General features: G+C 37.0%; 1 protein-coding gene and 1 non-coding gene across 2 annotated transcripts; both read right to left on the bottom strand.

The window, feature by feature from the left end:
• Nucleotides 1–27,052: 27,052 nt before the first annotated feature.
• LOC116550618 (cytochrome c oxidase subunit 7C, mitochondrial) lies at nt 27,053–29,916 on the bottom strand. The gene is made up of 3 exons (XM_032276659.1): nt 29,697–29,916; nt 28,333–28,476; nt 27,053–27,146 (listed from the first exon to the last, which is right to left on the bottom strand). The coding sequence occupies exons 1-2, from the start codon at nt 29,769–29,771 to the stop codon at nt 28,360–28,362; spliced, it is 192 nt and encodes a 63-aa protein (XP_032132550.1). The 5' UTR covers nt 29,772–29,916; the 3' UTR covers nt 27,053–27,146; nt 28,333–28,359.
• Nucleotides 27,246–27,308, bottom strand: LOC116554391. Its single transcript, XR_004270197.1, has one exon. It is a non-coding gene; the product is annotated as a small nucleolar RNA Z39 (small nucleolar RNA).
• Nucleotides 29,917–72,089: the final 42,173 nt, after the last annotated feature.

Here is a 72,089-nt window from a genome sequence, read left to right on the forward strand (position 1 = left end):
ACTTACTGAAAAGTCCTGAATCCAAGTCCAAAGTCTCATATGGGATTCATTTTTTTCCACCTGTGAACCTGTAAAATCAAAACAAGTTACTTACTTCCAAGATATAATGGTGGTATAGGCATTGGGTTAACATCTCCATTCTCAAAGGGAGAAATCATCCAAAAGAAAAGGACTCCAGGCCCCACACAAGTCCCAAACCCAGCAGGGCAGTCACTAAATTTTAAAGTTTTAAAATAATCTTTTTTAACTCCATGTCCCACATCCAGGGCGTATTTGTGCAAGGGGTGGACTCAGAAGGTCTTGGGCAGCTCCCCCTCCCTGCTTTTGCTGTGTAGAGACCCCAAGGCTGCTCTTGCAGGCTGTTGTTGAGTGCCTATGATTTTTCCAGGCTCAGATCACAAGCTGCCAGTAGATCTACCATTATGGGGTCTGGAGGACAGTGGTCCCTTTCCCGCAGCTCCACTAGGCAGTGTCCCAGTGGGGACTTTGTATGGACGCCCCAACCCTACACTTCCCCTCTGCACTGCCCAAGTAGAGGTTCTCTCTGGGGCTCCACCCCTGTAGCAGGTTTTTGCCTAAGCATCCAGGCTTTTCCATACATCCTCTGAAATCTAGGCAAAGGTTACCAGGAATCTACAACTCTCATACCCTCTGTGCCTGCAGGCTTAACACCAGATGGAAGATACCGAGGCTTATGGCTTGCATTCTCCAAAGTGGCAGCTTGAGGTGTACCTGGGCCCATCTGAGCCCTGACTGGAGCTGGAACTAGAGCCGCCAGTGTGCAGGGAGCAGTATCGTGAGGCTGTACAAGGTGATAGGCCTGGCCTGTGAAACCAGTCAGACCTCCTAGCCCTCCAGGCCTGTGATATGAGGGGCTGCCACAGAGGTCTCTGAAATGCCTTTGAGGCCTTTTGTTCATTGTCTTGGGTAGTAGCACCTGGCTCTTTTTCAGTTATGTAAATATCTCTAGCAAGTCGTTGCTCCACAGCCTGCTTGAATTTCTCCCCCCAAAAATATTTTTCTTTGTTATATGGCCAGGCTGCAAATTTTCCAAACTTTGATGCTCTGTTTCCCTTTTAAATATAAGTTCCAACTTTAAGTCATTTTTTGCTCCGTCGTTTGAGTATAACATGTTAGAAGCAGCCAAGTCACATTTTGAACACTGCTGCTTATAAGTTTGTTCCACCAGATACCCTAAATCACCACTCTTTAGTTCAAACTTCCACAGATTTCTATGGCATGAACAGAATGCAGCCAAGCTCTTTGCTAGGGCATAATACATGTGAACTTTGCTCCAGTTCCCAATAAGTTTCTAATTCCCATCTTAAACCTTGGCAGTCTGGACTTCATTGTCCAAATAACTATTAGCATTTTGGTCACAACATTTTAACCAGTCTCTAAGAAGTTCCAAACATTCCTTTATCTTCCTATCTTCTTCTGAGCCCTCCAAACTCTTCCAGCCTCTGCCTATTAACCAGTTCCAAAGGCAATTCCACATTTTTAAGTATCTTTATAGCAATACCCCTTTCCTGGCACCAATTTTCTGCATTTGGCCCTTCTTGCATGGCTATAAAGGAATACCTAAAACTGACTAATTTATAACAAGAGGCTTAACTGGCTCGTGGTTCTGTAGGCTGTACAGGAAACATACTTCTGGCATCTGCTTCTGGGGAGGCCTTGGGAAGCTTTTATTCATGGCAGAAGGTAAAGCGGGAACAAGGAGTGGGAAAAGGTGCCACACACTTTTAACAACAAGATCTCATGAGAACTCACTATCACAGAGACAGCACCAAACCATAATCCTGCCAGCAGGAATCTGCCACCACGATCCAAACACCTCCCACCAGGCCCCACTTTCAGAACTGGGGATTACAATTCAACATGAGATTTGGGTGGGAACACATATCTAAACTATATCACCCTCTCTCACAATATATGACACAGTCCTTTGCATACTATAAAGTCTCATAAATACATGTTGAATTAGCATTAACTAGACTTTGTGGCAATTCTGAAAAAAAAATTGCATTATTTGTCTATTGACTGAAATAACCATCTAAGTGTGGCTACTGTGCTGCCATTATCTGGGTGTTAGTAGGCACTGTGTATGCATGGCAATGCAGACCATGAAAATGTCTAGGATGGAAATTGTACTTTCTGCTTCCTTTACGCACATCACATGGAATCTAATACAATATGGATCGTGCTTGCATTGATGCATCCTTGCTAAATGATTTGTATAAACTACAATATTTGCATCCAACATTTCTCAAAGAATAAAAGATTCTTTTTTTTGAATCAGCCGATCACAATCCTCAAATAGGTAGATTCATTTTTCAACACCCCAAGGAGAAGCACGAAAGCACAGCAAAAGAAGATAATTTCAGATGTTGGATTCCTGTAAACAATTTCCTGGTGGTAAGCATTTACAAGGCCCAGTGGTTAACATTTCTCTGTCTGCTACGTCTTTGTCTCCTCTTGCTCTGTTGCAAATTAGTGCTGTTGTTTCTAATGACAGTCCTAGGTCACTGCCAGATCCTTCTTTAGCAAAAAAATATGTATATTCTGCTCTATTTCCTATGGCAAATCAGTACTTTAGACATTTAAAATTTTCAAAAGTAAAATTTCACACTACTTAAATATAGAATTAAGGAGACACCACACTACCATAATCTATGTGAATTCAAATTAAAATGATTTACCATGTAATAAAAGCTATAGAAAGCTTTAACCCAGAGCTTCCCACTACTCCCTATTCCATGGAAAAAAGTTAGGACAGTGGCAAGCTCTGAAAAATTTTAAAACATCTCTACAATTGTACTACCAAATGAACAAAAGTTATTGGATAAAGCATCTTAGTTATTTTTCCTAGCTCTAGGAACAGTTATATAAATAAAATCGACTTAGTATTTAGACAACTTAAGGCTTAAGAATGGTATACTTCTGTTATAGAACTGTGGTAGACAAAACTTCCGGTCTGTGGGGAGTTGAGCTCTCTCTCCCTTACCCACTGAATAACTTGAGAAAGGAAAAGCAATTGAATTAAACAAAAATTGATAAAGTATAATATAGAAAAATAGAGAAGGAAAAATTCTGTTCTATTATTATCTAACAAGAATTTCTTTTCCTTTCTGGTTTCTTTCCTAACTAGTTGTGGATGTATATTGGCAAAGCACCTAGCTTCTAAGGGCGTCAGTTTCTTACATAATACAAGAAAATTAAACTACATGATCATTATGAGCCCTTCTTGCTTTTTTTTTTTTGCCTATGGAGAAATAGTTAATAAACATGTAAATTAGAAATACAACTTCAGGCAATGACAAGTGCTATGTAAAAATTAAGGTGGGACAAAAGAGTGACTAGAAGTGAGGAGTTGACATTTAAGGTGAAACTTACATGATAAGAAGATAGTCATATGAAAATGTTGGGGCACAGTGTGCCAGGCAGAGAGAACAGGAAATGCAAGAGCCCCAAGGCAGGAAAAAAGCAACTGTGAAGGCTGGGACAGTGATAGGATATGGCATTGGGGCGACGAGTCTATGGTAAAGAGTTTAGGTTTGACTTCAAGGCTAATGATAAAGGGAAAAGATTGAAGATATTGATGCTGAAGGGTGGTATGATCTGATTTAAGTTTTAAGACAACTATATGAGGTGCTACGTAGGGAATAGACTGTAAAAAAGCAAGAGTATTAGCAGACAAGGCAGAAGGTTAAGGATGGTGGTAGGGACTAGGCCTTCAGCAGTGAGACAATGGTGAGTAACAATTGGACATGAAAGTATGTTTAGCAGAGAGCAAAAAGAGTACTTGCTAATGGATTGGAGGAGAAGGGTGAGGGAAAGAGAGAACTAAGGATGTCTAGTTATTGATCTGATGAAATACTTGATTTTATCTATAATAATAGCTTAATCTAAGGGCTTGGCTGTTGGTAATTTGCAACCATTCAGCTGTATATGTGGCTGGATCATCCTGGAGATGTGAAGATTGAAAATGGAGATTTGTGAGACCTCAGCTTTTACATGGTACTTAAAACCATGGAACTGGATAAAATCTTGAATGTTCTCATATTCACCTTTTTATTAGCTAGCTGCAGAAAAATTGGATCAGCTACATTGAGTCATTCTTATTAAATTACTTGCCATAGTATTTTAAAGTTCTTTGTGCTGATTTAACGATGTGATGCAGACGGGGAGAGAAGCTATGAAGCGTGGCTTCTGAAAACACATGGTTTTAGTTGTAGGTTAATTTGAGGATTCACTGTTAGTATTTTATAACTATGAAGTATTTTCAGGCATCTCTTCACCTGATGTTGTTCTTTATCAGATTGAAAAGGAAGGCACAAGTTTTATCATCTAAATCTACTTTGATTGTGTCCCATTACCATTTGGTTTCTGACCTATTCAAAGCAAATTGATTTCCAATTAAGAACAAAGCTTTCTTTAATTTTAAATCCACTTAATTAATTTCAAACATAACAGAGCTGCAGGGAACACTTCATTTAAAGTTTATTATTAACTGAAGTAAACATAAGATAGCAGAAACTGGAAACATAGGCTTCTTCTGTTAACAATAAGTTCTTTCTCTTTATAATAGAATCTAGTGTTTCACCGTTATTTTCCCCTTTTCATTCTAAGATAAACACTTAGGTCTGCTTTACATAAATAGTTTGAAAGACAAAGTGCTTATTTCCTTAAAAGACAAAAAGCCCTTATAAATCAGTAAGTGAATAATGATGCACATCCCAACCAAAAACTACAAGCAAAACAAAACAAAGCAAGGCAAAGAATATAATCCGGCAATTCACATATAATAGATGCTTAACCTTGGTTTATACATATTGTGCTCTGATTTTTTTTCCAAATGTTTTTTATTTTACAATAATAAACCCTAATTTTGAGAAATTTGGCATACAATTCTGTGTGCCACCGGTCCTTTATTCTACTTTTCTTAGCTTCTAAAACTATGTTGCTGTGTCTTCTTTATTCTCCTACCTTATCCCTCGTTTTAATCCTCATCTGCAGAGTAACTGTAGAAATAAGCAGAAGAAAACTGAAGAAATAAAGGCAGGAAATATTATTGGTACTAATTGTTGGCCACCAAATCTGAGTTACCTTCCCCTCTTGACTTTTTTTGATATATTTTCAAAATCCTCTTTTTGATAAATCTTGTTTTCCCAGATTCTATTTAATCTACTTTTTGAAAATTTTGTTTCGTGTTTACTCTTACAGGTCCTTCTGTATTTCTCTACATATCAAAATATCTAAGATTTTCTTGGTATTTTCTAAAGGAAAATTAAATTCAGATTACCACTGAACAGGAAATAATATGGAAGTATTTCTTTGAAAGGTAGTATAGAAAAGTTCTGAGAATTCACACCACCAAAAAAGGACTCTTAGAAAAGGAAACTAGGAGTTGCAGCTAATATGGATGTTGGTTCTAGCAGGTAACATAGAAATTGCTCTTAGAATCAAAATATCCCTTTGAAGGATCTATTACATTTATCTTAAATATCCAGAAGCTAGGCTTTGAAAGCTCAGGAACTTAGAATTAAATGATTTTTTTTTCTCAAAAGAAAAAAAAAACATCAGAATGGGCCTAGCAGTCAGGCCAAAGTCCAGTTTGAAACAGGAATAAGGCAGTTTCTTAATAAAGAACAAGGAGTTACATAAAACAATTCTCCCTCTGTCCTCTTTACAAAAGTATTTTGATTTTTTTTCAGCTCTTAGTATCAGATTTAGCTTTGACTATTTCTAACTTTTTATGTATATAGTGACTAGTATATCTCATTATAAGCTTACCCACAGGATTCAAAACTCTAGGAAGCACAGAGCAGCCAGTCGATAGAAATGCATGGTAATGACAATAAGCTTTACCAATAGCTGCTGCAATATTAAGAGTGAACCTCATGTAAACAATAGGAGAAACACATGTTTCCTATCCACAAATAGATCTATTACACCAGAGTAACTAATATCTAACATGGTTGGCAAACCATTGCCTCACTTGCTGACAATGGTACAGCTCTGACTTGTGTCATAATCCTAAGCTGGCCACCTCACATATGCAGCAGAGGTAGCTGAACACCACAGCTTTTAGGTGGGTGCTTCACCTATAAAGAAGCAGCTACCTTCCCTTCGAGTCAGCATTTACCTTATTGACAAGCCCAAGCTTTGCCAGCTTGTCTGCAACTCTTTCATATGTTTCAAAATGAGACAGAGATAGTTTGGCTTTAAAAGACCTACCTCATACATCTTCTGAAATTCACAGCTCAAACTCAGCACTGAGTAGGGTTCCCTGCTTGGTAGCAAAATGTTTTCTATTAAACCTGGAATTTTTTGTCCCTTAGATTTTCTTTTCCCTTTCAGGGTCATAAAGAAATGAGTGACAGAATTAGCTAGATTATTGATAATTATTGGTTTAAAAATAGACTGTGAAATATGGATATAAAAGGTATTTTTTTGCTATAACAAACTTAAAAGCAGCAAAGGCAGTTTTTTCATTTAGTTTGAAAAGAAATTATTTTTGGAGTTAAGAAGATGTATTAAATCAAATCTCTACCAACCCACCTTTAGATAATAACCCATCAGAAACTGCTTTAGAAAAAAATACATGAGAATGTTGATGGAGTATGTGGGCTGAGAAATCTTGGATAGAACACAAAATGTATCCATTTGATGCAAAAGAGAAATAACTTTAATTTGATCTATTTTTAAGAAATAGAAAGCGGATTCTAACATCAAAGTATATTTTACGGCAAAGCAGCAAAAATGGACTTTGAAATACCTGAAAAATTAAGGAGACAAGTCTGATTTTAATTGCATGAAACTTATAATTGTTATGGATATTATGCACTTCTGTACTCCCAAATTTATATTCTTAGAAATATACTTATTTGCATTTTACGTCCAGGTTTACACACACATGCGTGCACACACACGAGTACAGGCAACTTATATAATCAAATTGTAAGACAAAACAGAAGCGACACCACTTGAAAACTGAATTCAGAGCACTGAAGTTTTAGAAAATTAATAATGGTAAGGGTTTAGCTCTTTGAATCAGTAAAATCTACAGGATCTCATATGCTGCCCCAGCTCTTAGAGCTTTGGCAGTCATTCTTTTTGCTTAGGCAAGTTCTTTCATTCATAATGGTTGTGGACAAAATCAATTCAAAATTTAATATAACAATAATAATTTATTTCATAGTTTTGTGTGTCAGGAATTCAGGAGAAGGTCAGCTGTAAAGTTCTTGCTCAAGGTCTCTCATGAGGTTGCGGTCAGGTGGCTGTGCTGGGTCAGCTTCTAATTTTCTTTATTCACCTTACAGGTGTCTGATCTGGGAAAACTGTAGCAATTGGGACTGAAACAGCTGGAACTGCTTGGACATCTTTCCCCATCTCTTTGTGATTTGTGTGATTTCTCCAGCGTGGTAGCTTCAGGATAGTCTGGTTTCTTACATGCAAGCTCAAGACTCCCAAAGAGAGACAAAGAGCAAGCCAGGACCTATATCATCTTTTATGACCTTGCTTTTTTTTTTTAACCACAATTACTGATGGATTGAGTTAAAAATTTCTGCTCATGTTCAAGGGGGAGCATAGATGGCACCATTTAATGGAGGCGTATCAATATAACATAGTAAGAATGTGGCATGGGATATATATTGCTGTGTCCAGATGTGGATAAATACAATCTGCCACACTAACAAAAGTCTGGCTGAGATTTACACTTGGACTTTTTTCCTATATAGTGATATTTAGAACAGTAATAGAAATTGTTTTAAAATGGCAAATAAGGAATGGCCATTATCATAGAAGAAAGATATCATTCTGTTTGATGAACGTATACTTTCAGCTTTTAATACTTAATTGTATTATCCATCTCGTGTACTTTCAGTTTCTGTGTTTTTGATTTTTCTTTTTTCTTTTCTTTTTGAGATAGGGTCTCTCACTTTGTCACTCAGGCTAGAGTGCAGTGGCACAATCTCAGCTCACTGCAGCCTCAAGGTCCTGGGCTCAAGTAATCCTCCTGCCTCAGCCCAACCAAGTAGCTAAGACTGCTTGCACATGCCGCCATGGCCAGTTAATTTTTTTGTATTTTTGGTAGAGACGGGGTATTGCCATGTTTCCAGGGCTGGTCTTGAACTCCTGACCTCAAGCAATCCACCTTCTCCAGCCTCTCAAAGTGCTAAGATAACAGGCGTGAGATGCCATGCCTGGCCCCCTTCATTTTTGTTGTTGTTGTTTAGCAGACACTTACTGAGTACCTGCTCTGTAGCAAGCAGTGTATAAGATGATGAGGTTGAAGTTGTAGGGACAAAGTCATAATTGATGTCCTCATTGAACACAGTGCAAACTGTGTTTTGAATAGTTTGTAAATGAGGCAAATCTTCAACATGAATAGCGGCAGATTTGAATTTTAGAATAGGAGTTCATGAAAAGCTAAGTGTTATAGGACTCTGATAAGAAATCAACATGGATAGCGCCAGCTTGAGTTCAAATAATGGTAATGTAAAGTAGGGAGAGCAAATTTGTGTGTGTGTGTGTGTGTGTGTGTGTGTGTGTGTGTGTGAGAGAGAGAGAGAGAGAGAGAGAGATTTAGAAATAGGCTCTGAAATCACTTAAAGAAAGAAATTCAAAAAAGAAAAATATTTTGAGACCATGATGGTGGTAGTACTACAAAAAGATTCTTAGCTTAGTTCTCCAAGGAGACTTACTGGAAAGTACATATCTATTTAATTATGTAAATTTGAACATAAGTGCTTTAGTGGACATTCTATAGGGGTATTTTGTGTGTGTGACAAGTCTCCCATTATCTGAAAACTTTTTCAAGTGTTCTGAAAATCAAAACAATTCCTGGGACACTACTAGGAAAAGGTATTCATTACGTAAAAAGATACACTTTTATGAAAATTTAAAATCTTAGCTAATTATTAATTTAAAAAAATCTAAGGTCAAAGGCCTCTTCTGTTAATGTTATTCTGGTGTATAATCTGTTCAAAATAAAGTCATAAAAGCTTATTTTTTGTAGGGACTTTAAAAATCATCCAGTCCCCAAACTTCTCCCATGTTTTAATCCATTCCACAAAATTTCCCACCAACGTTGTCCAGTTTTTTTTTCTTAAATAACTTCAGTGAGAGGGTAAAGCATGGCTAGCATCCAGTCTGAGGTGCTTAGTTCATTTTCAGTCTCCTTGCAAATACAGGTGATTCTGTTTATTCGAAGATCCTGCAATTGTAATTTTGCCTACTCACAAAAATTTATTTGTAACTCCAAAATCAATAATTACTGTACTTTTGCAGTCATTCATGGATGTGAGCAAAGTGGCAAAAACTTTGAATGTAATTATGGGCACATTCCCAGTTGAGGAACAAGATGACGCTTTGCCTTCTTGTTTCAAATCTGATACTGTTAGCAAATATCCTTTCTGCAATCTATTTAGTGCCATGTATTTTGCATTTTTGTGCTTTTTGTTGGTAATTCTGTAATTTAAATGGCTCCCAAGCTCAATGTTGAAGTACTGCCTAGTGCAAGAAGGCTGTGATATATCTTACAGAAGAAGTACACATGTTAGATAAGCTTTGTTTAGGCATGAGCTATAGTGCTGTTGGCTATGAGTTCAATGTTGATGAAGCAATGATACACATTAAATAAAGTGTCTTTAAACAGAAACACAAAAACATGTTTATGTATGGATCTATTGAAAAAAAAAGCTGTGAATGGGGTTTGCAGAAACCTAACTTTGTGTTTCCCCATAAGCAACAATTCAGTATTTGTTAATTGAGTGTCTGCCACAACTTTGTAGAACATAAATACTGTGAATGAGAATTAACTGCACAAATAAGCATATTACAAATACCCAATAAGAGAGTACTGAGTTTTCCCTTGCATATTCTTAGTAGTCTTAAATGACATTTCTGAACTTTTAATTCTTTCTCACTGTAGAAAGAATAAATCTTACGATATCACTTCTGAGCAAAAAATTAAATAATTACGAATCATATTACCTGTGATTATTAGGTCTAGCAGCCAGAATTCTGTTGTGCTTTTCCTCAGTCAAGAACTATGTTTGCAAAAATAGCCACTGGAGCCAGTATACCATCAACCCTCATAAAAGTAACAGAAGGCAAAGCTACGTTCATGCTGACTGGAGAACAAGCAGCACATGATAGAGAAGGATGATAGGAACAAAACTTTTAAACCATCTGCTATGGTCTGAATGTTTGTGTTTTCTCCAAATTCATGTGTTGGAACATAACCCTCATGATATTGGTATTAAGAGGCGAGGTCTTTGGAAGATGATTAGGTCAGGAGGACTCTGCCCACATGAATGAAATTCCTCACCTTACAAAGAGGCCTGAGGAAGCCTGTTTTCCCCTTCTGCCATGTAAGAACACATACGACATGCCACCTATGAGGAACAAACCCTCAACAGACACTGGATCTTCTGGTACCTTGATCCTGGACTTCCCAGCCTCCAGAGCTGTGAGCAATAAATGTCTGCTGTTTATAAATCATCTAGTCTAAGGTATTTTGTTATAGCAGCCTGAATGGATTAAGACATCATCCCTGGACTTTATGATCATCAACTTTTTCTTGTAATTCAATGGAATCCTTCAATAACAACCCATGGCAACTGTCTATATTCCAAATGCGTAAGCTTATCTTGGCAGGGAGTGAAAATTGTGTTGTGTTTTAAGGTGTTGGTAGTAGAAAAACCAGAAAGTTGCAGCTATTGGAATGATGTGAACAGAAGCAAAAATATGTTGAAGATAATTACCATATATTACATTTTCACATGCTCCCCAACATTTTCAATCTCGTTGTTGTTAAGCAGTGCAACGTGATTAGTCCTGGCATATGATGTTTGGAGAGAAGTGGCACACGCTTCTAGCAGAAGCCGACAAACAGGTTTCTTCTCCACTCCATCCCTTGTACTCTTTTACCGTGACACAGAATTTCTATTATTGTATCTAAGAATTTCTATTATTGTGATGGTGCCACAAGAAGACTAAACCTCTGTCATCCTGAGTCCTGAAACAAGAAGCAGACCTCTACTAGCCTACCCCACTTGATGACTAATTATTATGTGGAATAAACCTTGGTTTTGTTAAACCACTTTGACTTTCGGATTACCTTCTTACATTATTGTTACATTGTAAATGTTCCTCCGCATTCATTTCATCCTGAATACACATACAAGGTGTTCTGGGTCAGAGACAGGTTTCTTAGTGTTAATTCCTCACAGTACAGAAGTGCATTGGGCCCCCTTTGCCCAAGTCCTAACCCTAGGGCAGCATGTAAAAGCCAGGTTAATTGACCTACATTAATGGCCAAGGAAACATTATTTTTCCCTGCTTGTAAAGAGAAAGGAGGCAGCTGTCACCATTCCTTCCTAAAAGGATCTCCATACTTCAACCCTTTGATAGGCAAATAAAATCTCTCCAGCAGCCAGATAGTCCACACATGTCAACTTTTAAAACCTACATACCTGAAGAGATCTTCAGGTTCTGGAGCTTCATTCCAGCTGGAACTGTGTTATGGTTTAGATGTTTTTCCCCTCCAAACTTCATGTGGAAATGTGATCCCCAATATGGCACCTCTTAGTACCATCACAAGGCAATTGAATTTCAACATGAATTTTTGAGGGAAAAATCAAAACATAGCAGAGGCCCTGTTATCTGGTGTCTGAGTGTCTATATATCAATATGAATACATCTCACAAGGGCCTGATATGTTCAAATGTGAGAGAGGCTCAAAGCAGTAGTAAGAAGAATCCTGTATTGAGAAAAAAGGATTTTATCAGAATAAATTCTGTAGGAGTCATAATTTCTACAAGAATCTGGGGATTCCAACTCCTTAAAGTCTAACTCAATCTTGGTATAATAAAATAATTTAACTACACAGACCTGGCCCAGAACGTGCCATACGGGGACAAACAACTCCCGGGCTTGGCTTCTGCTGCCACCTTCATCCTACTTTTCTCTAGTGATGATTTCTAGGAGTTGTCATTCAAACTGACTGTAAATTGGACTTGGTATTTAAAAGACCCAAAGAAGTTTCAAATTTTTCCCTTTAAGGATAAAGTAAAGCTCTTAAACTGAGGTTATGCTATTACTTCATTAAGAGAAATTAAATGGAGATCTAAATATCAGCTATAGAATCTTTCTAAATGTATATTCTAATCCAGTTTTCCAGGAAGATCTGAGAGTCTCTGAGAAACCAGGGCATCATGTTCTAAACATTCCTCCTCTTAATAACAGAAAGCCTAACAAAACACAACATAAAATAACATGAACTTTGTCCAAGTCTTTTTTTTTCTCTTAAATTTAGCTCATCAACACAGTGCCACAGGGGTCTGTCTTCAAAACCTTAATATTTCAGGGAGAGGAACATTTTATCTTCCTGATGAAAATAATAAAAATAATTATTCTCTCCCATAAAATTTCTATCCTTAAAAAGTTGGGTAAATGATGACTCTCTTTTGTGCAGACTGTTGTGGCATTTCACATGTATTTGGTTTTTCCTCACCTGTAATTTAGTTTGACATCTGGGAAGAAATATCTGAAGCATAACTAGTTATAATTTTCCACCTCTTAATTGTAGTATAATTAAAGTATTTGTAGGCATTGTGAATTTAATTGACATGCAAACAATATGCTTATGGATGGTAAGCACATACTAATTTCCACATCAAAAATTAAAAGTAAATAAGAAGCTTTTTGCTAAGTAAGTCTTTTGACAGAGCCTCTTTCAATGGTTTACCTTATTTTTTTTTTCTCATAATTACATTACTGGCATAGATTTGGCTCCAAACAAGAGCATTTATCTTAGTCTTGATAAGGATCCAAGTGCTAAATGATACCTTGAAAACTGAATAGAAGGAAAATTTAAATAATTTAGAAGGCAGACACGTAGAAAAATAAGGGATATTTAGAAGGCATAGACACACAAATAAGAGAAACTACTTACAAAATAATGTTGTAAGCATTATTTAGGGGAAAGACTGATTCTACAGCAACCTCTGCCTCCTTTCCCACCCAATGTGAGAAGAACGCATCGGGAAGATTAAGAGCTTATGTGGCATAAAGCAAGCCTGAGTTCAAATGCCCTTGTGTCATTTAATAGGTACATGTCCTTGGGCACATCTGGATATTCTCTTACGTACAGTATATTATTATGTAAAAACAGAAAGAAGGATCCTGGACTTCTCTCTTTCTCTTACTCTTTTAAAAACCAATTTGCCAGGAAATTCTTGTCCAGAAATCCTATTAACTCTACTTTCAAAACATATAATGGTTAATTTTATGCATCAACTTGACTAGGCCAAGTAGTGCACAGATACTTGGTTAAACATGATTTCTGGGTGTGTCTGTGAGATTGTTTCTGGAAGAGATTAACATTTGAATCAGTAGACTAAGTAAAGCATATTTTCTTCCCAATGTGAGTGGGACTCATCCAGTCTGCTGAAATCCTGAATAGAATAATAGGCTAAGAAAGAAGTCTTTCTTTCTGCCTGTTTTTGAGCTAGGATGTCAATCTTCTCCTGATTTCAGATTTTGACTTGAACTGGAACTTCACCATCAGCTTTCCTGGTTCTCAGCCCTTCAGACTTAGACTGAAATTATACCATCAGCTCACCTGGGTCACCAGCTTGCCAACTTCAGATCTTAAAATTCTCAACCTCCATAGTGACATGAGCCAATAACTTATGATCAGTCTCCCCATTCCTCTGTCTCAATAGATAGATGATAGATAGATAGATATAGATGATATAGATATAGATAGATGGATAGATATAGATGTAGATGTCTATCTTCTATTGGGTCTGTTTCTCTGTGGAACCCAGGTTAATGTAAAATGAATCCATGTTAGTTCAAGAGCCCAGTATCTTTTGTCTGAATACTGAAATAGGCTTCTCCTTTGCCTTTTGATTTCAATCTTGCTTCCTACTGTCTTGGGTTCTCAATGCAGCAGCTACAATGAACCTTTTAAAATTTAAGTTAGACTCTAAGTTTTAAAATCTGTCGTTCCTTTCCTCTAAAATCTCCACTGACTCCCCTTCTCATTCAGAGTAAAAGCCAAGGTCTTTACAAAGTCTTACAGCCCCAGTGACCTGTGTCTTACTAAGCTGTATTTCATTGGTATATATTAGCTATTCTGTTTTACTGTTCTTTAAAACTGATAGGCAAACATTGTCTGGGAAACACTCTTCTCTGATTTCTCAAGTTTTTGCTGAAATATTAACTTCTTAATAAAGCCCATATTTCTATTTAAAATTACAACCTCCACTGGGCACGGTGCCTCATGCCTATAATCCTAGCACTTTGTGAGGCAAAAGGATCACTTGAGCCCAGGAGTTTAAGACCATCTTGGGCAACATAGTAAGACAATGTCTCTACAAAAAATAAAAAAATATAAATGAATAAAACTGCAACCGCCTTCTCCTTAACCTACTTACTGTCTCTTTTTTCACTTTTATGTTTTCCATATAGTATTCCAACATCCAAGATACTAAATAATTTACCTATTAGACTTATTGTTTATCTGTCTTTCCCTCTTTAGAATATGAAATTATTATAAAGAAAGGCAGATATTTTGTCTGTTGTGTTCACTGATGTATATTAAGCTCCTGGAACAGTGCCTACAACATAGTAGGTACTCAATAAATATTTTTTGGTATGAATAGACACCTATGCCATAATGTTGTTTTGAATATTAAATTCAATAGTTTAATAGTGCTATCACATTCTTGCCTAGATATTTTTATTTTCTTGTTTGTAAATTGTCATCATCCTCCCCATATTCTCAACTGTCAAAGAAAGAAATAAAATATAAAAATTATCTAAAAATTGTTTTTAAAAAATTAAAATGGGTTTTATTTGCTGTTTTCATGAACATCCTTGCTTGCTTTGGTTAATTGTTTCATTAGATGCTTAGCTAATCCTTTTCAGGACCTACTGCTAATAGAACAACCTGAAGAAATTTAGCCTCAGTTAGAAACAATATCCCGTTTTAAGATCAACTGAGTGAAGAAGAATCAGCAATAGCACTCATAGGTGCCAAAATGTATTGTATTGCAACGTTTCCATCTCAGTTAACCTGATAACAGCTTAGTTAACAGCATGATATATATATATATATATATATATATACACACATATATAAATTAATATTCTGCAGTATAGTGAAGGACACATCAGGTAATATATAAAAGCCCAAAAATTCAGCTAAATATTAGTTGATTTTGAACATTACAACCAGGTATATTGTACTTTGTCATTGATATAAAAATATTCATGTTTTTAAATTTTCTGACTATAACAAGTAAAGTATACTTTTAATATTACCTTAATCTCTTCACTAAGCTTTCTTAAGAAGGTGAATGCAGATTATCATGTATATACCAATATACTATCATTCTCATTTATGGTGCAGCCTTCTGTAATTTTGGTTAACCCATACAAATGAAATGAGAAAACTGAATCTTTAAACTTCAAGTTACAGTCTCTGAACCCAGGCAGTCATCATATTGGTGTAGATTTCTCATGAAACACCACTTGAAATGGCCCAGTGGTCTCCCTTCTCCAGAAGATTTTCAATCTACCCATAAGATAAAAGATTCATTAATTTTCTTCTTCATTCTCTTGAAATGATTGTGATGTGTATGTGTATCTATGCATATATATTTATGTGTGTGTATATATATGAAATGCATATATGTGTCTGTGTGTGTGCATGTATGTGTGTATACATCAAGGAGTAAAAGACTTAAGTACCTGACTAAAGTATCTTTGAGGGTAAATCAAGGATATATGTAAATTAAATATTAGTTGTTCTACGACCATAGAACACTAACAAATGTGGCTGAAAAATGTTTCTAAATTACCAACTCTTGCTTTCATTCCTTTTTAAAAATCATGTTTTGTTTCCAATTGGTTACATTTTAACAAGTGAATTTTAGCCTTTTTAAGATATTTTAATACGTTAGTTTAGTTTGTTGCTTGGGAAGTTTTTCACATTTGCAAATTGATGATTGATTTGATGCCAGGGCACAGGGGTCCAAGGTTTTATCTTAATGAAGACTCCCGCTACCAATATAATATTTTGGATTCTATCATTATTACTTACAAACTGTACAAAAGAGGTTGTCATAACAATCAGGGATTAGTGGCTTTGTGTTCCAGATTTTCAGATTTAATACACACACCTGAATAATAGTATCCCTCTGCTTTTCTTTGAACAATTTTTAAAATAAATGTTTACCTTGAGGACTAAAGTGCTTTAGGAATTTTCTTTATCTATGCAATAGTCTATGCAATTATTGTCTCTCTCTCTTATAGGTGTGTATACACTTAAAATATTTGTAAATAGGGCTGGGTGTGGTGGCTCATGCCTGTAATCCCAACACTTTGGGAGGCCAAGGCAGGCAGATAACCTAAGGTCAGGAGTGCAAGACCAGCCTGGCCAAGAGGGTGAAACCCCACCTCCACTAAAACAAATATAAAAAAATTAGCAGGGGCATGGTGGCAGGTACCTGTACTCCCAGCTCATTGAGAGACTGAGGCAGGAGAATCTCTTGAACCTGGGAGGTGGAGGTTGCAATAAGCCAAGATTATGCCACTGCACTCCAGCCTGGGTGACAGAGCAAGACTGTCTCTCTCTGTCTCTCTCTCTCTCTCTCTAAATAGATATACTCTCTCTCTGTATACATATGTGTGTGTGTATATATGTATATACTGTATATACTTTGTATAACTTACCCTTTTCCCTATCTATGAGCTCAAATTCTACACATGCCTTAAGACCCAAACTTCAAAATATTTAGATACACTAGGCTTCCAGCCCCTGACCCCATTCTTCCCAATGCCCTTTCTGAGCCTCTTTTCCAGTACTTATGGCATCTTAATTTGTACTCAATTTATGTGCATAAGCATCTTCTATCTTTTCCTGAGTTTCTTCACTCCCGAAAGATGGGGAATACTTACTTCTCTTAGTGTTTCTCTCAAAGGCCACTACAGTACCTTAAACATAGGCGTTAAATAGATATTGAGTGAAATGAATATATATCTTTGTCAAACAACTCCTTGGGAAGAGCACATAGAGTTTAGGGACTGACAGTTACTGCACTGACATCCTATGTACCTATGTAAATGGGGCTGCCTTCAACTTTAGAGATCAGCATTTATCTTATTAAATATTAAAATGAGTTCTCTGTAGAGTACTTTTTTTTTACTGTCATTTGATTAACTGCACTATAAAGTTATTTTATAATGTCAGAGAAAGTGCGAAGTGTTCAAGACATCACAAGACTACCACAAGTATTAGAATACAGAGGCATTTAGATTTTAAGATCAGAATTAACTATGGAGATAGAGTAGCCAAAGCACTTTTCACATTGGCTGGCCCCTTGAAGAATTTTCTACTCTCATTTCTTTTTCTGAGTTACTATATATATTCAGTTTTTGCATTTTGCACATGTACACAATATAATAGAATTGCTAGAATCTAATGAGGTGCACAGGTATAACAAGCTCATTGCTGAAACAGGACAATTAGGGACACCAGGACACCTTATTTTTCTGCATTTTATTTTCAACTATCTCTTAAACTGAATAATGTTCTAAACCTGATTGAACCTTCATATTCTCATTTTCAGATTACTTATTTCTGCCTATTCTTCTCCAGTTTCTCTTCTTACCAGGTCATTAGGCAAGCAGTTGCAAATATAATATTGCTCTTGTCATCCATATGCTAAGAATTGTAAAGGGCTGCAGCCTACCATCAAACCTAGATCTTAAGTTGTCACATCAACAACTCACCCACCCCACTCCCCACCATGAACTTTCTTTGCCACAGGCATATCTATCAAGTCTCCTCTGAGGGTACTCAAGCCAAGGGCTTCTTCATACTTCACAGATCTTAGCTATTTTCTTATCTTCAACTGTGTTCCTACTCTTCCCATTTGTTGGCATGCTTGTCCATTCAATTCGCTTCCACAGACATTTATCAAGTACTTCCTATTTCCCAGAGACTGTGTTAGGTAATAGAGATGCAAAATGTAAATATGCCATGGTTGCCTTCAAGGATACTTCGTTCTTTTAATCTGTGTCAATACTTTTGTCTTTTCTTTAATGCCACTTAAGATATTTCAGAGACAAAAAATTTTTCCTCACCTGATGCTGCTTATTCTTTTACTCCGTATATTTTCTTCCTTCATATTCCACAATTTTTTTTTTTTTTTTTTGAGACGGAGTTTCACTCTTGTTACCCAGGCTGGAGTGCAATGGCGCGATCTTGGCTCACCGCAACCTCCGCCTCCCGGGTTCAGGCAATTCTCCTGCCCCAGTCTCCTGAGTCGCTGGGATTACAGGCACGCGCCACCATGCCCAGCTAATTTTTTGTATTTTTAGTAGAGGCGGGGTTTCACCATGTTGACCAGGATGGTCTCGATTTCTTGGCCTCGTGATCCACCCGCCTCGGCCTCCCACAGTCCTGGGATTACAGGCTTGAGCCACCGCGCCCGGCCCACAATTCTTTAATTATACTATGTCATCTCTAATTTATTAGGACAGATTTTCTCTGGGAAATTCTTTGACAGTGCTAGAACTGATACTAATATTCACATATCCTAAAATAACGCCATTTACTAGAGTATACACAAAGCATCATGTTTATATTCTGAAACTTTCAAATAAATATATACAATATGAAGTTCTAGAAAAGACAATAACCTATGGTGAAAACCCTAACAGTTGTTGCTTCTAGAAGATGGAGACAGGGATTAACTGGGAAAGAGGGAATTTTCAAGATTAAGGTAATGTTCTGTATTTTAATAGGCATTTGTGTTATTCAGATATATATATTTGTCTAAACTCATTGAACACTTATGATTTTGTGCATTTTGTTGTATGCACATTTTACGTTTAGTCTGTCTCTGATTTGTATTTATTTCTTAGCTATTATATACTTTTCTTCTAGTTCCTTTATTAAATTTTTGGGCAAATCTATCCTTAGGCATTTTATAATTTAAAAGATTTCTATATTTTTCATGTATTATTTTTTTCTCCCTGTTTAGTCAACTCATTTCCCATTCCTTCCCCACTCTGTTCCTGTTCTAAATCTTTGAATTTCTAATTTACAGTGTTTTTTTCTCCCCTAATATTTGCAAATGATTGTTTGAAGTTATTTCAGATTGGGTTATATTAGGTATTTTTTTCTGCTTCATGAATAGTATTTATTAGGGGTAGAATTTCCATCAGCTGAAATGAAATGTTATGCTTCTAAATTTCTACTTTCTTCTTAAAAATTTATGTCAGGCCGGGCGCGGTGGCTCAAGCCTGTAATCCCAGCACTTTGGGAGGCCGAGGCGGGTGGATCACGAGGTCAGGAGATCGAGACCATCCTGGTCAACATGATGAAACCCCGTCTCTACTAAAACTACAAGACAAATTAGCTGGGCATGGTGACACGTGTCTGTAGTCCCAGCTGCTCAGGAGGCTGAGGCAGGAGAATTGCCTGAACCCAGGAGGCGGAGGTTGCAGTGAGCTGAGATTGTGCCATTGCACTCCAGCCTGGGTAACGAGCGAAACTCCGTCTCAAAAAAAAAAAAAAATTGTCAATGTCACCTGTCATATCTTTGCTTTTTTTCATGTGCTAATATAATCATTAATCTTTGAGAATTTGAGGAAGAAAACTAGGTTTCTTAGTTCAAAGATATTTTACTTCTTTGATATGGTGAAATATTATAGTGGCTTTAACCAATGTTTTACTTGTTTTGTTGAGAAAAACTTTGTGTTGTCTGATTTTGTGGCCCTCTTCTTGTTTTAACAGGAATATTCATTTTCCCCTTTTGCTTCCTTTTTTTTCTTCCTTTCCCTCTAAGTCACCAAGGACACCATGTTCCCGACATTTGTATTTACTTGGAAGTGGTGCCATTAGGAAACTCCTGCCTTGGGCTCCATTGATTTTCAAGTCCCTTCAATTCCCCATTAGTCATCTACAAGAGCTCAAACTAACTCCAGTATTTTCTTACTCTAAGTGGCACTTGGTTTTTGCGTGATTTTTATCTGTATTTATCACCCCTATTCTCCCTACCCTACATCCCTCATCAATATTCCCATCTTGCCCTCACCTTTGCTTGTCTTGCATTGGGTTTAGGGTCTAGATACAATTTTTTTTTTTCTAATCTCAAGTGTTTATTTTCCTATTTATAGGTAATTTAAAATCTATTTCCTAGTTATATTAAACTTATAGGTTATGAGTGAATTATTTTCTTTTGGTGACAATAAGTATGATTTTTTTGGAGGATATGTGGAGAGATTTAGATTTAGAATATTCCATTTTCCTGTGAAAACATGGAAATATTTGGAATTTCTTTTCTGAAATCCAGATAATTTACATTAAATCCCACAGTGAAAAACATTGCAAGGCAGAGTCTTGCTGTAAGCTCATTTTATTCTGCATCTGAAAATAATGGATTTCAGAGCTGTGTAATTCAGAACTATATTCCCCAAAGTACAGATTGTTAGGAAAAGGTGACATTCGGGAACTTCAGACTATCTTGTTGTATAATTGGTAATGAAATAATGGTGCCCCGATCAAGCGGAATTAGTTCTGGTATACTGACTGTATAAAACCCAATTAGTCAATTTTTGTTGTTAGTAGAATCCAGTCTCCCAAAACAGGTATGTATATATGGATGAAAGGAACTCCATGGGTGGTCCAGTAACTGAAAATGGAAACTACAACCACTGAACCATCAGAAATTGCCAACTGATAGGTTTAAAAAAATCGAAATATCAGTAATGTCACATGGTTCAACTTAGCATATATTCTGTCTAGGGAAAATAAAAAATGACTTTCAAACAATTGTTTTGGTAGTTAGTATGAGGGCTGGAGCATGAATAAAGATTTCAGACTAGGCAGTTTCATAGATGGCATAAAATTGCTCTCACAACATAAATGAAAAAATTTTTGCTAATATTAAGCAAATTAAGGTTAAGATGTAACCCTGATAAATTTATCAATATGTGGGTACATAATAATCACCTCCTGGTCCTCCTTAGAGAGGGACGTATCAAGTAGAGAACTTCCTAGACTGATTTCTAATGCTATTAAAATTGAAGATGCTATTAAATCTAATAAGTATTCTTCCATGCCTTTATCTATCTAAATATATTTGTTGAAAGCTTAAGATTTACTAAGCATAGTACAACGGTTTGGAATCCAGCAAACACACAAAACTTATTCTAAAAATATAGAGCCCTATTCAACCCATAATAATTACGTTATCCACCTTTTGTTAGAGCTGGGAAAATTTGGGGAGGGAGTGAATGTTAGTAGGAATAATATGAAAAATTCAAAGGTGAGATGACTGTACAGGAATGTAACATAGAGCTGTACTGTTTTACAATGTTACAGAGGTACTCAACAAGGAAGCACGAATGCTCTGGCATGATGTTGTGCCCCTCTGGAAGAGACTCATTTTCCAATTTTTACAGAAGTGTACAATGGGTGAGTAGAGTCCATAAAAATGAGAGATAAGGTGGAAATGGCTAGTACGTAGTTGCTCAAAACAGCTTTTGAAAACCACTTTGAAAGCCCAAGGCTATTCACCTCCATCATTCTGACCCCTGTCCACACAAGAAAAGTGCAAAAAGATTTTACCACCTCTGAGTCAAGCTTTTGTGTGGTGCTCACACTTGTAATTGTAGATACAATCCACTTTAAATGGCAAGAATCCTTACAAGATCATCTACTTAACACAATTCTTTGAAAAATCAGAGAGAGAAGTGATACTTTTCAAGGACATATGAAATACTTAAGTATTTTGAGGGTAGGACAACTTTTGCTACAGTAACAAATAATCCCCAAACCCCAAATGCTTAGAAAGATGAAAATTTCTTGCTCACTCTATACATCTGACAAAAGGCTATACTTAAGAGTCTTTAGGAACCCAGGCTGATGAAGGCTATATCCCTGTAGCAGGAAGAAGGGAAGTTGATGAAGGGTATACTGTCTTTCAGAGCTTTCATGTAGAAGTAATGCATATTACTTCTCATTTTTTCACTGTCAAAGCAAAGGGGTTAGAGTTTGATCCTATGTGTACAGAAATAGAGCTGTCGTATTTATGAAAAGCCTAAGGACTACTATACCAGGTTAAGGAAGGAAATGTGGGTGCCACACAAATCAACTACACATTATTTAAATTATATACTCACTAAAAAAACTTCACTGTATTAATATATATAGAAAGTGACTATCTTCCCTCTGGGTTATAAAGTTACAATAGCTAGATAACAAAACACCATTTGATAGTAGATGAATTTTTTCTAAAAGGTTTTGATGTGGGCAGACTACAAATCATATAAAAACTTGTATTATATTTTCTATTGAAAAGATAACCAGTATTTTTCCTCTACTCTATATAGCTTATTCTAAAGACCTATGGTCTTTATTGGAAACACTAAAATGAAGGCTTTTTACATTTAATGGCATTTGAGTCTATCTTTTCAGTTTAGTATATAGAATAGTTGCAGCAGGCACTGTCTTTTGCATAACCAATAACCACTTTCTCTTCCCTTCCCGGTAGAATACTGACTTGTTTCAGTATCCACTCTGCCCACGTAAGACTTGTGAGAAAATGCTAATTGGTCAAATTTAATCATTGTCATGCTATTCCCTTGTCCATTATATTCAGAGGTGAATTTATCACTTTTCTGGCCAATGACTAATGAGGGATAGTCTGAAGGAAAACTTTCTTCACTTCAAAAAATAAGACAGTAATTTTTCTTGCTGGATATTGTCAAGTCTGTATGGCATGCCCGGAACTGCAGCAACCATCTTATAACGATGAAAGCAATGGCTCAGGAAAAATGGGCCAATGAACTTGGAGGGCCCTAAAATTCCTGAGCTCCATCTTTCGTTATACAAGATTTAAAAAAAAAAATTCCCCAATTCTTTAAGTCAGTGCTTCTTAAAACGCTGGTTTGAAACAAGATAAAGAGCTATTCCAGAATGTATATCAACCCTTTCTTTCATTAAAGGTTTGTCTGCAAAGAAAAAAAAAAATATCAGATGGACTAAACAGTGGTGCCATAATTGAGGTACATTTTGGCGCAAATTTAAACTCATTTTTTTTCAACAACTGGATTATTTCAATACATTTATATTTGGTGGGAGAACCAATGTCCAACTATCAAAGAAAAATTCATTTTTACTCTTAAAGCATGGCAACACACTTTGGTGTGTAAGAGGCCTAGAATTCGTTCTTTTTAGGTAACTTTTATCATTCTTGGCTTCTGATTATTGAAAGGATTAATTGGATAGAGTGTTCATGGATCACCAACTAAATTATAGATGCAGGATACGTGAAGAAGTTTCTCTGGGCTCAGAAAGACCACAAGCTGGTATGGAAGGTAGATGAACAAATCAGTAATTACAGTACCTACTGAATTACAAGGCTGTTAACAAGGTGTTAGATATTTATGTGGAGTGTTAAAGAAAATAAGGAGAAATCAGCAAGGCTGGGTGTGGTGGCACATGCCTATAATCCCTCAAAGGAGGAGTGAATGTGATCAGGAGCATGAGACCCACCTGGGCAATACAGCGGGACTCATCTCAAAAAATAAAAATATCAGCCAGGGATGGTGACAAGCACCTGTAGCCCCTACTACTCTGGAGGCCAAGGCAAGAGGATCCCCTGGAGAGTGGCAGCCAGCTATGATTGTGCCACTGTACTCCAGCCTCGGTGACAAATCGAGACCCTGTCTCTTAAAAAAAATAAAAAGGTGAGGCTTTACAAGAAAGGTGGCACCTGTGCTAAATTAAGACACGGAGGTGGTACATAAAATTGTGTGACATGACTGGGATGAGGCTGAAACTATAGGGAAGTGACTGAATGTCATGGTGAGGTGTTTTACAGTGAGTAAAATGATGACTTGCATTTTAGCACTATCATTCTGGCACCACTTTGAGAGACACAGTATCTATAGCACAGATGACCAACCTATTAACTATTGCAGAACTGCTCTATGATATTTAACTTACACAATGCCCATTGTACTTCATTCATTTCGTTTCAATTAAAACACTAGAAGCCTAAGGAAATGTGCCTCTAATTTCTCAATTTAGACGTATTTTCTTTTTTTTTTTTTTTTTTTTTTTTTGAGACGTAGTCTTGCTGTCACTCAGGCTGGAGTGCAGGGGTGCGATCTCTGCTCACTCCAACCTCAGCCTCTTGAGTAGCTGGGATTACAGGCACCCGCCACTACACCCTGCTAAATTTTTAATTTATAGTAGAGACGGGTTTTCACCATGTTGGCCAGGCTGGTCTCGAAATGCTGACCCCATGATTCGCCTGCCTTGGCCTCCCAAAGTGCTAGGATTACAGGCGTGAGCCAGCGTGCCCAGCCTATATTTTCATTTTTAAACTTCACAACTACACTAAATTAGGTATTGTCTGACATATCAGGAAAGTAAGGTACAGATTGGCGAAGATGAGGAATATATGGCTTTGAATCCAGCCAAGTCTTAGTTCTGAGCCCGCATTCTTAACGCCTATGGTCTCTGCAGCAAAACCTAAGACATTTTGAATTACTTTCTTTTTGTGGCCATGGCTTAATTATGAAAGCAATGACAGTGGCTTCGATTCTGATCAAAATTCCTATTACGGTATTCTGGTGAGTTAGGGAAGCAACTGCAAAAAGTACAGACTTTTTACTTGGTCCCAATTAGTTTCACATGAGTATTTTTGGGTTCATCCAGTTTAAATTTTTTTCACCTAGAATCTGGACTTGTATCGAGACCTCCTGCTTTTAAATATTGGCTTGAATTGAACCAGTTTAGGGAAATAGAAAAACTACTGTTATGGTTAATTTTGTGTCAACTTGGCAAGGGCAGTGTGCTCAAATATTTGGATCAATAATCCTGTAGATATTTTTGTGAAGGTGTTTCTTGAATCGTTATCATTTAAGACAGTGGACTTTGAGTAAAGCTGATCCTCTTTATCATGTGGCTAAGCTTCTTGAATTAGTTGAAAACCTTAATGAACAAAGACTAACCTGCCCCAAGGAGGAATTCTGCAAGCAGACTGCTTTTGCTGGGTCTCCAGCACGCTGGCATACCCGTATTTTCAACCCACCAAGCCTCCAGAATTGGAAGAGACAACTTTAAATTTTTCTATATGCATCCTCTCGATCTGTTTGTCTAAAGAACCCTAATACAGAAACTAAGCAGTTATACAGCCTCTACCACTTACAATAAACTTATGCACTTATCAGCCAGCCTGCTGAAGCCTTTTTATGGGGAGGGCACATTCTCTATTATGAGACAGGCAGGGTAAGTTTTCTCTCTCATGCCTAGATGTGGCTACCCCAAACTATTACTATTGATTCCTAATATATTTTAACCTCCTCTCCAAAAAATTCGTATTCATTTAGGACTTGTGAGAAGTTTTTACATAACTTATTGGATCTCAACAATCCAATGAGGTAAGCCTTATAATTTCCAGGAAAACCAAAATCATTTAACGAACCTTGACCTCTTACTCTTGTTCTACTTTTTTTTGAGACAGAGTCTCACTCTGTCACCAGGCTGGAGTGCAACGGCGCGATCTCAGCTCACTGCAACTTCTGCCTCCAGGTTCAAATGATTCTCCTGCCTCTGCCTCCTGAGTAGCTGGGACTACAGGTGCACGCCACCACGTACAGCTAATTTTTTTTGTATTTTTAGTAGAGATGGAATTTCACCATTTTGGCCGGGATGGTCTGGATCTATTGACCTTATGATCCCCCTGCTTCGGCCTCCCAAAGTGCTGGAATTACAGGTGTGAACAATGGCACTCGGCCACTTCAACTTTTTCCAAAGATAAAAAACCTTTACATTCCATATGAGAAACTCACTACACGGTGCCTGATTTAGCACTGAATAATCAAAAAACAATGACACACACGTACAGCGGTATCTGAGGAAAGTCATGTAAAGTAGTTGTCAGGTGACTGTTGAAGAGCCTAAAGTGAGCACTAGAAGAGAAACAGAAAAATAAAAATGTAAGGTTTTAGCAAATCAGTAGTTGTACAGAAGGGCCGTGTAAGAAATCCTATGATATACTGGGGAATGGCCAAGGCAGCTATTTTCTTCAATGAAGAGATGTAGAACCACTCAGAGTAAATTTTTCAAAAATCCAGAAATATACTTTTATGGAAATATTGTTTTTTTGAATGTTTGTTTAAAAACAAAGCACCACCCTTTCACCAAAGTCTGGAGGCCATACAGACTACCAGTTTGCAGACTGCTTTATAGGATTTTAACACCAGTGGTATTTTAACAGTGAGCAGATGAAAATATTCAGTAGCTGATTACTGTCCCACATCTTACGAAAAGCCTGGAGTGTAATGATTTCTCACATTTTAAATGGCAAGCAGTATTTCACTACTTATAAATTCAACTCACATATGAAATTAGTAATCAGAACTACCTTTTATGGGATAAAAGGCTATATGATAGTCAGGCTTTGACGCTAATATGATAGTCAAAGCAACAGAATATACTGGGAGTATTTCCTACACTACATATTACATGTTATTACATTCCATTTCAAATATTCTTTTATTCATGCTAAATAAGACTAATACTGGTCACCAGAACACTTAGAGGCAAACATTTCTGTTTTAGGTTACTGGTCTAGAAGAAAATAAAAATGAAGCTCCTAAATATCTGATTAATCAGAACTTCAATTTGAATAAACTAATCATTTTCCTAATGTTCATGGGGAAAACTTTTTTTTACCATATCAAAGTAAAGAGCAAGAGCAAAAATATTCTTTCCTCCAAGTTAATGACAAAAAAACAAACAAACAAACAAAAAAAAAAAAAAAACAAAAAAACAGCCACAGGACAAGCTAAGATCAATTTGTATTTCCCTTAATATAACACTCAGTTTAACACCATTAAATAATCTAAATCACAAAGAGTAAAGCTTGAATATTACCCAAATAATAAAGTAGGCAAATTGTCAATTATTACATCCCCTATTTCAGAAAAGAGGCATTAAGCATTCATGTCATAAGTTTATTTACACACATATCTAGTATGCCATGTGAGTTTGATCCATTTTCCAGAGACTGCACCTCTTAAAATGTTCTTCATATCTGCAAAATAAAAACAAAAATTAATGGCATTTTGAAAATCCCATTCATGTAACAGAAATCATGTAGTTTGATTAAAGTATTTTCTGTCAGTTTGAGTGGCACATCAGAAAGCGTTTACAGTATCATGACATCATTCATACTGATTTGCTTCATCACATGCACCAAAACCTTTCCACGTTAACAGTTTGGATAAGTTATTCTCCCTCCAAACTATGAGAGTCTTTCCAATCATCCCAGTGTTCTCTAGTATTACTGAGAAAATTTGATCACAATTAAACTAAATAAATATTTTATCCACACACAGGAAATCTAACCTCCCAATACGAAAAACTCCTTTGAGCATGCAATAACATATCCCCTTGACATAAGGTTTCTCAACCTCAGCACCACTGGTATTTTGCCCCCCAAGTTGGTTCGATCAAAAATGTCTCACACTGTCAAATGCTCCATAGTGTTGTAAAATCATTCCCATGTAAAAGCCACTGCCTTAATGAGAGATGTTCACAAGTTTGAGTTTCCCAACACTGTCGAGTTGGTGAGGCACAGATTTACAATTGCATCATTATCTGGGACTTATATATCAAGGAGCACTAGAAGGATTTTCTTTATCTTCAGGGGTTTTTCACAACTTAAACAAGAGCTGTAAGCCTAGATTTTAAGAACTGGGACCACAGTGACCACTTTCTAAAAGGAATGGAAAAGTTTATAGTGTTTCAAAAGACACGTCCTCAGCCACTGTTCTAGTAACAGTGTTCAAGACAGAATAACATTAATCAACTTATCAGAGCTTTACTTGGTTAAAAGTGTGAGCTCTGGAACAAGAAACTGCCTGGGCAAAAGTCTGGGTCCACCATTACTAGCTATGAGAGCTTGAACAACTTAACATCTTTGTGTCTCAGATGGGGTTACTATCATCCACCTCACAAGCTAGCTAGGGAACCACATGAGATAGTGATGTAAAGTGTACCTGGTAAGTAGTAGTATTCAATAAACACTGGCCATTATTGATTATTGAAATATCTGTATATAGGTTTACAGCCAGTCTCTGCCAATGCCAGTCACATCTACATATAACCTCAGGCATCAGCCCTATACAACAATTTATTTGTGTGCATGTTATGGGTGAGGGGGAAGAGGCTCCTGAATAAATGCACTGTTTTACAAAGTTTAGAAACCCATTAACTACCTGTTAAATGGATGAGCTGAAACATCCTTATTTTTTAAGCAGTTGGTGTCTTAATATTAAGAAGGGTGTAGCAAATGCAGATCCAAAGTACAAACACATCATGGCTAGTAATCGCCACTTGTTTTCCACTGAAAATGGCAAATTCTGTTGGAAAAAGAAAGTAATAGAAAAAAAAGCTTAGATCATCTGTTTAATAAATCAAAATACAAGTATAAAGGAAATGCTAGTTACGTGATTTACATCATCAGGTTATATATGCCACAAATGCTAGTTATCTTTTTAATTTGAACATTTATCGTTCAAATTCTATGATCTTCATCATACACCACTAGAAGGTAAGAAATAATCTGGCTTTACTAAGCACTAGGCAATGGTCTTAAGGACCCATGCCAAATGGTGAGAAGTTTCTTATTTCAGATAATCGAAAACACTACTGTCCTAAGTAGTCACTTTATAAGAAGATACGTGGCAATGTTAAGCGCAACATAGTTTTTTTTTTTTTTTTTTTTTTCTTTTGGGAGGGAGTCCCGTTCTGCCGCCCAGGCTGGAGTGCAGTGGCGCCATCTCTGCTCACTGCAACCTCCCTTCCGGGTTCAAGCGATTCTCCTGCCTCACCCTCCGAATTAGCTGGGAATACAGACACACCCCACTAAGCCAAGCTAATTTCTTTGTACTTTTTAGTGGAGACAGTGTTTCACCATGTTGGCCAGGCTGGTCTCCAGCTCCTGACATCAGGTAATTCGCCCGCCTCGGCCTCCCAAAGTGCTGGGATTACAGGCGTGGGCCATCACACCCGGCCCAGAGTTTTTTTGTTTTTGTTTTTTCATTGACAAGCACCTTCTTTGTCCTTTACGACTAGGCCTCGTGTGATCCTCCGAAGTTATTACTGCTATCTGCTTTAAATTATTTACACCTGACGCCAGCCTTAACTGAGAAGAATTAATACCGCTAACTCTGCCAACTAGTTTAAAAAGCTTGATCCATAACCACAGGGCCCAATTTCCTCATGATTTCCCAATGACCTTCATTTCGGATATGACGACCTCCAATTCGGCTTTAAGCCACAGCACCTGCATCCTCGGTTTTCCGGAGCCATCCGAGGGCTTTCTGCGGGGCGGGGGAGGGGGCGTCAGGCGGCTGACGGAGGCAGGGCTTCCGGATCTACCTGTCTATTCCTTTCGCTGCTACGCGCTGAGGTCTCCAGCTTCCACACTGGCCCCTGAGGTAAGTGGAATGCTAGTCTGGGTCTCTGCCCCGTTCCTGACTAACATCTCCATCTCCACAGCCCGGAGGCAGCTTGCAGGTGAGCAAGTCACAGCCAAGCCTCCCCTCCCCCAACAAAGCCGATCCCCTTACACACTAACCTTCCCAGGACCCTCCTCATAGTGGGTCCTACGGACCGCAGAGGTTGTGAACCTCCGGATGCTCTGGCCCAACATAGCGCCGCTGGAAGCTCTACGAAAGGCGCAGAGACCGAGGACGGAAGAAATGGCGGCACCTCACCAAAACCTTTTCTTCACGACCTTGTTCCCCTGTGCGCACGCACTGACAGGAAAGATGGGAAATGGGGCGGAGCCTTGAGGAAACGCGTCACAGCGGAGATCTCCTTGAATTGTGGGAATTGTAGTTCAGATCATTGCGGCCTCTTATCGGCCCCGAAGGATTGTGGGAAATGTAGTTTCGCGCCAGGCTTAGGGCTAGAATTCTTGGGGCGGGTTAACGGAAATGACTTTATTGAATCAAGTTAAGCAGTTTCACCTGTGTACTCTAGTCTGTTGAGCAGAACAAGAAACCCATCCCTTTTCTTTTTTGCATAAAGCATATGCTAGATGTCAATGATTTCCAGGACTCTTGCTAATGCTGAAAGATATGTGCTATCATCTTAGCTGAGGAAACAAAGCATAAACATAAGTAACCAAACAATATGCAGCACAAAGGACTTCAGAGAAAACTGAACTGAAGTGCTAAGGGAATAATCACGAACGATAAAGGGAACAGAATGAAGAACAAAGGGCAAAGAAAACTCAAGGCTGATATGAGTACAGCATGTGTGGAGAGTAGAAAGGGAAAAGCAGCCTGGAGCTATCCTGGATGAGGAACTGGTGTCCTCCAGATGAAGGCACACAATTTCAGCAAGCATTCGCATCCAACAAGGCCACTCTGACAGTGTTCATCAAGAAAAGAATATGATCACTGTGTAATCATACCTGAACACAGATAAAACATTGTCCAAGCCACAAAAATGACCAAACATCACCCTATCTGGTTTAATATGATGACTTCTGCTTCTTTACCAATTACAGTCTTAGCCTTGGTCTAACCTTTCTTCCTACTAAGATTTAGTAAGATAGCCAAAATTCGGGGGGAAAAAAATCCCAAATCCAATAAGCATTTTCTGATATTTTACAGAAAACCGTCAGACATCATAGTTCCTCATAGTATGTGGTCCCTCACTGCAATGAATAATAAACTCCGCTTGTCAATTCCAGGTGTGCTTATGGTGGTCTTTGACTAGAAGTAGTCTTTGAGAAGAAACCAGCGATAAATGAACCTGGGAAAGTGGTGTTAGGTTAGACTGTGAAAGACCTTCCTAACCTAAAGGTTACGTTATTTATCTATGGGAGAATGTATATTGCCTCACATGTCTCTTTATAGAGCATTAGGAAACAATTCAAATGAGACCTAAGGTTTGCTTTGAAAAGCAGGCATAACATATATGTTTTATTTTTTTTTTTCAGTTTTTGGAAGAGAAAAACCATGCCCCCTTAAAAAAAAAGAAAAACACTTAAATTAATATTTTGTTTCAACAAGTAGCTTCTTTTTGAATAGGGATGCATGGATTATAACTGGTGTCCCCCACCACCTAATTTATAGAAATTGTGTGACATTCATTTTTTTTAACATTCCATTCACTGCCTTTACATATTAAAAGATTCTGATTTAACTGTAATTGAGAAACTTTTTCACACTTAATATTGCTGGATTATACTTTTCAAATGTAGTGTAAGATATGTTATCTGTGAATTTGGTTCATTGTTGCTTCTAATTCACATTAATTGAGTCTCTTCTGGGTATCTGGCTTTGAGTTAACTCTTTAAGGACCTGCAGGCCAGAGATTTGTCGGCCTTCTCATGAGCTTTGTGGTAAATTAAACATAAAAAAATTATGTTTATACCTGTGTAAACATGGGTAGAGGGTGGTCACGTTCAAGTGGCATGTGAGTGAAGCTATCTTGGATCCTTCAGCCCAGCCCTGCCCCAGCTGGATGTTGCTGAGTGACCACAGTCACCACTGTGTAGAGCAGAGTTGTCCAGTTGACCCCTACCCAAAATGTTGTTCTAGAGATTTGTGTGGTATAGTAAAATGATTGTTTTTTCAAGTCATTAAGTTTTTTATCGAGCAGGAAAGAGAGACCTAGAAGTAACACAGCTGCTCTATTTAATGAAATTAGCCTTTCTTCTAGCTGCCCTGAGGAGAACACAGTTTCTCATTACCAATCTGTAGATGAGAATTTGGCTGTATCATGTAAAATATTATCTTAGCTTCAAATATATCTTTCTCTGGAGTCAAGTTTCTGTGATAGCTCTTCAGCTATAATGAAGATGGATGTGCCAAACATGCCAAAACATTGAAAGTATGAGAGGTAGAGTGGTTCCATTTGAAATTGGTGTAACGGCTGGCATGTTTTTGAGAGTGTTACACACTCAGAAATGCACTTTGCAGCTTTTTGATGCTCCTGATGAGGTAAGAGGCAAATTGAAGTGGGATTCAAAGTGGTTGAGATCACTTATTCTTGGCAGATTACTGACTTTTGTATTAGTGGCTAATCACCTGTAGAGCACACACTTGATAGTTATTTCAAATATTTTCTAAAGAATATTTTTGTCATTAAGCCAAACCGAGCAAAAAAGAAAATTTTATACTAGTTGCTATATGTTTTTTTCTTAATTACTAAGTAGAAAGCAATTAACAAATTAGTTAACTAATGAATGTAGTGTGAGTTTAGGAGTTTTATGCTAATCTTGGTCTCTTTTCACTATAGAAGAAGAAAAAGTTTAAATAAATCTGGCAATATTCTATTTTTGGATAGGCATCATGGGAAATTAAAGATAGCCACAATTTTTGGAAACTCTTTTTATTGAGTGGTGGGGATTAACATCCCTTTTCTTGACCTTAGTGACCAGCTTGACCAATAGAATGCAATAGAGTGACAATCTGAGACTTCTGAAGTTAGCAAATCAAAAGCCTTGCAGTTTCTTTTTAGCAACTTGGAATGTTTTCTTTGGAGGAGTCAACTACCACGTAAGAAGTCTAACTATCAGGCCGGGCGCGGTGGCTCAAGCCTGTAATCCCAGCACTTTGGGAGGCCGAGGCGGGTGGATCACGAGGTCAAGAGATCGAGACCATCCTGGTCAACATGGTGAAACCCCGTCTCTACTAAAAATACAGAAAAAAATTAGCTGGGCATGGTGGCGCGTGCCTGTAATCCCAGCAACTCAGGGGGCTGAGGCAGGAGAATTGCCTGAACCCAGCAGACGGAGGTTGCGGTGAGCCGAGATCGCGCCATTGCACTCCAGCCTGGGTAATAAGAGCGAAACTCCGTCTCAAAAAAAAAAAAAAAAAAAGAAGTCTGACTATCCAGTGACTTTCTGGACTAAGAGGAAAACCAAACTAACTATATGGAGAAGCCACGTGACTTGGGGCGAGGAGGTGCTACTTGGGGCGAGGAGGTGCTACGGGCAGAAGGGGAGAGGGAAGAAGGACAGGAGAAGGAGAGTTTAAGTAGGGAGAGGGAGACAGAGAAAGGGACAGACTGACCAGCACCCAGCTATTCTTGCCATCTCAGCCCAGGCATCAGATGTATTTGTAAAGGTGCCTTCGGGTGACTCTAGCCACAGTTATATTTGCCTGCAACTTTATGAAGCATGTTAAACAAGAACTGCTCAGCTGAGCCCATTAGCTCCCAGAACTGTAAGAGAAGATAGTAAATTGTTTCCTTAAGTCACTAAGTTTTGGGGTAGATTTTTATACAGGAATATAAACCTGGAATATGTATTATTTCTTGTATAAGTAACCTAACAATCTATATTCATGTCATAATAGCTGGCAAGAAAAATGTGAATAATTCTAGAGCAACTTTGGATTCAGTATGATACTCTTTCACTGTAAAGTGCATTTAAAGGGAAATGAGACATTTCAGGAATTGATGGGTACAAAATAGAAAATATCTTTAGAGACATGAGGTTTACTTCAGCATTATATCTTAAAAATAAAATCCAGTTATTTTAAGTAGTGAGTAGGGTTTATATCAAAGAGTGAGCAATGTACTTTCTGCACCCACAAGAGGCTTTAGAAACTGAAATTACATTATATAAAACAGTATATCCCAAAATTACAGTATTTGTCATTTTTCTTGACATTATATAGAACAATATATCCAAAAATTAAAGTACAATATTTGTCATTTTTCTCAACAGCTGCTATATTAGATTTTTAAGGACTAGGTTCAAGTTTTTTTAAAAAATAAATTGTTTTGTGAATAAATTATATGTTTCCATCCTACGTTTCAAAACTGAAGTTAATAAGTTTCTGTTTAAGTTTTTATAACTTCTTGCTACTGTAGCATTAGAATCAGGGCTCTGTGTTAATATCTATTTGAAATTTTATATGTTTGTTGGGGGAAGGGTGGAGGGGAAACTGGCTTCAGGAAAAGGAGAAAATGAAATTCTTCTGAAGCACTTAGGGTTGAAATATTCTGTTAGTCTTCTGAAAGACTTAGTGGTAACCCACTGAAAGAGAAAATTTTGCAAATAATGCTTACTTACTGATCAAACTATAATATATATTTAACTCTTTATATTGTTTCTTCTTTTTAAAGTGCCCTCACTTCCTTTCTCTTTTTCCTGTTGTAGTTTTCAAAATTCTACATCCACGTCACTTTCTCTAAGAAGACTTCCTAAAACTCTTTAAAGAAATCAATTTATCTTTCCTTCAAAATCACCTAGAATTTAATTTATAATACTTTTATGGTAGTAATATCATGCATTGTAATTAGCTATGTATGTCTCTATCTTTTTACTATATGCTTCTTAAAAAAAAAGAGTGTTTCAATTGTCATTTTATCCTCTCATATAGCAAGTACTCAATAAATTTATGTTTCATGAATAGATGGATAAATAATGTTGTATTAAATACTAAGTGGTTCAGTGTTTCTTCAACAGAGTGGTCCCTGGTGCAAAATATATATTTTATCAGTGGCTTACCATGTCCTTAATTATACTTAAACTTTTAAAATTCATTAATAAAAACTAACATCCAGTTCTTACCATAAACTTTACATATAAGATCTCATTTAATCTTCATAATAATCCTATGAAGGAGCTATTACTGTTGTTATAATTACTATTTTATAGAAGAAGCAATTGAGATTAATGAGTCTAAATAACTTGCTTTGAGCATCAACAGCTAGTAAGTAGCAAAACTGGAAGTTAAACCAAGTTTTACCTGATTTCAAAGTTCCTGCTCATAATCATTGCATACCATGTTCTAAATGAGTTGCTTGGAAGACATGTTGCTCATATCCTAAGGGAAGGCAGGTGAGAATTCAGTTTATACATGATCATATTTGGATTTGTGTGTGCAGGTGTGTGTGTGTGTGTGTGTGTGTGTGTGTCTGTGTGTATGATACAGTTTGGCTCTGCCCCATCCAAATCTCATCTTGAATTGTAATCCCATAATCCCCCCATGTTGTAGGAGAGAACTGAATCATGGGGGTGGTTTCACCCCTGCTATTCTCCTGATAGTGAGTGAGTTCTCATGAGATCTGATGGTTTTATAAGCATCTGGCATTTCCTCAGCTTACACTTCTCCTTCCTGCCGCCTTGTGAAGAAGGTGCCTTGCTTCTCCTTCACCTTCCCCCACGATTGTAAGTTTCCTGAGGCCTCCCCAGCCATGCTGAACTGTAGGTCAATTAAACATCTTTTCTTTGTAAATTACCCAGTCTTGGGTGTGTCTTTATTAGCAGCATGAGAACAGACTAATACAGTGTGTGTAGGCTCTTCATAACTTACAGCTGCATCTTCTGCTGCATTAGGCTGAATAGAGCTCTCAGATTGCAGAGGGAATTAGAGTTGGACTGTTCCTCAGGTTCCAGAGACAGCATGGCTGGGTGGTAGAATAGCATGGCAGATGGCCAGGTCCTGTGTTTGTTGACTATCACCAGGGCTCTGAACTTGTGCTTCTAACACATCTAAATTGTCTTCTAGGAGATTTGAAGTCACTGGTTTTGGAAACATTATACAAATACACCTTTGGAAATATTCTCAGAAATTTCAAATCTGCCAGGGCTTGGAATCGCAATGGGATGAATTGCACGCTGACTGCCTCATCCTTATCCTCTCTCAGCTACTTAGCTGGCCTGGGGTTGGATCTCTTTTGCAGGGGGCTGCTAGATCCTACCACATTTATGGTGATTTTCTATTACTAGATGGGAGTAATAAATGCCTGGATTATCCCTTGGTTATTATTTCTACTTAAAAATTTAGGAGGAAGGAATTCTCCCTAACTCATTCTATGAAGCCAGTATCACCATGATACGAAAGCTAACAAGGACTCAACAAAAGAAGAAACCCACACACCAATACCCCTGATAATCATGGATGCAACAATCCTCAAAACATAACAGCAAATGGAATTCAACAGAATATAAGAAGAGACACAACATAATTAAGTGGAATTTATTCCAGAGATTCAAAGATGGTTCAACATATGCAAATCAATAAAAGTGATTTATACATAAACAGAATTAAAAATAAAAACCACATGATCATCTCAATGTAGACAAAGCATTTGATAAAATTCAGTATTTCTTCAGGATAAATATCTTTAACAAATTAAAAATAGATGCTCCATACCTGAAAATAACAAAAACCATGTATGACAAACCCATAGGTAACATCATAATAAATGTGGAAAGCTGAAAATATTCCTTCTAAGGTTTGGAAGACGACAAGAATGCCCCCTTTCACCACTCTTATTCAAAATAGAATTAGCCGTCCTAACCAGAGCAGTCAAGCAAGAGAAAAATAAAAGGCATCCAAATTTTAAAATAATAAATTATCTCTGTTTGCTGATGATATAATATTATACCTAGAAGACCCTGAAAAGATTCCTATATTTGATAAATAAATTCAGTAAAGTTTTAGGATACAAAATTAGCATATAAAAATCAGCAGTGTTTCTATACATCAATAATGATCAATCCAAGAAGTAAATCAGAAACTGAATCCTGTTTACAATAGCTCTAAGAAGAATAAAATACATAGGAGTATATTTAACAAGAAAATGAAAGAGCTCTATAAATAAAACTATGAAACACTGAAGAAAAACACTGTAAACAAGTGGAAACACATTCCATGCTCCTGTGTCAGAAGAATTAATGATATTAAAATTACCATACTGCCCAATGAAATATACAGATTTAATGCAACCCCTATCAAACTTGCAACATTATTTTTCACAGAATTAGAAAACACAATACTAAAATTTGTAGGTAACCTATACAGAACCTGAATAGCCAAAGCAACCTTAAGCAAAAAGAACAAAGCTAAAGATGTCATATTTCCTGACTTGAAATCATACTAGAAGCCTACATTGACTAAAACAGCATGGTTCTGTAATAAAAATAGATAAATCAATGGAACAGAGTAGAGAACCTAGAAATGAAGCCACATAACTACAGCCAACTGATCTTCAACGAAGTCAATACAAACATACACTGTGGAAAGGACAACCTATTCAATAAATGGTGCTGGGAAAATTGAATATTTGTATGTGGAAGAATGAAACTGGACCCATATCTCTCATCATATACAAAAATTATCTCAAAATGAGTTTAAGACTTAAAAGACCCCCAACTATAAAAATACTAGAAGAAAGCCTTGGAAAAACCCTTGTGCACATTGGCCTTGGCAAAGAATTCATGATTAAGGCCTCAAAAACACAAGCAACAAATCTAATATGAGACAAATAGGACTTAATTAAACTAAAAAGCTTTAGCACTAGGAAGAATAATAATCAGCAGAGTGAATAGGCAACTTCCAGACTGAGAGAAAATATTTGCAAACAATGCATGCATCGGCAGCCTGACATCCAAAATTTAGAAAGAACTCAAACAACTCCACAAGAAAAATCCCCAAAACTCATCAAAAGTGGGCAAAGGACATAAATAGACATTTTTCAAAAGAAGATATACAAATGGCCCAAAGCATATGAAAAAATGGTCATTATTAATCATCAGACAGATTCAAATTAAAACCACAATGGGATATTACCTTACACCAGTCAGAATGATTGTTGTTTAAAAGTTAAACAACAACAGATGTTAGTGAGGATGCAGAGAAAAGGAATGCTTATACACTGTTTGTGGAAATGTAAATTAATACAACCTCTATGAAAACCATTATGGAGGTTTCTCAAAGAACTAGAAATAGAACTATCATTTGATCCAGCAATCCCACGACTGTATATCTAACCAAAGGAATATAAATCATGATTTTAGAAAGATACCTGTGATCATATGTTTATTGCAGCAGTATTTGCAATAGCAAAGATGAATCAACCTAAATGTCCATCCATGCGTGATTGGATAATGAAAATATGTATATATGTATGTGTTTCTATATATATATACATATATATATATATGTATATATATATATATATATATGAATGCTTTAGGAATACTCCTTGTTAGTTTTATAAGAATAAAATCTTATCTTTTGCAGCAACATTGATGGAATTGAGGCCATTATCGTAAGTGAAATAACTCAGAAACAGAAAGTCAAATGCCACATATTCTCACATATAAGTGGGAGCTAAATAATGTGTACACGTGGACATAATGTGTGGAATAATAGAGTTGGAAACTTAAAAACATACATGTGGGAAGTGGGTAAGGGATGAAAAATTACGTAATGTGTACGATGTACACTATTCAGGTAATGGTTACACTAAAACTCAGACTTCACCATCTGCAATATAACTGTGTATCAAAACTTCACTGTGTCTTCTAAATTTATACAAAAAAATTTTATTTAAAAATATTTGTGCATTAGATGGTTTTTGCTCTGCTGTAAAGAAATACCTGAAACTGGGTAATTTATAAGAAAAGAGACTTAACTGGCTTAAAATTCTGCAGGCTGTACAGGAAATATGGCACCAGCATCTACTTGGTGTAAGGACCTCAGGGAGCTTATAATTATGGCAGAAGGCAAAGGGGAAGCAGGGCCATCACATGACAAAAATGGGAGAAAGAGAGAGAAGGGGAGATGCCAGACTTTTCTGCAAAATCAGATGTTATGTGAACTAACTGAGCAAGAACTGATGTCCTCAAGGGCATAGTGCTAAACCATTCATGAGGGATCAGCCCACATCATCCAATCACCTCCCATTAGTCCTCACCTCCAACATGGGAACCACACGTCAACATGAGATTTAGAGAAGACAAACATTCAAACTATATTGATTTGAAAATAATATATTTAAAATATATACAAAAATACATAAAATATACTTATTTTTATATATGTATTTATAAACATCAACTTATATTTAATGAAAATATATAAAAATAATAAAATGTAATTAAAAATATTTGGAAATAATTTCAAGCTTGCACAAATAAACTTGCATAAACAAAATTAGAACAAGGAACATTTATGTATTTTTTTTCCCATTTATTTTATTGCATTTTAGGTCTTGGGGTACATTGGAAGAACATGCAAGATTGTTGCATAGGTACACACGTGGCAGTGTGATTTTCTGCCTTCCTCCCCATCACCTACATCTGGCATCTCTCCCCTTGCTATCTCTCCCCAGCTACCCACCCCCCACCGTCCCTCCCCTATTCCCCCCAACTGACCCCAGTGTGTAGTGCTTCCCTCCCTGTGTCCATGTGTTCTCATTGTTCAACACCCACCTATGAGTGAGAACATGCGGTGTTTGACCTTCTGTTCTTCTGTCAGTTTGCTGAGAAAGATGGTTTCCAGGTTCATCCATGTCCCTACAAAGGACACAAATTCATCGTTTTTGATGGCTGCATAATATTCCACGGTGTATATGTGCCACATTTTCCCTATCCAGTCTATTGTCGATGGGCATTTGGGTTGGTTCCAGGTCTTTGCTATTGTAAACCGTGCTGCAATGAACATTCGTGTGCACATGTCCTTATAGTAGAACGATTTGTAACCCTTTGGATATATACCCAGTAATGGGATTGCTGGGTCAAATGGAATTTCTGTTTCTACGTCCTTGAGGAATCACCACACTGTCTTCCACAGTGGTTGAACTAATTTACACTCCCACCAACAGTGCAAAAGTGTTCCTATTTCTCCACATCCTCTCCAGCATCTGTTGTCTCCAGATTTTTTAATGATTGCCATTCTAACTGGCGTGAGATGGTATCTCAATGTAGTTTTGATTTGCATTTCTCTGATGACCAGTGATGATGAGCATTTTTTCATATGTTTGTTGGCCTCATGTATGTCTCCTTTTGTAAAGTGTCTGTTCATATCCTTTGCCCACTTTTGAATGGGCTTGTTAGTTTTTTTCTTGTAAATCTGTTTTAGTTCTTTGTAAATTCTGGATATCAGCCCTTTGTCAGATGGGTAAACTGCAAAAATTTTTTCCCATTCTGTTGGTTGCCGATTTGCTCTAATGACTGTTTCTTTTGTTGTGCAGAAGCTGTGGAGTTTGATTAGGTCCCATTTGTCTATTTTGTCTTTTGTTGCCAATGCTTTTGGTGTTTTGGTCATGAAGTCCTTGCCTACACCTATGTCCTGAATGGTTTTGCCTAGATTTTCTTCTAGGGTTTTTATGGCATTAGGTCTATTGTTTAAGACTTTAATCCATTTGGAGTTAATTTTAGTGTAAGGTGTCAGGAAGGGGTCCAGTTTCTGCTTTCTGCACATGGCTAGCCAACTTTCCCAACATCATTTATTGAGCAGGGAATCCTTTCCCCATTGCTTGTTTTTGTCTGGTTTATCAAAGATCAGATGGTTGTAGATATGTTGTGTTGCCTCTGAGACCTCTGTTCTGTTCCATTGGTCTATATCTCTGTTTTGGTACCAGTACCATGCTGTTTTGATTACTGTAGCCTTGTAGTATAGTTTGAAGTCCGGTAGTGTGATGCCTCCTGCTTTGTTCTTTTTGCTTAGAATTGACTTGGCTATGCGGGCTCTCTTTTGGTTCCATATGAAGTTTTAGGTGAATTTTTCCAGTTCTGCGAAGAAGGTAATTGGTAGCTTGATGGGGATAGCATTGAATCTGTAAATTACTTTGGGCAGTATGGCCATTTTCACGATATTGATTCTTCCTAACCATGAACATGGAATGTTTCTCCATCTGTTTGTGTCCTCTCTTATTTTGTTTAGCAGTGGCTTGTAGTTCTCCTTGAAGAGGTCCTTTACGTTCCTTGTTAGTTGTATTCCTAGGTATTTTATTCTCTTTGTGGCAATTGTGAATGGAGGTTTGTTCTTGATTTGGCTCTCTTTAAGTTTGTTATTGGTGTATAGGAATGCTTGTGATTTTTGCACACTGATTTTGTATCCTGAGACTTTGCTGAACTTGCTTATCAGTTTCAGGAGATTTGGGGCTGAGACGATGGGGTCTTCTAGATATACAATCATGTCGTCTGCAAATAGAGACAATTTGACTTCCTCCTTTCCTATTTGAATGCCTTTTATTTCTTTTTCTTGCCTGATTGCTCTGGCTAGAACTTCTAATACTATATTGAATAGGAGTGGTGAGAGAGGGCATCCTTGTCTGGTGCCACAATTCAAGGGGACTGCTTCCAGTTTTTGCCCATTCAGTATGATATTGGCTGTTGGTTTGTCATAAGTAGCTTTTATTATATTGAGATACGTTCCATCAGTACCTATTGAGGGTTTTTAGCATAAAGGGCTGTTGAATTTTGTCAAAACCTTCTCTGCATCAATTGAGATAATCATGTGGTTTTTGTCTTTGGTCCTGTTTATGTGGTGAATTACTTTTATAGACTTGCATATGTTGAACCAGCCTTGCGTCCCCGGGATGAAGCCTACTTGATCATGGTGGATAAGCTTTTTGATGTGCTGTTACAATCAGCTTGTCAGTATTTTATTGAAGATTTTTGCATCTATGTTCATCATGGATATTGGCCTGAAGCTTTCTTTTCTTGTTCAGTCTCTGCCAGGTTTTGGAATCAGGATGATGTTGGTCTCATAAAATGATTTTGGAAGGAGTCCCTCTTTTTAGATTATTTGGAATAGTTTCAGAAGGAATGGTACCAGCTCCTCTTTGTATGTCTGGTAGAATTCGGCTGTGAACCCGTCTGGACCTGGGCTTTTTTTGGGTGGTAAGCTCTTAATTGCTGCCTCAACTTCAGACCTTGTTATGGGTCTGTTCAGGGTTTCGGCTTCTTTCTGGTTTAGGCTTGGGAGGAGGCAAATGTCTTGGAATTTTTCCATTTCTTCCAGGTTTACTAGTTTATGTGCATAGAGTTGTTTGTAATAACCTCTGATGATGGTTTGAATTTCTGTGGAATCTGTGGTGATATCCCCTTTATCATTTTTTATTGCATCAATTTGGTTATTTTCTCTTTTCTTTTTATTAATCTGGCTAGTGGTCTGTCTATTTTGTTGATCTTTTCAAAAAACCACCTCCTGGATTTATGAATTTTTTGAAGGGTTTTTTGTGTCTCTATCTCCTTCAGTTCTGCTCTGATCTTAGCTATTTCTTGTCTTCTGCTAGACTTTGAGTTTTTTGATCTTGCTCCTCTAGCTCTTTCAGTTTTGATGATAGGGTGTCAATTTTTGATCTCTCCTTGCTTCTCTTGTGGGCACTTATTGCTATATATTTTCCTCTAGAGACTGCTTTAAATGTGTCCCAGAGATTCTGGTATGTTGTGTCTTCATTCTCGTTGGTTTTGAAGAACGTCTTTATTTCTGTCTTCATTTCATTGTTTATCCAGTCAACATTCAAGAGCAAGTTGTTCAGTTTCCATGAAGCTGTGTGGTTCTGGGTTAGTTTTTGAATTCTGAGTTCTAACTTGATTGCACTGTGGTCTGAGAGACTGTTTGTTATGATTTCTGTTCTTTTGCATTTGCTGAGGAGTGATTTACTCCCAATTATGTGGTCAATTTTAGAGTAGGTGTGATGTGGTGCTGAGAAGAATGTATATTCTGTGGATTTTGGGTGGAGAGTTCTGTAAATGTCTATTAGGTTTGCTTGGTCCAGGTCTGAGTTCAAGTCCTGGATATCCTTTTTAATTTTCTGTCTGGTTGATCTGTCTAATATTGACAGTGGGGTGTCAAAGTCTCCCACTATTATTGTGTGGGAGTCTAAGTCTCTTTGTAAGTCATTAAGAACTTGCCTTATGTATCTGGGTGCTCCTGTATTGGGTACATATATATTTAGGATCGTTAGCTCTTCTTGTTGCATTGACCCTTTTACCATTATGTAATGTCCTTCTTTGTCTCTTTTGATCTTTGCTGCTTTAAAGTCTAATTTATCAGAGATGAGAATTGCAACTCCTGCTTTTTTTTGCTCTACATTTGCTTGGTAAATCTTCCTCCATCCCTTTATTTTGAGCCTCTGTGTATCCTTGCATGTGAGATGGGTTTCCTGGATACAGCACACCGATGGGTCTTGGCTTTTTATCCAATTTGTCAGTCTGTGTCTTTTGCTTGGGGCATTTAGTCCATTTACATTTAGGGTTAATATTGTTATGTGTGAATTTGATACTGCCATTTTGGTGCTAGCTGGCTGTTTTGCCCATTAGTTGATGCAGATTCTTCATTATGTTGATTCTCTTTACCATTTGGCATGTTTTTGGAGTGGCTGGTACTGGTGTTCCTTTATATGTGTAGAGCCTCTTTCAGGAGCTCTTGTAAAGCAGGACTGGTGGTGACAAAATCTCTGAGTACTTGCATGTTCACAAAGGATTTTATTTTTCCTTCACTTATGAAGCTTAGTTTGGCTGGATAGGATATTCTGGGTTGAAAGTTCTTTTCTTTAAGGATGTTGAATATTGGCCCCCACTCTCTTCTGGCTTGTAGGGTTTCTGCTGAGAGATCTGCTGTGAGTCTGATGGGCTTCCCTTTATGGGTAACCCGACCTTTCTCTCTGGCTGCCCTTAGTATTTTCTCTTTCATTTCAACCCTGGTGAATCTGACGATTATGTGCCTTGGGGTTGCTCTTCTTGATGAATATCTTTGTGGTGTTCTCTGTATTTCCTGGACTTGAATGTTTGCCTGCCTTGCTAGGTTGGGGAAGTTTTCCTGGATAATATCCCAAAGAGTATTTTCCAGATTGGATTCATTCTCTTCGTCGCATTCAGGTACGCCTATCAAATGTAGATTAGGTCTTTTCACATAGTCCCACATTTCTTGGAGACTTTGTTCATTCCTTTTTACCCTTTTTTCTCCATTCTTGCCTTCCCATTTTATTTCATTTAGTTGATCTTCGACCTCTGATATCCTTTCTTCTGCTTGGTCAATTCGGCTGTTGATACTTGTGCACGCTTCGCGAAGTTCTCGTGTTATGTTTTTCAGCTCCATCAATTCACTTATATCCCTTTCTATTTTGTCCATTCTGATTAGCATTTCGTCAAATCTTTTTTCAAGGTTCTTAGTTTCTTTGTATTGGGTTAGAACATGTTCTTTAAGTTCACAGAAGTTTCTTACTACCCACCTTCTGAAGTCTGATTCTGTCATTTCATCACACTCGTTCTCCATCCCACCTTGTTCCCTTGCTGGTGAGGAGTTGTGATCCCTTGTAGGAGGAGAAGTGTTCTGGTTTTGGGTGTTTTCATCCTTTTTGTGCTGGTTTCTTCCCATCTTTAAGGATTTATCCACCTGTCGACTTTGTAGTTGCTGGCTTTCAGATTGGGTCTCAAATCTTTCAGATTGACGTTCTGTTTGTTGATGATGAGGTTATTTCTGTTTCTTGGTTTTCTTTCTGACAGTCTGGCCCCTCTGCTGCAGGTCTGCTGAGGTCCACTCCAGGCCCTGCTTGCCTGGGGTTCACCTGCAGCAGCTGCTGAACAGTAAGGGTTGTTACCAGTTTTCTTCTTCTGCTATCTTTGTCCCAGAAGGATACCCGTCAAGTGTTAATCTGATCTCTCCTTTATGAGGTGGCTCTTTGGATATGTAGGGGTCAGGGAGCTGCTTGAGGAGACGGTCTCTTCTTTATAGGAGCTCAAATGCTGAGCTGTGAGCTCTGTTGTTCTTTCAGAGCTGCTGGGCAGGTACTTTTAAGTCTGCTACAGCAGAACTCATAAACTGCTTTTTGTTACCAGGTGCTCTGTCCCAGGGATTTTGGGCTTTATGAGTTTCGGTTATGCTGCTGCCTTCTCTTTTTTTTTTTCCTTCAGAGCTGCCCTGTCCAGTAAGGAGGCAGCCTACTCACTGTCTGCCTGTAGAGGCTTTGCTGAGCTGCTGTGGGCTCCGCCCAGCTGCCGAGTGAACTTCCCTGCCGTCCTGTTTATATGGGTGTAGTTAGAACTGCCTTGGCAATGGTGGCCCGCCTCTGTTATGGCGGAGCCTCTCTGCAGTAGCGGGTTGTCTTGGCAACGGCGGGCTGCCTCAGCAATGGCAGGTTGCCTTGGCAATGGCGGGCTGCCTCAGCATTGGTTGACTACCTCCGTAGTAGTGGGCGGCCTGGGTAATGGCGAACACCCCTCCCCCACAGAGCTGGACCATCCCGGGTTCAGCTGTGCTTGCTGTGAAACTCTCAATCCAGAGTTTCTGGTTGCTGTTCTTTTGTGGGGGTGGGACCAACCTAGCCTGAACGTCTGGCTCCCTGCCTCAGAGCCTTTTTTTTTTTTAAGTTGGTGTTCCGGTTGCCTGTTGAAGAGGCGCCTCGGTGTGTGTTTTTTCCCATGCGACAGCTCACTGTCCTGGCTTAAACAGCGGCACTGAGATTTGTAGCACTTTTTTTGCCCTGGAATCTACTGTCCTGACTCCCTGCCCAGTCCCATTTTTAAACAGACGAATGGGCTACTTCCCGTGGCTCCAATCACCAGCCAAAAGGCCACCCGGACCGATGTATTTTGTACAGAGAACTGCTGCTCCGGGGTGCCGACAAATCAGCCGCGCAGGGCAAAGCAGCAGCACTGGCCAGCACAGCTGCACTGGCCAAAACAGCTGCGCTGGCGATCCATGGAGCTTCTCTTCCTGGGAATTGCCTAGTCTGTGGGCAATACAAATGCGGCATCCACTCATCCTCTGCGCTTTCACTGGGAGCTGAAATCCTGAGCTGTTCCTAAACGGCCATGTTGGATCCTCCCCCCAACATTTATGTATTTTTAACTAGATTTGCCTATTTACAAACCTTTATTTTCTTTTCTTTATCATTTATACTTTTTCTTTCTCTATACATATTTTTTTTTCTGAGTTATTTCAGCCTAACTTACTTTATAGCACTTGACCCCTAAGTGCTTCTGTGTGTATTTCCTAAGAACAGGGCTATTCTCTTGTATAACTACAGTGCAGTATCAGCCTCATGAATATATACTGATATAATATTTTTATGCATATTCCAGTTTCATTAGCAGATATCTACTAATAATGGATAGAGGCAAATACTGTATTTAGCCTTTATATTTCTTTATCTCCTTAGTCTTCTATAAGCTGGAGCATTTTTGTTATGGTTTGGCTCTGTGTCTCCACCCAAATCTCATCTTGAATTGTAATCCCCATGTGTTGAGGGAGGGACCTGTAATCCCCACATGTTGAGGGAGGGAGGTGATTGGATCATGGGGACCATTTCCCCCATGCTGTTCTCATGATAGTGGGTGAGTTCTCATGAGATCTGATGACTTTATAAATGTTTGACAGTTTCTTCTTCACCCGATCTTCTCTCTCTCACCTGCCACTATGTAAGATGTGCCTGCTTTCCCTTATGCCTTTATTCTAAGGTCCTGAGGCCTCCCTAGCCATGCTGAGCTGTGAGTCAATTAAATCTCTTTTCTTTATAAATGACCCAGTCTTGGGCAGTTTTTCACTGCAGTGTGAAAACGGACTAACACATAATAAAACAGCCTTTATTTGTCTTTTATGACACTAATATTTCTGAGTAATACAGCCAACTCTACATCTTGAAAAACACAGAACATTTCTCATTTTGCATTTGTCCAGTGTTTCCTTAAGAGTAGACTGAGACTATGTATTCTTGGGCAAATGCTACATAGGTGATCTTGTGTCATTTTAGGGCATCACATATGGAGGCACAGTATGTCCATCTGTCTCTCACTGGTGACATTAATGTTCATCACGTAGTCAAGGTGTTGTGTGACATTTCCACTGTACAATTACTGTTTCTCTCTTGCAATTTATAAGCACCCAATGGGAAGACATGTTAAGACCATGCCAATATCCTATTCCTCACAAAAACTTTCTTTGGATGTAGCCTCTGTTGATTATTCTTTCCTGATCGTTATCATAATAGTTGGGAAATAATGATTTTCTAACTCCAGTTCTCCCACCATATTTACTAACTGTCTTTTTACATTCAACTATATGCAAAAGACCTTATTCCTTCTCTATGTATTTACTTAATCTATTTATTATTGGTATACATAATAAATGTTTTTTTTAAGACAGTATCTCGCCCAGTTGCCAAGCCAGAGTGCAGTGGCGTGATCTTGGCTCACTGCAACCTCTGCCTCCTGGGTTCAAGAGATTCTCCTGCTTCAGTCCCTCAGTAGCTGGGTCTGCAGGCTCGTGCCACCACACCCAGCTAATTTTTTGTAATTTTAGTAGATACAGTGTTTTACCATGTTGGCCAGGATGGTCTTGATCTCTTGACCTCATGATCTGCCTGCCTCAGCCTCTCAAACTGCTGGGATTACAGGTCTGAGCCACTGTACCTGGCCTACACTAATGAAATATTAAATGGTCTATAACTCAACACTTTACATAAATATTTTAGTACTTACATTGTTTCAAATTTAGTAGCTCCTTCAAGCTGCCACCTGTGTTTGTTATGTGTCCTCATTTTTTTATTTTTTAATATTTCTTATTTTATTTCATAACAAGTTATTCCTGGCCCATTTATTACCTTGTCTCAGTTCTGGGAACCAGCATGTCTATGAGGAATGCTCACCGGTTTCTGTTAGTGGTAAATGGTGATAAAGATCAAGGTCTGCGTGTTAGGTATGTTCATTGCTACTAGGATTCCTTTGCTTCCTAGAAGTTATGCATCTACACAATAGACATACATGTGTACATAAATGTGAAAATTCAGATGCATATACACATTTTGGAAATCATATCTAGCTGGATGTGGTGGTTCACGCCTGTAATCCCAGTACTTTAGGAAGCTGATGTGGGCAGATCACCAGGTCAAGAGATTGGGACCATCCGGACCAACATGGTGAAACCCCATCTCTACTAAAAATAAAAAAAAACTAGCTGGGCTTGGTGGCACATGCCTGTAATCCCAGCTACTTGGGAGACTGAGGCAAGAGAATTGCTTGAACCTGGGAGGCAGAGATTGCAGGGATCCAAGATCACGCCACAGTACTCCAGCCTGGTGACAGAGTAGTGACTCTGGTGACTCCAACTCAAAAAAGAAAAAAAACTTTCACCAATACCTGAATTTTTAATCCATGCCCAAAGGGCTCCTTCTTGCTTTCTCCTGCTCCAAGTCTTTTCTATCTTTCTAGAGAAATAATGGATTATCTTTATAGTTTCTCTATAGAAATATTACAAAACTGTTACTTGAAGAGGTGATCAAAAGATATGCAACCAAAAATCTATAGGAAACTGTCTTATAGAAATGTATCAGGCAATTAATGATTAAAATATTATTTTACTTTTCTGTTTTTGTCTTTCACATGGCAGCAAACAAGGAGAAGTGAAGACTGAAGGGGGATAAAACCCCTCTTATAAAACCATCAGATCTCATGAGAACTCACTCTGGTGAGAACAGAATGGAGGTAACCATCCTCACTTCACTTCAACATCTAATGTTTTATATTTAACACTCTGTTTTTTTTTTTTTTTTAAATCTAAAAAGTGTCTCCTTATGTCCTACCTCTGCTTGTCACCTAGCACAATTACATAAATTAATGTCCAAGGAGACAAAAATTGTTAGAGAATGAAATTCTTTCAATTATAAGATAATTTTTAAAAATATGATTTTCCCCCCAAGTATTTCAAAATATATATGCTACATGATGACTTTATTCAACAGTCTGGCCTCCAAAATAAGTTCTGTGTTTCCAGATATCAAATTTACCCCAAAGAGATTTGAGAAGACTTAGCGTGTATCAGGAGAGTATGAGAAAATGAAATGATTTGGAATATGATAAGCTAAACCAAACAATAGACAAAAAACAAAATAAAAATACGTCTCATTACCTTTGGATACCTTTTTTGTTTTCCCCTTAAAAGTGTTTTTGTGTTTTTCATTCCAACTTATTTGTCTTACCTTATTTTAGGTTTAAGAATGGTTTGCTTTTCTTTGATCATCTCATAATAAAATCATTTGTCATTGAGAATTACCAAGTACTGGTATATACATATTTATAAAATAAATGCAGAAACTAATATTTCTCGATTTGAAAACTGCCAAGTCTAGTTATATTAATATTCCATCTTCATTTTAGCTTCACTTTCTATGATACTGGTCATTGTTTTGACCAATTCTTGTTAAATTGCTATGGTTGGGCACTGTGGTGGCTTACGCCTGTAATCCCAGCACTTTGTGAGGCTGAGGCGGATGGATCATGAGGTCAGGAGTTCAAGACCAGCCTGGCCAAGATGGTGAAACCGTGTCTCTACTTAAAATACAAAAAAATTAGCCAGCCACAGTGGTAGTTTCCTGTAATCCCAGTTACTCGGGAGGCTGAGGCAGGAGAATTGCTTGAACCCAGGCGGCAGAGGTTGCAGTGAGCCGAAATTGTGCTACTGCTCTCCAATGTGGGTGACAGAGTGAGACTGTGTCTCAAAAAAAAATTGCTATAGAATCTCCTGCTTTGTTTTATAACTAGAATACTAAATGATTAAATAGCTTAATTTATTCTTTTTTAAAATATGATTTAAATGAAGAAGGTGATTTTGATAATAAATTTGATAACTTTTTCTGAAAAGAAAGCCTTTTGCAAGAGTAGAAGCAAAAGAAATATAGGAGAAATTTGAGAGTAGAACTAACTTTCTTGTATTCTATATGATGAATGTAAACAGTTGTGCAAATAACTACCTGAAAATCATGATTCGTAACCACGTCCAACATTATTCATCAATGCATATAAACTGCTGCTATATTTCTATTGTTCAGGTGAGACTACAGGAATTCAACTGGAGGCACTCTGGTCCTCTAAACAATGTATTTGTTGGCAACTACATTGTTAATATGGTGATAGGGTTTGGCTGTGTCCCCATCCAAATCTCATCTTGAACTGTAGTTCCCAAGATCCCAACGTATTGTGGGAGGAACACAGTGGGAAGTAATTGAAACATGGGGGTGGTTATCTCCATGCTATTCTCATGATAGTGAGTTCTCATGAAATCTGATGGTTTTATGATGGATTTTACCTTCCTTCACTCTGCACTTCTCCATGCTTCTGCCATGTGAAGAAGGATGTGTTTGCTTCTCTTTCTGCCATGATTGTAAGTTTCCTGTGGCCTCCGCAGCCCTATGGAACTGTGAGTCAATTAAACTTCTTTCCTTTATAAATTTCCCAGGCTCGAGTATGTCCTTCTAGCAGTGTGAAAATGAACTAATAATGCATATAGTCCATCAAAACATATTTGTGCTGTAATAGTTTCTGTGTTTGGCTTTTCTATTTCAACTTATAATTTAGAAAAAACGGAATTTACTTGAGAATAACATCTATGCCCTTTGAGTAAATTATTACTGCATTCACCGAAGAGTTGTTTTAAACATGTCAGCTAATTATAAAACTATTACACAAAGTGGGTTAGGTTTAATTACCAGTTCTCTTCACATCTCTCATTGAACAGCATTCGAAAACTGTGTTATTGTCCCTGAATTGTGCTTGGCCATCTTCTTCACAACTTGTGCTAAGGGATTTTTATAAACAACAGACTTATAAAACTCATTTACGGGTTTACTGTGAAGACTTTTTTTTTCCTGAGGATGTGGTTCATTACACTTCACAGTGTCATTTTTATGAGGACCCATAGGAAAAATTTCTCTCTGGTCTTAGATTAGAATAAACAGACTTCTCCCGAGTAGCTGATTTGCTTTTGCCTTATGGGTACTGTTAATAATAAACTTCATTGTGATTTCCCCTTTAGGTACCTAGAAAAGTTAGAGCCAAATATGTAATCCATCTCCAGTGGAGACGATGAATGTATTCTGTGTACCCTACTCCTACCTCTATTTTCTTTTCTAAATTTACCTTTGCTTCACTTTACTCCTCAATTTAAAATTTATTTTACCTTGTTAGATAGTGTGCGTCTTTCTTCTGCACCTCAAATGTTTTCTGGAACAATATTAACATATAAATCTAGTAAATCATAAATTTTCCTCACAGAGAAATTTGTTGCAGTGTTATTTTATCAAGTTTTCTCTTCTATGCTTTATGGAGCCTGGGCCAGACAAGAAACTTGAAGCTATCTAATGTAAAATACAATCCCTAAATTTAGTGACTTAACACAATTTATTTCTCACTGATGTCATAATCTGAACCAGATGTTAAGCATGTGATCTTCCACGTGGCAATTTAAGTGCCATCGTATTCTTGGGTATCTTTGGAGTCTTCTACTCAATTCACCCACTACTACCTAGAAGACGGGGGTCTGAGAAATACAAGATTTCTGTGTGCCTGAGAGGTAATTGTAAATGGCTTCGTTTAAGACATACGATTTTCTTCAGAGACTTTCTAATTTCTTGCTGGAGTCTTATGGAGTATCTCCACAGGAATTTAATATCCAGTGGCTAAATATAATCTTGGCGTTTTGTTACAGTGGCTGAAAATCTTCACAATTTTTTGGTGGATTTCTTGTTCCTACACATTTTCCCAGAGTTGCACACTCCAGGCAATACACTGTACCTGGAATCAGACTGACCTGGGTTTGATACAAGATCTATCATATTTAGCTTTGGGCCAGCTGCATAACATTTCCCTATCTTTCAAATGGAGACAATGATGTTAACTATTTTATAGACTTGTTAGGAGGGTTAATTGAAACATCTGATGCTATTAGTAAATATCCCTATAATAATCCCTTTTGGAGGTATCTTTCTCTATATCATTTTTAAATTAATTTTCTCCTTTTACTTCATTGTCTAGATTGGCCATTGAAGTAGGTAGCTCTAAAATTTTTTTTAAAAAGCTGATTCACTTTCAGAATGTAATCTGTCAGAGGGCAGGGGTTTAGGTTTTTATCTGATTACTGATGTATCTATCTTAAGCACCCTGCATAAAAACAATCAGTGAATGTTTGCTGAAAACAATGAATGATGTGGCAATTTAAATTTACGTCAAATACTATGTTTTGACTGTGAAAATATGACTTTTTTTTTCATTACTACATAATACTTTACATATATATGGAGTACATGTGATTATTTTTTACATGCATAGAAGGTATAATGAGAAGGTCAGGGTATTTGGGGGATCCATAAGCTTGAGTGTTTGTCATTTCTATGTGTTGGTAACATTTCAAGTCCTTTCTTCTACCTATCTTGAAATACAGAATATATTATTGCTAACTATAGTCATCTCTACTATTGAACGTTAGAATTTATTTCTTCTATCTGTTAGTAACTATTCACCAACTTCTCTTCATTCCCCTCTCCCACCCTCACATCCTCCAATGCCTCTGTTATCTACCATTCTATTCTCTATCTCCATGAAATTAACTTCCTTAGTTCCTGCAGATGAGTGGGAGCATGTGGTATTTATCTTTCTGTGCCTGAGTTATTTCACTTAACATTACAACTGACAGTTTCATTCATGTTTCTGCAAATGATGTGATTTCATTTTTTATGGCTGAATAGTATCCCATTGTGTTTACATGCCACATTTTCTTTATCCATTCATCTATTGATGGACCTTTAGGTTGATTTCATATCTTTGCTACTATTAGTAGTGCTGCAATAAACATTTGAGTTCAGGTGTCCCTTTGATATACTGATTTCTCTTCCTTTGGATAAATACCCAATAGTAGGATTGCTGGATTGTATAATAGTTCTATTTTTAGGTTTCTGAGAACTCTCCGTACGGTTTTCCATAGAAGTTGTACTAATTTACATTCCCGCCAATAGTATGTAAGTTCCCTTTTCTCCACATTCTTCCAGGGATCGTTATTTTTGTATTTTTGGTAATAGTTATTCTAACAGGTGTAAGGTGGTATCTCACTGTGGTTTTGATTTACATTTCCCTGATAATTAGTAGTAATGAGCATTTTTTTCATTTATCTGTTTGTCACTTATAGTTCTTTCTTTCGAGAATTGTCTATCCATGTGCTTTGCCCACTTTTTAATGGGATTAAAAAAAAATGTTGTGTTGAGTTCCTTACATATTACAGATGTGAGTTCCTTGTTGGATAAATAGTTTACAAATCTTTCCTCCAATTCAACAGCTTGTCTCTTTACTCTTGTTTCCTTTGCTGTACAAAATATTTTTAGTTTAATATAAGACTAATTGTCTATTTTTGTTTCAGTAGTCTGTGCTTTTGAGGTCTCAGCCATAAAATATTTACCTAGACCAATGCCGTAAACTGCTTTCTCTGTCTTTTCCTCTAGTAGTTTCATAATTTTGGGTCTTTTGTTTAAGTCTTTAATCTATCTTGAGTTGATTTCTGTGTACAGTGAGAAATAGGAATCCAGTTTCATTCTTCTGCATATAAATATTCAATTTTTCTAGCATCATTTATTGAATAGGGTGTCCTATCCTGAGTGTATGTTCTTGGCATCTTTGTTGGAAATCAGTCAGCTATAAATATGTGAATTTATTTCTGTGTTCTCTATTCCGTTCCACTGGCCTATCTGTTTATTTTTATATCAATATCATACTGTCTTGGTTACTACAGTCTTGTAATATAATTTGAAGTCAGGCAGTGTGATACTTCCACCTTTGTTCTTTTTGCTTGGAATCACTTTGGCTACTCTGGCTCTTTTTTGGTTTTATGCAAATTTTAGAGTTGATTTTTCAATTTCTGTGAAAAATAACATTTGTGTTTTGATGGGAATTATATTGAATCTGTGTATTGCATTGGGCAGTGTGGTCATTTTAATAATATTAATTCTTTAGATCCATGAGCATGGGATGTGTTTCCATTCGTTTGTGTCAGATACAATTTATTTCATCAGTGTTTGGTAGGTTTTCCTGTAGAGATCTTCTACCTCTTTGGTTAAGTTTACTCCTAAGTATTTTATTTTTAATAGTTATTATACATGGGATTGTCTTCTTGATTTCCTTTTAAGCTATTTCATTATTGGCATGTAGAAAAATGACTGATTTTCGTATGTCGATTTTGCAACTTAACTGAATTTGCTTATCAGCTTCTAAGGTTTTCTCTGGTGGAGTCTTTTGATTTTTCTAAGTAGGATAACATGTTATTTGCAAAGAGGGACAATTCAGCTTCCTTGTTTTCCAACTTAGATGCCTTTATTTTTTTCTCTGTCCTGGCTGCAATGGCTAGGACTTCCAGTATTATCTTGAATAAGAGTGGTGAAAGTTGACATACTTGTCTTGTTCAAGATTTTATGGAAAAGGCTTTCTACTTTTCCCCATTCAGTGTGATGTTAGCTATGGGTTTGTCATATATGGCCTCTATTATTTTGAGATATGTTCCATCTAAACCTAGTCCATTGCAAGTTTTTATCTAAAAGGATGTTAATTGTATTAAATGATTTTCTGCATTTATTGAGATATCATATGGTTTTTGTCCTTTGTTCTGTTGATATATGACGTATCAATGTTTATTGATTTATGTATGTTAAATCATTCTTGTATCCCTGGTATAAATCCCACTGGATCATGGTATATTCTCTTTTTGATATGCTGTTGGATTTTATTTGCTAGTATTTTGTAGAGGATTTTTGCATCTATGTTCATCATGTATATTGGCCCATAGTTCTCTTTTTGTTGTTGTTGTGTCCTTTTCTGATTTTGGTATAAGGGTAAAGCTGGTTGTATAAAATGAGATAGTGAAAATTTTCTCCTATTTATTTTTTTGGAATTGTTTAAGGAAGATTGATGTTAGTTCTTCTGTATTTTGGTAAAAATTGACAGTAAATCCATGTGGTCCGGGTTTTCCTTTGTTGGGGGACTTTTCATTACTGCTACACTCTTTCTACTCATTATTGGTCTGTTCTGATTTTCTGTTTATTCCTGATTCAATCTTTGTAGGCTTTATGTTTTTAAGAGTTTATCCTTTTCCTCTAGATTTTTCAGTGTGTTAGCATATAGTGATACTCTCTATTCAGACTAGCTTCTAACTAGTTCTGATGTGCCTTTGCATTTCTATGATATCAGTTCTAATGTCTCCTTTTTCATTTCTGATTTTGTTTGAGTCTTCTCTCTTCTTTTCTTGGTTAGTCTAGCTAGCAGTTGATCAATTTTGTTTATCTTTTCAAAGAAACAAATTTTTATTTCATTGATTCTTTGTATTTTTTTGCCTCTTTCTTTTTGTTGTTTTCTGGCTTTTATCATTCTTTCCTCCTGCTAATTTTATATTGGGTTTTTTTCTTCCTCTTCTAGTTCATTGAGGTACATAGATTGCTTATTAGAAATTGTATTAGGCCATTCTTGCACTGCTATACAGAAATACCTGAGACTGGGTAATTTATAAAGAAGGAAGGTTTAATTGGCTTGTGGTTCAGCGGGCTGAACAGAAAGTACAATGCTAGTATCTGCTTGACTTCTGTGGAGGCCTCAGGAAACTGACAATCATAGCAGAAGACAAAGAGGGAGCAGAAATGTCACATGTCCAGAGCAAGAGCAGGAGGCTGGGGAGGTGCCACATACATTTAAACAACTAGATCTCATGAGAACTCACTCATTATCATGAGGGTGGTATCAAGAGGATGGTGCTAAACCATTCATGAGCAATTCACTCCCACGATCTAATTACCCCCCACCAGGCCCCATCTCCAATATGGGGGATTACAATTCCAAATGAGATTTGGCCAGGTACACATAACCAAACTACATCAGAAATCTTTGTATGTTTTTGATGTAGGCATTTATTACTACAAGCTACTTTTGCTGCATCCCATAGCTTTTAATAAGCTGTGTTTCTATTTTCATTTCTTTCAATAGATTTTTTTTTATTTCCATGATAATTTCTTCATTGAACCATGATTATTCAGAAGCATTTTTTAAAAAATTTCCATGTAGTTGTATGATTTCCAAAGTTCCTCTTGGTATTGATTTCCAGTTTTATTCCCTTATAGTGTAAGAAGATATTTGATATAATTTTAATTTTTAAGAACTTGATGAGACTTGTTTTGTGGCCTAACATATGTTCTATTCTGGAGAATGTACCATGTAGTGATCAGAAATATTTATTCTGCAGTTGTTGGTCACTTTGGCTTTCTTTCTGGGCATCCGCAGTAGTGTGTAGTCTCTGTGTAATTTATTCAGTTGTAAACAGCATCAGTGATATTTGTGATTTTCATGGTGACGTATGGTGCAGTCATTAATGGTGACTGTGATGAGGTTTTGCTGGCAACTGGGAGGTCAGGTAGGTTAGTCTTTGAGCCACAGTGCTGGCAGTGGTGGGCTGAGCTTGTTTGTCATTGGACACCATGGTAGTATATGCTGGCACTGGTGTTAGCAGGTCCAGGTGGGCCAATTTTGGGGCCTCTAGGTGCTCACTCAGATGCCAATAGCGGCGGCAGTGGGTGGGTGAGTTCTTGGTCCCCTGGGAAGCTTGTGTGGCATGGGCAATGACAGTGGCAGTAGTAGGATGACCTTTTAGACCCTGAGCAATGCATGCTGGTTAGCGATGACTGCAATGGGCTAGTCAAGCCAGTCTCCAGGTGTGCAGGTGGTACATGCAGGTTGGTGCCAGCTGTGATGGTTAGCAGCTGGTTTATAGGTTCAGACTCAGACCCTTGGTGGGAGTATTCAGGAACTATAGATAGTGGTCTGGGGTGCACACTCCCCTAGGCCCCAGACTGTATGTTCTGGAACATGGTGGGGGCTGAAGCCAGGTAGGGAAGGCTTGTGCTCAAGCCCACTGATGGTAAGAGCAGGAGCCAGCTGTGGTGGGCTCTGGTGGAGTGATTCCCAGGCTATCACTGGGTTGCTTGTGTTGGGGAGCAGCAGGAGCTGCATTGCTGCTCTGCCAATGGCGAAGATGCTGACTCCATCAGTGGTGGGCAGCCTAGGCCAGTGAGTAGGGAACATGCATGCTACTCATACTTCAGCCCTGGTAACACTCGCGTCTTGGCCCCTGCTTTGGTAGCCACTGCCTTGCTCATGCCTCAGTCTGAGCCCGGGACCCTGATGTGGTAGCCCATGGTTGCTTGCATCTAAGCCTAAGCTGGGGAGGAGTGGGGCATGTCAGCTGCATTTCTTTTGTGCCTCAGTCCCAGTGCTACCACTGGGCTCCAGGACAGTGCACAGTCTGTTGGGGTTGGACCTCTACAATGGTGCCTTGCTGTAGCTACTTAGGTCTCAGGGAGTGTATGGGATAATAGTGTGAGCTTCCTTCATGGAGCAGTGCTCTTGCATAATCTCTTGGCATCTCCCTATATTAGTTTCGGGGCCTGTGAGGGCTGAGGAGATCTCTAGTGCCTAGGATTGCAGGAGTCCATGGTTGGAATAGGAACCACTCAGGGCTTCTCACTTACCTTTTCTCCATATTAGGGAGTCTTTCTTGGCTTCCACCTGATCCTGGCCAAGTAGGCTGCCTGGCTTTCTTCTCCTTTTTGCTTTAGGTATTTCCTGTCACTTTTCTGTTGAATTCCAGTGTTTTCTTTGAGACGATCTATTCCAAGTGTGATTTTTTACTCACTATTTTGGCTCTTCTTAGTGGAAGCCATCTTGAAGCCTTCTCCACTTAGTTTCTTAAATGAACTTTATCGGGGTATAATTTACATGCAATCAAACATGTATTTTTTTCAGTATGCTGGTCAATGAATTTGACAATTATATATAACCATTAACCCACACCATATTTAAGATACAGAACATTTCAGTCACCCAATATATTATAAAGGATTGATTTTTTTTAATTTTCAAAAATAACACTTATTAATATAAAGATGTAAACATCATAAAGTTGTGTGAAACATCTTTAGTCCTATTACCTTGTGGCAATTATTCATGTGATTGTTATTTTCTTTAACTTCTCTACAACCTTTCCAAGAACTCATCTTGTGGAGAAGTCTAGAAGAGGTATTCCATTTAATGCTTGCCCCATGTTTCCTAAGGTAAGTAAACAATACTAAGCAACATAATCAATTCTGAGCATATAATATTTTCGATGTGACCACATCCTTTCTCATCCAACTGCTAGACTGGGAGGCTAAAATTAGTTCTTATCTGGGACCTATAGTCCTCCAATGTAATAATTTCTGATATATATTAACATAAATTTCATTTAAGTTTTTTATAAGTTGAAAAATGTTTGCCCATTTGAGAATATTTATTAAGGACTGCTTTATTTCAGATAGGCCATCCCAGTCTGCACTCCATTTTTAACTATTGTCACAGCACCCAATTTATTTCCTATATAGATTTTGTCATAAATGAAAATTCACTTATTTGTTTTTTATTATACTTTAATTCATGGGGTACATGTGCAGATTTTGCAGGATTGTTAAATAGGTATACACTTGCCATGGTGGTTTGCTGCCTCCATACCCCCATCCCCTACATTAGGTATTTCTCCCAATGTTATCCCTCCACAATCTCCCCACCCCCTGCTATCCCTCCCCTACACCCCCATCCCCCAACTGACCCCATTTTATGATGTTTCCCTTCCCTGTGTCCATGTGTTCTTATTGTTCAACACCCGCCTATGAGTGAGAATATGCAGTGTTTGGTTTTTTGTTCTTGTATCAGTTTGCTGAGAACAATGGTTTCCAGATTCATCCATGTCCCTGCAAAGGATATGAACTCAAGGGATTGGTGTATTAATTGCCACTGAGCACCTTAGCCCTTGATGACTGACTATCTTCAATTAAGGGCTGAACTACACTCAGCCCTGTAAAAGTGAGGCCCTACTATAGGGTTTCTCAACAACTGTACTGCTGACATTCTGCCTCAGGTAGTTTTTTGTTGAGGGGAATGTTCTGTGCATTACAGACTGTTTAGTTTCATCCCTGGCATGTATTCATTAAATGCCAGTAACTTCACCTCTCTCCTCTTACCCTATGACAACCAAACATGTCTCCCAACATTGCCGTACATGCTCTCTGATGGCAAAATCTCCCTGGGCTGAAAACCATTGTCCTATAGCCATCTATTCGGGGCAATAGAAGTCAACAGAATATGTACTTGGTCTGAGTTGCTGTGCCTCACCTGACTAAGCAAGGTAAGGCCCTACTGCCTTGGGATGCTGCAATCCTCTGGCTTAGTGCCCACTCCATTCTCTGCCATCAGTGTGTGCCATCCACTTCCTGGAGTGATGAACATTTATAACTTCTGTTGATCCTCCCCTCTGTTCCATACTGGGTCCAGGGCAGATGGGATGCAGTGTTAAAACTCGCTTTTGTTTTATTCCTATCTTGTGAATGTGTGCTCTCAGAGACCCACTCATTTAGAAGATAATGAAGCTATCCTTACGTCTACCTTCAGAAATAGACAATTAGTTTGTAATTCAGTGAACACATGTGCTTATCACTATCTGGAAAGTAGCAATGCTCAATACATAGCAGTCATTATTTGTTCCATATCATTGTTTTTCTGTGCTGCTATTTTTTCTGTGCTGGGATCAGTTTGTGTTAAGATGATCTTATCTTCTTCCAATTGACTGCACTGTCTTTATTTGTGTCATTTGCTTTTATGTTAAGGCCATATGACCCAAGGATACTTCTCAAACCACTCAGGCCACCAGGGCACCTAATCTCTTGGGTTACCAATCACAAATTTCTCAGATTTTGTTGCGTGTTATATTTTAATTTTTCACTTTTTCTATTCTTTAAATCACCACCTTAGAGAACCCTGTTATCATTTGTATGATGCAAAGAAACTGCTTTCCTACATGTCACTAGGAAGATAATCTTCTGAAGGCAAAGAAAAAAAGACATTCTGAGACATTCTCTCTCTGACAGTTTCCTAGTTTTCTTGCTATCATTGCCTACAAGAGCTATGGAGGCTCTGTAGTTGTATCTTGTATACATTTTAACTAACAAAGATAAACAGAGTATTTGATTAAAGACATCTTTAAGTTCATTTAAGGTAAATAATTTAAATATAATAATAGAAATGCACGATGTGAGAGAACATCTCTTTTACTCACCAAATGTAGAAACCAAAATACTGTTCATTTACTGCATAGAGAAGAACCCAAATCATGTAGGAAAATTTAAATGTGGAGGACTATTAAAGAAATATAGATTCTTATTATATTTTTGTTAGTTTATTTATTATTTTATATTATTATATTCTATATTACTGATTCTGTATTAATTTTTTTGGTATTTTAAATAATCTATATGGATTATTATAAACTCAAGCAAGTTTATTGTAATGGTTGTTGGAAAAAAAACCCTGAATTTTATATTCTTACAGCATAGACATCAACATGAACTTGGCTTTTGAAACTCAGTATCCAGGAGAGTGGGATACAAAATCCCTATTGCTCAAACACAATAGGTTTTCAGTGTCTTTTCAGAAACTCAAATGCTGAAATTTTCTTCCTTTCTCTTTGCATTTCTTCTTCTTCTTCTTCTTTTTTTTTGTCTTATTTTGTCTCTTCTTCTTTATTTTTTAGACAGGGTCTCAATCTGCTGCCTAGGCTGGAGTGCGATGGTGTGATCACAGCTTACCGCAAACTCCAACTCCTGGGTTCAAGCGATTCTCCTGCCTCAGCCTCCCAGGTAGCTGGGATTACAGGTGCTGCCACATGCCCAGCTTATTTTTGTATTTTTAGTAGAGACAAGGTTTTGCCGTATTGGCCAGGCTGGTCCCAAACTCCTGACCTCATGATCCTCCCACCTCGGCCACCCAAAGTGCTGGGATTATAGGCGTGAGCCACCATGCCTTGCCTCTGCTGTAGAAATCCTATTCTGAAGAAAGAAAATTATGTAGAAAGGCCATTTATGGTTAAAAAAATAGATAATGAATTTAAAGTTATTTTCCCAGGACATAGGTTTTTATCATCTGAAGTAAAATCACTGATTTGAGTTCTATCCCCTCTGAGAGCAGTCCTCAGTATATACTAAGGAAGCAGACAAACCTGACTTCAGGGAAATAAAAGAATCCAACAACTTTTCCTATCATTCCCAAGAGGAAAGTAAAACATTTGATTTTAAAATTAGAGATAAAGGCTTAGATACAGATTATGAAAAGAAGTAAGATGTTACAATGCAACAGGCAACATTATATAGGAAAGGTGGGCGGGATTTATAGCTGGAAGCAGAAAGTGATTGGAGAGGGAGTGGTTAGAGCCATATGCAAGATGAAAACACATACTGTTTGCTGACCTGCATACTTTAGTTTAGGACAAGATTTTCCTTCCTTTCTTCCTTCCTTCCTTCCTTCCTTCCTTCCTTCCTTCCTTCCTTTCTTCCTTCCTTCCTTCCTTCCTGCTTGCTTGCCTTCCTTTATCTCTCTGTATTTTTTTTTCATAAGAGCAGTGAGAATTTGATGGCAAATAAATATCCAAAGTGAACACCATCTTAAAACTTTAGAGAAGTTGGAATTCAGAAGGCAAAGAAAAGACAGAAACAAGTGTAGAAGATTAGGGATGCCAAATCCCACTACATGAGGAAAAGAATATGATAGATTCCAAGGTCTGAAAACGTAAGACCAGTGCAGTCTGACAAGGTGATTTGACAGTTTTAGTCATAGCGGAAAAGTTCTCATTTTTTTCCCCCTTATGTACCAAATTAGCCATCTTTTTACTGAAGATGATGCCTCTGTCTTCTGTACTTAACCTGACTTCTGTCAATGATGCTATTATTGGAGAGTTTCAGTGATAATCTCTCCCAGTAATGTCACAATGACACCACAGACTCAGCCTGCATAAAAGTGCATTTGTTACCTTGATGAAACTCCATCCTCCAGCACAAACCTATCCTTCTAATTTTCTTTTTCACTGATGCCATTCCCGTTTCCTGGTCATCCTAGCCCAGAATCTGAGAGTTGTGTTTGCCTATTTTTTCTTCCCTTTTCTAGGCACTCAGAAATTTGTGGGTTACGGTGAAGATGAAAATCGAGATTGATAATTAAAAAAACGCTTTAGAGTCTTTTAATTATTAGAAACATAAAGAGCCTAGACATGAGGCTGAATGCTCTTTTCTTCACCTCATGCACACAGAGTTGCCCATTGTTGCAATGGTGATGATTTTAAGTGGATATCTCAGAGCAAACAATAGCTGTTTATTTCTTAGTTTACAGGAAGGATGAAAAGAAAGCATTCTTCCTGCACTGCTTGAAGAAGATAAGGATCTTTACACTTGATTTTCTAGCTTCTGACTTTAAGGTCACACCTTGTATATGAAAACATGACTTACATTAAACCAATTTTTTAGGTAGAAAAAATGTTGCTATTGGATCTTTCGGCCTCTGAACTCTACTCCAGTTTCTACCATTCAGTCACTCCTTTTCTGAACATCCCTCTCCAGGATTCCAAGAAAAATACTTTCTTTTTCTTTGGGAAAAAAGAAGGCTTTTGTGAAATCTAAAGTTAATACATTTTAAATCTACAAACAGTTGACATCCTATGAGGGTGTTGTTATCTGAAGACTTTCCAACTTAATGGTAATTAAGACCTCAGCAAAAGAAATGAGGTTGTGTAGAGGGGAACCTAAATCATGTAGGAAAATCTGAATGTGGAGGACTGTTAAGGAAGTACAGCAAATCTGAATTCTACCTGCTGGCAATTCAGATTTCAGTTTTTCTTGCTAATGATTAAATTCTGTTTTATAAGGATAATTTCAGACTACATGAAGAGGAAAAGGGTTCTTCATATCTGTTTGTGTTTAATCAGGAAAACTGTTTTGGACAAATTTAAAACATTTGTGTGGTTTCTGAACCATGTAAGTGTTATAAATTATGGAAGGTTTTCAATAATGGGCTTTTTTCCTTGGCATGGGTACAACTATATAACTTACATATTATATTCTAGATTTGTAAGTTTTTAAGATATTTGAAATTAGCAATAACAATATCGAAACAACCCAACAGTTTTAATCTCTTCATAATGGATAGAAAGGTGTTATTAAACTTGAAAATACAAGAAAACATGATATATTTTAAAATTTAACCCAATTTTGTTGTTTTTGGTAATATTAAATCATCTAAGCTTTTGTTATATTATAGAACTAGGTGACTGTAAACAAATAATAGAACATTCTTCAAATATCAAAAAGTGACTGAAGTGAAATAAGACTAGGTCAAATCTTTTTCTTGTGAAATAACAACATACAGAAAATGAAACTAAAATTAGATTTTGGAACAAGCCTTAATGTTCCACTTAACTTTGTGTCTGTAGAGATAAGCATATTAGGAATTTTTTAAATTTGTTGCTTAAAATATAATAAATAGACATTAAATATAAATACTGATTTTGAAGGACTAAGTGATCAATCAAAATATTAATTATTTAATAGGATGTAATATTTTATTTATTAGTGATAAGCTAATTTTAAAGTGGGAGTATATAGAAGGTTTCCAGCTTTATCTAAAATTTCTTGAACTCCTGAATCACCTGACATCAGGAGTTCAAGACCAGCCTGGCCAACGTGGTGAACCCTCATTTCTACTAAAAAAAATATAAAAGTTGGCTGGGCACGGTGACAGGCATCTGTAATCCCAACTACTGGAGAGGTTGAGGCAGGAGAATCACTTGAACCCAGGAGGTGGATGTTGCAGTGAGCTGAGATTGCGCTGTTGCACTCCAGCCTGGCAACAGAGTGAGATTCCATCTCAAAAAAACAAAATTTTTAAAATAAGGCATAGATTTTCTTTGAATAACCATTGGCATAACAATGAATGTTACAGTTTCTAAATTCATTGGATTTTAGTTGATGAGGAAAAAAGGTGATGTTGGTTAAACTTGTTCTTTTTCAGATTTTATTGGTAAAATCTGTAATGCGTGTTGTGTCCTAGCAAATAAGATAAGCAGAAAAGTGATTCAGTATTAAAATACAAAAATGGAGTATAAAATTTCGTTTTTTTTATCTAGGGTAATTTTTTTTAACCAAAAGATATTTCCTTAATTATGAAATAACTTTCTAAATATGACAGAATGGATTGATTAAAATATAAACGGACTGAAAAAAATCTACAAAATTGTATAACTTAAAAAAAATTGATCCCATTTTGTTATAAAATATGTGCTGATTTTCACCACCACAGTGAGAGCAGAGAACTAATTGCAATATTTCTTTTGAGCTTATTCTTTTGCAGCCAGAGGATAGAAGAGAATGTTTTGGAAGTTGCTCAACATTTAATTACCTAAATTCTGATTTTTCCTAATGAATGTCAATATTTTAATCAATTAAATTCAAATGCTTAGTTTATACTATGTAGTACACAGAACATGTCAGAACTAATACAAAATGTAAATGAAAGAAGGAAAATGGCTAATATTTCCTTAGCATTCTCTTTCTGTTTTACTAGCACATTAAAAAAAATGCCCAGTCTGCTAAGCCTGTGAATATTCTTGCCTGTGTATGCATAAATAGTACTAGAAATCATGAAGAATGATGGATGTTTTTATAGGATTTTAATTACAACTGTGTGTAGCTTTGAACTATAAAATAATTTAGTGAGATTAAGCAAAAAATTAACTATAGTAGGAAAGCAGAATTTTTGTAGCAGGGGCATGTTCTACCTGCTAGCAATTCAGATTTCAGTTTTTCTTGCTGATGTTAAATCCTGTTTTCTAAGGATAAGTCACAGATGTGAAGATACAAGCTACAGCCAAAGCAGCCTTCAGACTTGTGAGGCCATTGATTTACCTAGCCCAGAAATATCTCTCTGGTAACAATACCGAGTCATTTTTGTGAAGTACATGAATACGATTCTTAAGGATCGGGACTGTGTGAATTTCATTAGGTAAAACATATTCAGGAATACACCTTACTTCCATGAGCATAGTGGTATGATTGTTTACGTCACTAAATTTGGGGTGCTCTTTTATGCATCAATAGATAACTAGAACAGAATTTGGTACCTGGAAGTTGGTGCTGATATTGTTTTGGGGATCAGGCAGTGGGTAGGCAGGATCTGCAGGCCTTGAGGAGGCTATTAATAAAAGTACAAAAGAAAGTGAAGAAAATGTTATTGAAAACCGGAAGAAAATATATGCTTGTTATATAGTGAGAGAAAGTTTGGTAATACTGTTTTTTGTGGTAATGTGGAAATTATAAATGCACATAAAAACTTGATTAGCTGGGAAGGTTTCTGGGCAGATTATTGGAAATATTTTCAGTTTTTCTTTAGCTGATAAAAATTAAATGTGAGAGAAGAAAAGTGAACTCTTTTTTCAGTTTCAAGCAAAATTTAGAGATACCGTAAGGGGCTCAGATAGTTTTTTTCAGCCAGTAAGTGGTCCCCAAATAAGAAAAGGCTTTAAGACAAGGATCAAATCCAGGGAGCTTGGGTAATGGTAAAGACTAGAAGTCTTAGGGTAAAGGTGAAGACAAGAGTATGATTATTGTATCTTTCAGACCCCAGAATAATTAAAGGAGTATCTCCTCGATCTTTTGTATTAGATAAAAAGACTTCTAAAAGAAACACAAAGACATTGTGCCACAGTTGTACAGGAGGATGAAGGTAGGAAAAGTCTTAACACTGATTACCCACACATAACTATTTTCCTGTAAGACTTGTTGCTTAAACTACTTGCCTTATCCATCTGGGTGTTCAGCAGGGATCTCCAACTCCTGACCAAGTACAACCTACTTCCTCCCTATTTCCAAAATCATTCTTTTTCTTGAACTTACAGACTAAAAAGAAATTGGGCATCCCTATTGACTTATTCTTCCTCACATTCAGTAGTCAGCAAGCTTTGTCAACCTAGCATTTTGCTTCCTTCGTTTATCTCTCATAACCTCTCAGGTCTAGGGTATTGCAGTAGACTCCTAAGGAGGTTTTTGAGCCTTAGAGTGAACTCCGTTGAACCTTTCAATTCTAGAACAAAAGTCAATCACATTACTTCTCTGCTTAACCATCTTCAGTCAGTTTGTACAGTTTTACTCAGGGTGAGTACAAGAGTTATAATTCAAATTCTTGAGAATGAAAGGAAGACTTATTAATAATCTGGTAGCACAGCAGGAACAAATCAAGCATCTCAGACAAACTTGTGCATATAGTCAACTTACTTATAGAACACTGTCTTAGTTCTTAAACATACATAAGACTCAATATCATAGGGATTGTTTTAGAGTAGATTGCCTAAAAGCAGAGCGTATGGGGGGGATTCTCGCGTAAACTTTATTGAGGGAATACTCTCAGGAAAATCATCTGAGGAATGGAGGCAAGCAGGACAGGGAAAGAAAGAAGCTTAACAAAGATGTGCTTTCAGATAAAGTCTAACCTCAGCCTGATCCTGTAGGAAAGTTGGAGAAAAATAGCACCAGAGTTATCCAACTTTGAGACTCCCATCAGGTTAAGGAAATTCTTCTGAGAAGGGGACAGCTGTAAGATGGTTCACAGCTAATGGTCGATGTGTATATTAGAGTCATAGGGCTACCATAGTAAAGTACCATGCATGTGTTGTGGCTTACAACAACAGAAGTTGATTGTCTCACAGTTATGGCGGCTAAAAGTCCAAAATAAAGGGTCAGTAGGGCCATGCTCTCTTTGAAACTTGTAGAGATTTCTTCCTTACCAGTTCTGGCCTCTGGTGTTTGTAGTAATTCTTGGTGGTGCTTGGTTTGCAGCTGTAACACTTCAATACCTGCCTCTGTTGTCACATAGCTGTCTTCTTGTGTATGTGTCTATTGTCACATGGCATTTCCCTTGATTATCAGTGTCCAAATTTCCTTATTGTTACAGGGACATTGGCCACATTGGATTTCAACTTGCCTAATAAAGTCATCTTAATTTGATTATATCTTCAAAGACTTTATTTCCATATAAAGTCATGTTTATAGGTACCAGGGCTTAGGACCCTGACATACCTTTTTGGGAGGTACAGTTCAGCCCATAACAATGGGGCATTAGAAAATAAAGGGCTTCTGCCCAATGCACCAATAGTATAGACTACAAGTATCTTTCCAACTTGGCATTTTCCTCATGAGTTTGGACTTTAAATATACTGACCTATTGACATACTGAAAAATTTTCAAGTTGCAATTTTCAGGTAGTTGCATACTCTTCTTGCCTGAACTCTCTCCCTGGCCCCTCTCTGCTTGGTGAAAGTATCTTAATTCCAGATGTGTTTGGCTAGTCATTCATTCAATAACTTTTAATGCACATTATGTGGCAGGAGGCTATATATTAAATGTGGTGCTAAGTTATCAGGAATATAGGCCTTGGTCTTAAGGTGGGTTACAGCCCAGTAGGGGAGATAAAATATTAATATACATAATTGAAACAAAGTTAAATAAATGATAATATATTCACAGTATTCTAGGGTTATTGAGAAAAAGAGCACCAAATTTGAGCAATAGCAAGAATGTAAGGGGTGACAATAAAGATTAAAATGGGCTAGGTGTGGTGGCTCACACCTGTAATCCCAGCACTTTGGGAGGCTAAGGCAGGCAGATCACGAAGTCAAGAGATCGAGATCATCCTGACCAACATGGTGAAATCCCGCCTCTACTAAAAATACAAAGATTAGCTGGGTGTGGTGGTGCATGTGTGTAATCCCAGCTACTTGGGAGGCTGAGGCAGGAGAATCACATGAACTAGGGAGTTGGAGGTTACAGTGAACCAAGATCATGCCACTGCACCCCAGCCTGGCAACAGAGCAAGACTCCGTCTCTAAATAAATAAATAAAAGATTATAATGTAGAATATAAAAAATTAGTTTCAAATAAGTCCTTAAATAAAGCACCTAATTTTAACTCTACAAATGTTCTCTACTAGTTATTTAACTATTTTGTTAATTCATTCATTAAATCTGACAGTTATTTCTGAGTAACGCACTGAGTTAAATTCCATCAGACATATGTCAGAACTGTTTTAAAACAAGCATTAAGTGTAGAATATAGAATAAAACATATTTACCTTCTTTAAAGTTAAGGTAACAACTTCTTATTTTGAACTGTTGATCAAGCTATATTTATTTGTAATTGATTAGTTTCCTAGCAAAAAAATTGTCAATCTGCAATTTGTACATCTCAAAGCAGTCCTTAAATACCCTAAAGGTAATTTTCCTAAACAGACAATTTAGGATGCCTGCAATTGGAGTTGCAAGTGATGATTGTCTGCAATAGTAATTTTCTTGTCTTAATGGCAATAAGCTGCTCACTATTTTTAAAAAACTTTGTTACCCACAATTCCTGTTTAGAATGCTGCCTTTTCTCCACAAGCTGATAAAATACTCCTTGCTGACAGAGTAGTAAAAAGTGTGAGGGAAGATGGAGAAATACCTAATGTAGTTGACGGGGTGATGGATGCAGCAAACCACCATGGCACGTGTATACCTATGTAACAAACCTGCACGCTCTGCACATGTATTCCAGAACTTACAGTATAATAAATAAATTTTAAAAAATAAAAAATAAAATAAAAATCCATAGTGAAGTTAGATGGTTGGTTTTTATATCCTTACCCTTAAAATAGCAATTATGGAGTGCAAAACTATTTGTCAGTCAAAGGTGTATATCCATTCATACTATTAATATTAACATGAATTTTATTATTTTGCTAGCTTATCATATTTCTTACATTCACAAATAATTACATAATAAAAGATTAACTTTAGTTGACTTAGCCTTACTCTAGCTATACTCATATTTAGAGAATGCAATCATGATGAGACAGAAATATCAGGTTAACTGGTTAACAGAAGGGGTGGTAGCTTTTTCTTTCTGAATCAGTCTCAATGTTTGGCAAAATTTTCTGTGAAAGTTCACATAGTAATAAATATTTTCATTTTGTGGGTCATGTGATCTCTTCTACAACTATTCAACTCTGCCACTGTAGAAAAAGAAAAAACAGCCATAGACGATTCTTAGTGAAAGAATGTGGCTGTATTCCAATAAAATTTTATTCATAAAAACATAGGGAAGATCATATTTGAGCTGTGGGCCATAACTTGTCAAATAAAAGTATTCGTCATAGGACAGTTGTGAAACCTAAGTGTATAATTTATGTGAAATACTTCATACAGGGCCTTGAAACCCAGTAATTACTAATACATCCAAGTTACTAATATTATTTGTCTAAAGGAAGAGATTGAGATAAATAAAACTAAATCTACCTTTAATAATACTTTTTGTCACAGCAAGATATCCAGCACTGGGCCTAACAGAAACAAAAATCAATGAATCCTTACTGAATAAATCACTAATGAGTATAGTATAATCTATAGTTATTAATTCACTAAATGTTTCTGTAAAATTTGGAGAGAAGGCTGTAATTTTTTAGGCATAGAGTTACCCTGTATTCATTTAGTTTTAAGGCTTTGAGCCACAAGCATGTTTCCAGATGGCTATGAGGTATAATGTGACTTTGGAACCAAGTGAAGTTTAATGTAGAAGTCTTTCAAGAATCTTGTGTTTTTCCTTAGAAATTGTAAAATGTTGGACTATAAAATGTTTTATTGTACCTTTTACCCACTCTTGTTTTATATTTGAGAAAAATGATTCTCTGGATGTTTAAGTAATTTTTTTTTCTTAAATCATATAGGAAATGAGAGAATTGGGACCAAAACCTTGGTCTTCTGATTCCCAATCCAGTGCTCTTTCTATAATAACATGCCATCAAGGTTAATATCTAAACATTTTTATTATTTTAGAAGAAACTCCTGCTTCTAACATCTGTCCTCTTTCTTTTGCAAATCACACATACTAAATAAGAATATATCTTATGAAAAAATCTTACAAAGTAATTAGGCTTAACTCATTTCTAAATCAATGACTATGCAAAATTTCATCTCAGATTATTTCTAAAACAAAAACAAAACATTTTTGTAAACATAATATCAAAGGAAAGCAAGTAGTGTAAAAGTTATTTTATGAATACTTTTTTATTGAAATAGAGAAACATGTAAATTTTCCTAGTTAGTAACATTTATAACATCATTTTTTATTTGAAATTTTAATGCCTGCAACTCCTAAACGACTGTTTGCATGCAACCTAGCTACTCTTTACATGCACATAATTTCTGTCTACCTCAATGAAAACTTACAAATATGAATTTCTCCCCTGTGATCAACCACCAATTTCAATCAGACATTTCTTTGTGCTTCTTGCTTTGAGGATTCTAGCATGGCAAAGTGTCATTAACCTACATCCTTCATACCACAACAATAGTATACAAAATAGAGTGATCTTTACCAGCATATACCCTTTCTAATATTCATAAATAATTACCTAAAAAGTGAGTAGCTTTAGTCGAATTCTTTTTATTGTACCCATATCTTTTATTTAGAGAAGATTTATAGTTATTCTTATTTTGGAAGAAATCTTTCTGTAAGTTAAAAATGTTTATACAATGTAATACACACAGCTGGTAAGAGAGTAATATAAAATTGATATAGTCAAATAATTTCACTGAAGAAACATATGGCTAATTAAATGTTCTGCAACTAATTAATTTTTAAGTAGGGTGACAGTTTAATGCCTGAAATCTGGAATCACTCCAGGCATCTTTTGGGCTCTAGAAATTCTTCACTTGATACATATAGCCTTCTAGAAAACACAATGTTCGTCTTTTGTTGCTTTCTTTGCCTTTGTAAATGATATAAACTAAATGTCAGGATATAGTTTTATTTAGAGAAAAAATCTAATTAAAATATTTATTTCAATAAATCACATTTTTAACCAATTAACATAATTTAAGCATCTTCAATGAAATACGATTATTTGCTATTTTGTGTAGCCATTTTAAATATTAAAAAGATAAAATGATGTTAAGACGATGATGTAATCTGTGTTACACAAATATTCAGGGTAAGCTGGTAGCACAGGTGAGAAGGTTATATTTTACAGGTGTGTAAGTTCAAGCAAGTTGTGCTGACTGAATATCCTGTGAAATGCTTTACCAAAATAAATCCCATCTCTTTTTTTCTTTGCATTTGTTTTATAATATTAAAACATAAGAGGAAAAATATGGTTATATAGGCTGTCTAGCACTTTAGAGAAACTTCACATTTGGTTGTTTCCTAAAGTAAAATTATTGCAAAAGAAACTTTATAAAACACCTGTGTGTGTGTGTGTGTGTGTGCGTCTGTGTGTGTGTGTGTGTGTGTGCCTGCACACATGCACATAAATGTTCACAAACTTGTGTGGAGGAGGTCACAGAGTGCCTTTGTGAAATGGCCTTTGAATGGACTGAGCTCCTCAAATGTAGGAAACTCACCTCTCTGCATATCCACAGATATAGTTATGGTGTCTAACGTGATGTGTGATCAAAAAAACTAGTGCAGGAATGAATGAACAAATGAATGGATGAATTATTACTTTGCAATTTGAATCCAGTGGAAAGAACTGTCACACCAATACTAATCCCCTTCAACAGAGGGACTCTGATTTCCAAACAGATTACATTCTAAATGGCTGTCCTCAAAGTTCCCCCTTCTTCATGTTTCTTTTATTTTTTCCATGTTTATTGAAGTAAACTTTATGTGCAGCAAAATGCACAATAAGTGCACCGTAATTCATGACTTTTGATAAATACATACACCTGGGCGACAGTCACCCCAATCAAGTGTAGAACATTTCTATCACACCAGAATGTTTCCTTGTGCCCCTTTTCAGACAGTGTACCCTTCATCATCTAGAGGCAACTGCTCTTCTGTTTTTCCTTTTTTGTTTCACCATATCTTAGTTTTACCTGCTGTAGACTTTTGTGTCAGGTTTCTTTCATTGAGCTTAATGTCTCTAACATTCAGTCATGCTGCCATATGTACCAGTGGTTTCTTTCTTATTGCTGAGTAGTATTTCATTGTATTAATACAACACAATTTATTTATCTGTTCTTCCATTGATAGACATTTGGCTGTTTTCCACTTTGGGGTTATTATGAATTAAACTGCCGTGAAAATCCTTGCACAGGTTTTTTGAGGACATATATTTTAATTTCTCCTGTAAAAATACTTATGAGTGAAATTCCTGGGTAATAAGTGTTTCAAATTATGTAAAAGGCCAAAAATTTTTAAAAGTAGTTGTATGTCTTACATTCCCACCAGCAGCAATGCATAAGAGTTCCAGTTGCTTCAATGTCTTTCCAACCTTTGTTGCTATATCTTTTTTTGGTTTGTTTTAATTTTAGGCATTCTGATGGGTAAGAAGTGGAATCTGTCTCACTGTGGTTTTCCTCGAGTTTTCCTGATGAATACTAATATTAGGCACTTTTATTGTGCTTATTGACCATTTATGTATCTTTCTTTATGAAGTGTCTATACATATCTTTTGCTCTATGTTATTGAATGGTTTGTGATTTTATCATTGAGAAGGGAGATTTAAAAATTACATGCATATATATTCATATGGTCA

The sequence above is a fragment of the Sapajus apella genome, unplaced genomic scaffold (genome assembly GCF_009761245.1).
Source record: "Sapajus apella isolate SASKATOON/1434 unplaced genomic scaffold, GSC_monkey_1.0 scaffold1, whole genome shotgun sequence".
NCBI lineage: Eukaryota > Metazoa > Chordata > Mammalia > Primates > Cebidae > Sapajus > Sapajus apella.

What these genes read in the sequence shown, in the direction of transcription:
- LOC116550618 (XM_032276659.1), bottom strand. Translation starts at nt 29,771, where the DNA reads ATGTTGGGCCAGAGCATCCGGAGGTTCACAACCTCTGCGGTCCGTAGG. An exon ending in ATGAGGAGGGTCCTGGGAAG is followed by an intron (nt 28,477 to 29,696) that starts GTTAGTGTGTAA and finishes TTTTTCCAACAG; the next exon opens with AATTTGCCATTTTCAGTGGA.